Raw genomic sequence first — 72,089 nt, forward strand, 5'->3', positions numbered from 1 at the left:
ATAATGTTGATGTTTTAGTCTACATTGACTCATAGACTGGAATATCTGCTTTACTTGCTGTCCAGGGAAAATAACCCAACTGGTGGGTGGGCGATCTGTGTTTTCGTAGTATTGCGTTTGAATAAGACAAAGTGTGCAACTATATGTCAACCACTAGATGTCAGCGTTGTCTAAGGAAATTATGGTTTTATTGTGCAATTGTTCTGTTGTTTCCTTGTCTCCTATGGTTATACTGTAGAGACTATGCTTTGCTTACTGTCAACCAGTATCATTGTTGACAGCTGATAATGACATAAAACAAACAGAGCTGACAATCAATAGTGGCTTATTAAGTATTTACTAATTTCCTGCAACAGTAGGCTATGTTCTCTAACAAGCATATATGACAAACCAAAGGTTAAGCCACAAGTCTAGGCAAACTGCATGTTAATCACCACCCCAAAAATATTGGTTTCATGCTGGTAAAAAAACATGTTTATGTAAAATCAGCATTCAAACATAAACATTGACAACTGCAGTTGACCAAGATGCGGTACTGTGCACCCATTCCCATCTGACCTGTATCGGCACGGTCAAATGTTTCTTGTCTGGAACACAATCCCACTGTGTCCTGACTGTGAGTGAGTTAAAATCCAGTCAACAGGAACACATAGCAGCAGGCCAGGCCAGACGGACATAACCTATTGATTAGACACAGCCAGCCATTCCTCCAGCACCGCTGCTGCTGCTCTGTTTACATTACAAAGTTCTCAAGGAAAAGGGAGGAGGGAGCTAGGCTAGCGGTGTCTTGATAAGTCTCTGTCTAAGTCAGGACACACCCCAGGAGGAGCTCAACTCACCTGGAAACTACCCATCACTTTCCCTTTTCCTACCACAGCTCCTGAGATCTGCTTCAGTTCAAATACAATACAATACAATAGAACTTTCAAGACATAGGAAACAGGGTTAGTGCCATCACTGTTCCTTATCGGCAGGAAGGGCACTGCCATGGGTGTTGACAACACTATGTCTACCTCTCCCTCCCTGGGTGCAATGTGCCATATTGATAAAACACATAATTGAAGGCGACCTCCAATCTGGACACAACCTCTTTGGACAGTCTCTAGGACTTCATGCTACGTCAGGAAGGAAGGACAAGGATGTGGCCACTGTACTGCCAGTTTCGGAGGAGTAAGGACACACAATGACAGGCAGGTGTGTGTGTGTCAGGATGAGCAGCGATCAGGATGGTAGGAAGGGAGGAAAGCTGTAGGTAGGCTGTAAAGTCTCACTCCGCCCATCGCTGTGTTCTTTATCTGCATGTGTCGCCTTAGCCTTGGCCTTTGATCACTGGGCTCTTCCTCCAAGCCACCTGGACAGTTGTGTCAGAGCTGAGGTCACAGATAAAACAGTGGAGTGCCTGAACAGGAGGTTTTGACATTTAACATCCCTGTCAACTCAGGACAGAGTATCTTTCATCAACTGCAGCTTGGCAGGACGGACACATGGAGCAGAGATACAGGGATCTCTCCTTCACAGCTTCTGCCTCTCTCCTTTACTCCCTCTCCCCCTCTCTCCCTCCCTCTCTCTCCCTCCCTCTCTCCATGCCTTCCTATCCCCCTTCCTACAGATGGTGACACTTTCTCTAGGTCATCCCCAGTCGTCATCGCTGGCTAAGAGAGATGGGAAAGGCTAGGGTTAATGTAAGGGTTAAGGTTAAGGGTTTGGTTAAGGTTAGGGTAAAGTAAGGGTCAGTTTTAGATTTTGATTCGTCGTTTTCTAGATCAGCAGTGGCCTTATATAGTCTCCCAAGAGAGACACACCAATGACTACAGCTGTTCCTTTAGCGGACTCTTACTTTAGTTATTAAAAAATAAAACACCATAACCCATTCCGAACTAATACAGATGTAGGATCTTCATTTGATCACCCTGTTGCAGGAGAACCTTCCTGCAAGGCAGGACATTTAAAACATGTTATGTATTTGAGGCTTGAAAAGGCTTCTGAAGTTTGTTTTTCCACTTTGAAATTTCAGGCTTGATTTTTCCCTTATGAAAAATTATGAAACACATAATAATTCACATCTCCTGTTGCTGCAGAATTATTTTCCTGCTGTAGCAAACTGGCTCAAATTAGAATCCTACATCTGTACACATTAACTCTATAAAAAAAATCAATGAATTACTGTTTCACATCCTGTAAGGTTCAAAGCCTTTTCTTTTTCATGTTAAAAAATGAACTTGGGTGCCCAAGAGAGTAAAGGCAAATAGTGGCTCCTGGAGCTTTGTCACTCTGTACACATGGTTTACCCTGGGTGTTCTCGGTTTGCTTGGCAACCACCGGACTGATCATATCTTGTGGCTCTTGTGCATAACTGAATAGTATCCAAGTCTGCTGAGGGTCAATTCAAATTGCATATGTTGTGGGTTTATATGCACAAAGAGTTCACTTGCTTGAAACGGAAGGTAGTCAATTGAGTGAATCGTTAAGGCAAAGACAAACATTGAGAGATAATATTTCATTAATAAATAGACCTTTGAAATCTTTCCCAGATCGACTTGTCAAATACACCTTGTTGTTGGGCTGCTTAAGCTAACCCACCTACAATGTGTTTCTTTATTGTCTACGATACTGTACCGAGGTTTGCTGGCAAATATTGACTTTGTTGAACTAAGATCAAACTTTGCTATGAGGAAATGTTTCATCTTGTCAGGGCCGGCTCCAGGCATAAGCGACATAAGCGGTCGCTTAGGGGCCCCGGCCACTAGGAGGCCCCCTACCATAAATTAAATAAAAAATACATGTTCAGGAACGCAGTCGGCGTCTCAACTTACTGTTGAGAGTTAGAATAGTAGAATACACATGGTGAAATTTAGGAATGTGGTTGTGCTTCAGCAGTTTCTGTCTTTTATGTCAGTCACTGACAGTCACTCAATTAGCCATGTGAGCTAAACATGTTAAGATTGGTAAGTTATTCTAGCCAGCTACCGACCGGGCACGCAGGACATGTGCCGAAGGGCCTGACCTGCAGGGGGCCTCCATTGATTTTGTTTGTCACTCACTCAGATATCATTCACATGCATAAGGCATAAGTCTTGGTAAAATGTGTAGAATTGCAGGAAATTAGCTTTAAAACTGAAGAAAAAAAACATCTCTGCCCCATGGCGAAACTATTTTTGGGGAAATAGCTAAACTTCTCTCTACACATTTTTCCCCTTGGCAAAATGTGTAGAATTGCAGACAGCTTGCTTTAAAATGGCAACATTTTCTCTACTCCCCATGGCAAAATGTGTACAATTGCAGGAAATGTATTTTAACCCTTTGACAAGTACCAACAAACAGGTGTGATCATTATACAGTGGTTCCTGCAGCGTACACTCAAACCGGTGTGATTAGAACACTTATTTTGAACGTCCAGTTTTGATCGATGCAACAGTCAGCGTTTGAGCTGGCCGCACTGTTTTTTCACAGAAATATTTTGCACAAACACAGTCCTTGCAACGTTATGTCCTGAATATGACCAGTTTTTTTTGGGATGCAATGTTCAGACATTCACAGAAGTAGCAACAGCATAACACAATCATCCAAACTGGAAAATGTAGGCTACGTTAGTCCAACAGGATTGTGTTGAGGCGCAGATCTGGGGAAGGGTACCAAAACAATTCTGCAGTATTGGAGGTCCCCAAGAACACAGTGGCCTCCGTCATTCTGGAACCACCAAGACTCTTCCTAGAGCTGGCTGTCCGGCCAAACTGAGCAATCAGGGGAGAAGGGTCTTGGTCAGGGATGTGAACCTGATGGTCACTCTGACAGAGCTCCAAAGTTCCTCTGTGGAGATGGGAGAACCTTCCAGAAGGACAACCATCTCTGCAGCACTCCACCAATCAGGCCTTTATGGTAGAGTGGCCGGACAGAAGCCACTCCTCAGTAAAAGGCACATGACAGCCCGCTTGGAGTTTGCCAAAAGGCATTTAAAGGTCTCTCAGACCATGATAAACAAGATTCTCTTGTCTGATGAAACCAAGATTGAACTCGTTTGCCTGAATGCCAAGTGTCACGTCTTGAGGAAACCTGGCACCATCCCTACGGTGAAGCATGGCGGTGGCAGCATCATGCTGTGGGGATGTTTTTCAGCGGCAGGGACTGGGAGACTAGTCAGGATTGAGGGAAATATGAACAGATTAAAGTACAGAGAGATCCTTGATGAAAACCTTCTCCAGAGCGCTAAGGACCCCAGACTGGAGTGAAGGTTTACTTTCCAACAGGACAACAACCCTAAGCACACAGCCAAGACAACGCAGGAGTGGCTTTGGGACAAGTCTATGAATTTCCTTGAGCTGTCCAGCCAGAGCCCGGACTTGAACCCGATCGAACATCTCTGGAGAGACCTGAAAATATCTGTGCAGCAATGCTCCCCATCCAACCTGACAGAGAAGAACTGCACAGAAGAATGGGAGAGAAAAAAACAAATACCGGTGTGCAAAGCTTGTAGCGTCATACCGAAGAAGACTCGAGGCTGTAATCGATGCAAAAGGTGCTTCAACAATGTAAAGGGTCTGAATACTTATGTAAATGTGAAATGTCCGTATTTTTATTTCTAAGAACCTGTTTTTGCTTTGTCATTATGGGGTAATGTGTGTAGATTGATGAGGGGAAAAAACGATTTCATCCTTTTTAGAATTAGGTTGTAACGTGATAAAATGTGGAAAAAGTCAAGGGGTCTGAATACTTTCTGAATGCTCTGTACATACTGTATGCTACAGTAGAAACAACAACACGTCATACAGAAAATAAAGCACTGCACACAGGTCCAAACAAGAAATTGACAAGTTGAAACATAGCCTATAGATAATTAGCAGGCAGCGTGTGTTGGTTTGAAGGCAGCGCGGGTTAACTGTCCTGTTTCGTAACAAGCACGTTTTGGAACAGTGAGTGCATTCTGACATCACATGCAGCTCATGCTGGGGAATGATTTATTTGGAACTCGCGTGAAAACGTTAAAACTAAAATGTTTCCCCCCGCTGTCAAAAGGGGGGCTACTAAAATGTTCTTCCCGCGAAGTGGTGGTCCCCCCAACCAAATCTCGCTTAGGGCCCCCAAAAGGCTAGGGCCAACCCTGGATCTGGTAATGTACATGTAGATGTTGTTATTGTTATTATTATTTATTTTTTATTTAAGCTTAATTTAACTAGGCAAGTCAGTTAGGAACAAATTCTTATATTTTGCCCTGCTTCCAAAGGAAAATGCATGCACTTTCAGTTTCAAGGCCGTTTGCAGTCCAAAATGTTATTTTCCTGTGTTTCATATATATTTCCACACTAAGAGGTTGGAATAATACTGTGAAAATCATGATATGCCTTTTTTGTGTAAGACCTGTTTGAAAAGACCACCTGGAATTTCAACCTGTTATGGTGGGATGGAGTTTTGGCCTGCCTGGTGACATCACCAGGTGGTAAATTAGTTAATAGACCAATAAGAAAGAGAGTTCCAGTTTTTAGTTTTCCCCTTCCCACTCAGACCCCTCCCAGACAGTCCTAATACAATTCTTGCTTGACAAATGTCTCTTTGCTAAGAAGCTATTTTTGTTTATTTTTTACCATTTTAGTTGAAAATAATCACAGTAGTGATTTGATACTGTGATAAAAACTGCTGCATTAGACACAGGTTGAGTTTTGTCCTGGAGGCAGAACTGAGCAATTTCACCTTAGACAGGCCAGCTGTAAAGTTAAAATTGCCTATATTGTAAAAATGTATGAAAATAAAATATGCTTTTTGGTCTTAATTTAAGGTTGGGATTAGGTATAAGGGTTAACAGTGTGGTTAAGGTTAGGGTTAAGGTTACGGTTAGGTTTAAAATCAGATTTCATGACCACTCTGCAGAGCTGCCTCCAGAACAAGATTCATGACGAAGAATGCTAACCTGATCATTCAACAACATTGCACTCTATTAGTGAAGTCTCCATGGCAAGGTGTCTTTTTTGCAGTGATTTTAAAGAATGGACATGCCACTACATGCACATACAATTTGGCTCAAGTATGTCATAACTTTTCACAAAAAAATGTGCATGCCACAAACGAAGTCTTGGAATTAAGTTCCACTAAGGTATTCTATGGGACTGGAGAGCTCCACTTTATGCTGCCATATCACCTACTGTATTATCTTAAATCTCTCTATATATATTATTTACACAGTGCAGTGAAATGTGTTGTTTTACAAGGTCAGCCATAGTAGTACAGCACCCCTGGAGCAAATTAGGGTTAAGTGCCTTGCTCAAGGGCACATCGACACATGACACATTTTTCACCTTGTTGGCTCGGGTTACTGGCCCAATGCTCTAACCGCTAGGCTTCCTGCCGCCATTATGTACAGATGATACTGTCCCATTTTGAGAAATATCAACAAAGACCTCAGCATACTCAGTGAGCTAAATTAATTCCAGTATTTGTTAAGTTAAGATTTTCTTTTTGAACTTCAATTCATGATCTAATACATGTCAGAAAATTGTACTGTGAATTAGCACACCATTAGGGAGTTGAGAGGATGAGGTAAAGGAGAGATCCTGCCGGGTGATGTCTCTCATTTACAATGGAACTAAATGCCTGGCTGCTCTAATATAAATCAATCTCCCTACATTGATTACTGTATTTGTTATGATATTCAATCAAGTCTGCAGGTATGTGGTTAAATAACTTGTAATGAACAGCGTTTATAAGGGTATCTCCTCTATCCCCCTAGTTACCGCACTTATCCTCGCTTAGCAGTGTTGGGTGAGTTGGTGAGTTATGTCATTTAGAATGTACCCAGGGACACAATCAAAACAACCCATGAATTGACAGATTGCCATTTCAAAAACAACATTTACTTATCTGGTCCCGAAGGAGGAGTGACTGGCTAGCTGGTCCTGCGAACTGCACAGTGTACATGATGCGACCTGACCAACCTGACGCCTGAAACAGCAGAGCAGCGAGCGCAGACGCACCGTCAGCCTCCAAACCCAAGCCACAAATGATGTCTGGGGCATGGAAAAGATCCTGTGGGCCAGCCGGGCAGAGTAGGGTTGGTGAGAGCAAGAGAGGAGGTTGGTCGTGGTGGTAGCAGAGTCGGATTGGACGGATGCGATTTGCATTCCTTCTCCAGGGATGTGATATCAAGACAAGGTCATAGCAAGGCTAATACGCAAGAGACTGGAACTACTGTAGTAGTACTAGGACCCTATGTTAGAACTTCTGTGACGTCTCCTGTGCTAACTGTTTCAGTCAGGAAGATGGTACTGTGGGTATCTTCTTCTCATCCCTTCAGTTTTAAGTTACTTAACAAATAAAACAAATATAAACTGTCTTGATAGAGGCAGTGATTGAAAAAGTACTCAATTGTCATACTTGAGTAAAACTAAAGACACCTTAATAGAAAATGACTCAAGTAAAAGTGAAAGTCTCCCAGTAAAATACTACTTTAGTAAAAATCCAAAAGTACTTGGTTTTAAATATAGTTAAGTATCAAAATGAAATGTAATTGCTCAAATATACTTAAGTACAAAAGGAAAAGTATGAATAATACAGCAATCATTATATTAAGCAAACAAGATGGCACAATCTTTTATTTTTGTATTTACTGCTAGCCAGGGGCACACTCCAACATTCAGACATAATTTACAAATGAAGCATGTGTGTTCAGTGAGTCCGCCAGATCGGAGACAGTAGGGTTGACCAGGGTTGTTCTCCTGATAAATGTGTGAATTTGACAATTTTCCTGTCCTGCTAAGCATTCAAAATGTAACGAGTACTTTTGGGTGTCAGGGAAAATGTATGGAGTAAAAAGTACATTATTTTGTTTAGGAATGTAGTGAAGTAAAAGTAAACATTGTCAAAAATATAAACAGTAAAGTACAGAAAAGCTATTTAAGTAGTACTTTAAAGTATTTTTACTTAAGTACTTTACATCACTGTGTAGAGGTGCATGGTAACATAACATTTTGCAGTTGGTTGTCCATAGTCTACCTGGCTGCAGACATACATTGGCCATTGGGTTTAGCTTTAGCCTGTGCTGAAGGAAATACCTAGAACTCCATCATCACCCTACAGCACATTCCAGATAATTTGAATAGTCTACTCTGTGATCAGAAGTGCTCTAACCACAATTCCCAGAAGAATGTACTGTAGGCTAACTTCAATCATGTCTGAGTATTATAGTCACACTAGGAGTTGAGACCAGGTTGACTTTTTCAAAAGAAAAGGCAAGGCTACACCCGCATTTAGTTACGGATACCTTTCACGTGATATTTTATATATCGACACACAAAATATTATTCTCATTCCCAAATGCAAATGGCATAACAAATGTATGAAAAGTTTCAAGCATCAAATCCAGCTGCCCATATCAAAGGTGTGTGAAACACAAACAGACCCCACAGAGCCCCAGGACAGCAACACAATTAGACCCAACCAAATCATGAGAAAACAAAAAGATAATTACTTGACACATTGGAAATAATTAACAAAAAAACAGAGCAAGCTAGAAAGCTATTTGGCCCTAAACAGAGAGTACACAGTGGCAGAATACCAAACCACTGTGACTGACCCAAACTTAAGGAAAGCTTTGTCTATGTACAGACCCAGTGAGCATAGCCTTGGTATTGAGAAAGGAAACCGTAGGCAGACCTGGCTCTCAAGAGAAGACAGGCTATGTGCACACTGCCCACAAAATGAGGTGGAAACTGAGCTGCACTTCCTAACCTCCTGCCAAATGTATGACCATATTAGAGACACATATTTCCCTCAGATTACACAGATCCACAAAGAATTCAAAAACAAACCCGATTTTGATAAACTCCCATATCTACTGGGTGAAATACTACAGTGTGTCATCACAGCAGCAATATTTGTGACCTGTTGCCACAAGAAAAGGGCAACCAGTGAAGAACAAACACCATTGTAAATACAACCCATATTTATGTTTATTTATTTTCCCTTTTGTACGTTAACCATTTGCACATCGTTACAACACTGTACATAATATGACATGTGTAATGTCTTTATTCTTTTGGAACTTCTGTGAGTGTAATGTTTACTGTTCATTTTTATTGTTTATTTCACTTTTGTATATTATCTACTTCACTTGCTTTGGCAAGGTTAACATATGTTTCCCATGCCAATGAAGCCCCTTTATTGAGAGAGAGAGAGAGAGAGAGAGAGAGAGAGAGAGAGAGAGAGAGAGAGAGAGAGAGAGAGAGAGAGAGAGAGAGAATAAAGTCAGGAGAGGAGTAAGGTAGGGTAGGGGAGGGGAGGGGAGGGGAGGGGAGGGGAGGGGAGGGGAGGGGAGGGGAGGGGAGGGGAGGGGAGGGTGCTAAAAACAAGTTTGAGGGAAAACTCCTGACAGACCTCAATGATTAGGCTAGGTTACAAAACTAATTTCAACTAACACCTACGTGTGACTGGCCTCTAGTCCAGCCCTCACGGTCTCTTTACGACCAAACACTTCTGTCTTCCAATCAAATCAAATCAAATTATATTAGTCACATAAGCCGAATACAACAGGTGTAGACCTTACAGTGAAATGCTAACTTAAGAGCCCCTAACCAACAATGCAGTTGAAAAAAATATGGATAAGAATAAGAAATAAAAGTAACAAGTTATTAAGAGCAGCAGTAAAATAACAATAGCGAGACTATATACAGGGGGGTACCGGTACAACACCACTCTCCCTCTCTCTTTACACACACACACACAGCCACACCGGTGAAGTACTGTTTTCCTGGTTTCTCAGCCTGGTGTAATGAGAATTGAGGGAGAGCGTTTAAATTAAGCAGGGTGTGGGAATCAATTACCCCACTCACCAGACATGCAGGACCAGTGGGTATTGCCTACCAGGATTAGTGTCCATTCTTGTCACGAAGCTGACAAACCCTCCAGCTTATCTCCTTTAAACCAGGTGTTATTAAGAAGCAGGCCAGGAATCTCTCTCTTACTCAAGCCTAGATTAACTGACAACAGTTTCAGAACTGAACTGACTGACAAGTGTAACTGTAACCCTGTAAAAGGCCTTTCTCTGAAATGGGATACAAGTGGACACCTGTACTGAGAATCTTTCAATATTCAGGAATAATGTTGTTATTCATTGTAAAAAGCCCAAAGTACTTTACCATGTATCAAATCAAATCAAATTTCATTTATCACATGTGCCGAATTCAATGCTTACTTATAAGCCCTTAACCAACAACGCAATTCAAATAATAAAGTTAAGACGGGTGGCCATTTGATTAATTGTTCAGCAGTCTTATAGCTTGGGGGTAGAAGCTGTTAAGGAGTCTTTTGGACCTAGACTTGGCGCTCCGGTACCGCTTGCCATGCGGTAGCAGAGAGAAAAGTTTATGACTTTGGTGACTGGAGTCTTTGACAATTTTTTTTGCCTTCCTCTGAAACCACCTTGTAAATAGGTCCTGGATGGCAGGAAGCTTGGCCCCAGTGATGTACTGGGCAGGTTAAGTGGATAACTTCTCCAGGCACCACTACACCACTGCCTTGAGCCTTACAGTAATCTATGCCATTACTCAGGTGAACACAACACAAATGATCTCTATGACATTGGCAACCCTTCAGTAACAGTAACTAACTACACAATCATTTATGAAGCACAACGACATACAGTAGGCCTCTATATCACATGGGTGAGGTGGAACGTTCTTCAGCATGATGCTGATCTTTGGTAATTCCTTTTCTCAGTCCTTCTTATCCACTATTTGTGAGCTCGCAGAACTGGCCATTCGGTAAACAGAAACTTGGCAGAAGCGTGGCTGTTCCTGGCACTTGTGTTGATGTTGCTATGATCTTTGTGATGAATGGGGATATATTGTTTAATGAATAGACTTCATCCCTGGATCTGGCGTTAGTTCTCCAGATCCAGGGAGGGTAGGGGTATGATAAGAAAGCTGGATCCTTCCCAAGTCCAGATCCATATCTATTTTTTACTCCTTGATCCATAAATTAACTAAATGAACACAGAAATTATCTTAAAGTGTTTGAAAATCATGAAATGTATTGATTATATGTTTAATTTATGGCCATCAAAGTCTCTATTATGGAACTGAATACTGTAGATCAGAATAGTAGTATCAGAACAAGCATAGACAATCTTTTCCTAACCATGCTTGCCAAAATCCTATTGATTTATGGCTTTGAGTATACATTTGTGCTTACTAATTAAAAGGTTCCATCTTCAGCTCTTGCGAAATATTAGCCTAAAGAAATATGCTTTGCACATGCAGTTGTTAACTGTAAATTAACCTATGTTCTTACTTAGTTCAAATAAACACAGAAAAGGATATCCCACAAAGGATAGGCACATACACTGATCTTTAACTTAGTTTAACCAAAAATAGTTTAACCAAATAATGAATAATGGTTAGACTGTCTGGGATATATGATGTTTCACTGTACCTACCCAGGCCAGCTGCAGGCTTCTTCTGCAGGGAATTGAAATAGTGTTAGTCTCCGTGTAGACAATATACAAAACATACACAATTATTTTTGTCCATATGACTTCTTGACAGATTTTCTCAGCGCCGAAATGTTTTTGTATGAGCATAGTGCCAATTTAGTCACTGCTACACAGGATACTGTATTGTAGAAATACAAGAGATTATTTAGTGAAAAATAAGTAATGCACAAACTTTTCCAAGCCAAGTCATTTAGTAGTGTAGGTTACATGCAACTACTGCACAACCTCTACTAACAACTAAAGGCTAACATTCCAGAAATGAATTGTCATGTCATTGACCAATTGGCAGTACACAAAGGGGACATACTGTAGCAGGCTGACACCTCTGCTCAGCTGACCTCAGTTAGCATGGTGCACAACTACTGCTGGATACTTACCAACAAAGAAAGACAGCTCATAAATGTCAATCAGCTGTTGTTGACTTCACTAGCCTAAAGTACCAGTCAAAAGTTTGGACACTACTCAATCAACGTTTTTCTATATTTTTACTATTTTCTACATTGTAGAATAATAGTGAAGACATCAAAACTATGAAATAACATATATGGAATCATGTAGTAATCATAAAAGTGTTAAACAAATCAAAATATATTTGAGATTTGAGATTCTTCAAAGTAGCCACCCTTTGCCTTGATGACAGCTTTGCACACTCTTGGCATTCTCTCAACCGGCTTCACCTGGAATGCTTTTCCAACCGTCTTGAAGTAGTTCCCATCTATGCTGAGCACTTGTTGGCTGCTTTTCCTCCACTCTGCGGTCCAACTCATCTCAAACCACCTCAATTGGGTTGAGGTCGGGTGATTGTGGAGGCCAGGTTATCTGATGCAGCACTCCATCACTCCTACTCTGCGTCACAAAGACATGGCAGTTGGAACCAAAAATCTCAAATTTAGAGTCATCAGACCTAAGGACAGATTTCCACCGGTCTAATGTCCATTGCTTGTGTTTCTTGGCCCAATAAAGTCTCTTCTTCTTATTGGTGTCTTTGCCGGAATTCAACCATGAAGGCCTGATTCACGCACAGTTGATGTTGAGATGTGTCTGTTTATCAGGTATGAAGGTAAGACCCAGATGCGGACCATGTCGAATAATCAATAATCAATTTAATTTTCCAACAGGGGCAGGCAATAGACAGGTCAAGGCAGGCAGGGGTCAGTAAACCAGAGGTCGGGCAACGGTACCGGGCGGCAGGCAGGCTCAGGGTAAGGCAGAGGTCGGTAATCCAGAAGGGGGCAAAGGTACAGGTCGGCAGGCAGGTTCAGAGTCAGGGGCAGGCAGAGTGGTCAGGCAGGCAGGCTCGGAGTCAGGACAAGCAAGGGTCAAAACCAGGAGGGTGAGAAAAGAGAGACTTGAAAAAGCAGGAGCTGAGGAAATGAGAGACAAAGGGCTGTGAGACATGGGTTTGACTCTGGACACATGAAAGGTGGGATGTATACAATGGGTACGGGGCAACAGAAGATGAACAGCAGAGAGGCTAATGACCTTGGAGATGGGGAATGGGACGATAAACTGGGGGGAGAGTTTGCGGGATTCCACCTGGAGGGGCAGATCCCGGGTGGAAACCCTTACCTTCTTCCCGAGATGATACCGGGGAGCCGGGGTCTGATGGCGATCCGCTTGTCATCGATACCTGGAGGTAGTCTTAAGGAGGGGCTGATACCCCAGGGAACACTCAAACGGTGAGAGGCCCGTGGCAGAGCAGGTGTTGAGGGTGTTGAGGATGTATTCCACCCACACCAGCTGCTGGCTCCAGGTGGTGGGGTTGGCGGAGATCAGGCAGTGCAGGGTGGTCTCAAGGTCCTGGTTGGCTCGCTCCGACTGGCCGTTAGACTGGGATTGGAACCCAGGGGACAGGCTGGCCAACGACCCATTGAGGGTGCAGAACGCCTTCCAGAACCGGGACGAGAACTCAGGACCGCGGTCGGAGACCAAGTCCATGGGCAGACCATGGATCCGGAAGACGTGACGCACCATGAGCTGGGCCTTCTCCTTGGCAGAGGGTAACTTGGGGAGAGGAATGAAGTGGGCGGCCTTGGAAAAGCGATCCACCATGGTCAGGATGGCGGTACTGCCGTCAGACGAGGGGAGCCCTGTGACAAAGTCTAGGGAGATGAGAGACCAAGGGCGATGAGGGATGGACAGAGGTTGGAGGAGGCCAGCCGGAGCTTGTCGAGGGGTCTTGTTCTGTGCACAGACTGTGCAGGCGCCGACAAAGACGACGATGTCCGGACCCATGGTAGGCCACCAAAAGCGTTGTCGCAGAAAGGCCAGGGTCCGCCGGGAGCCCGGGTGGCAGGCAAGCCTGGAGGAATGGGCTCACTCCCCAGGGTTCGGCTGGGACCGCTGCGCTTTCCAAACCTGTTTCCCAATACCCCAGCTGAGTGACGTTACCAGGCACGAGTTGGGAAGGATGGTCTCGGGCTCCTGGGTGGTAGCCAATAAATCCATTAGCTAGGGAGTCCCCAATGTAGTCCTCCATAGCCTTGGTTTCAGGTCCTGACGGCGAGTATAGACGCCCCAGGGGAGGCGTGGTGCTAGGGAGAATGTCAGTCCCGCAGTCATAGGGGCGGTGCAGCGGAAGGGAAGTGGCCCGGGACTTTCTGAACACCTCCCCGAGATCCTGGTACTCCGCGGGAATGGAGGAGAGATCCGTAACCACCTCCGAGGACCAGGAAGACGTCCCGGGGCAGGTTGCGCCGACTTCAGACAATGGCCATGGCAGAACGTACTCCAGCTCATGATGGCACCCGTAGACCAGGTGATGAGTGGGTTGTATCGCTGGAGCCAGGAGAATCCCAAAACCACAGGGATCTGGGGGGACTTGATGAGCAGGTCTCGCTATGATTCCCTGACACCCGTAGGTTGATGAGAGTGGTGTTATGGGTGACCCGACCTGTAGAGTGCCCATCCAATGCTCTAACATCCACGGGAATGGAGAGGGGCTGAGTGGGGATGTTCAGCTCGGAAGCCAGTGTGGCATCCAAAACGTTCTCATTGGCCCCAGAGTCAATGAGGACCCAGAGAGATTTGGACTGGTTTCCCCACAGCAGAATGACATGAAAAGGAGTGCGAGAAAGGGAAGCAGAAAAGTTCCCTATATGGCCCACCAGAGTACTCGCTCCTACCGGTGAGCCTGGTATTTTACTGGGCAAGAGGACACAAAATGACCAAAAGTCCCGCAATATAGACAGCTCCTTGTGTTGATCCAATGTTGCCATTCCGTTGACGGAAGCCCAGCCCTGCCTAGTTGCATGGGCTCGGAAACAGTGCCTTGGCCCTCCTCGGTGACTCTCGAGGAAGGTTGGGAAATCTCAGGTGCTCTCGGTCACAGGACCGCCTGGGACTTCCGGAATGACTCGGAGGCGAGGTGGAATCCCTGGACGTATGAGTGAAATCGAATTTCCTCTCCATCTGTCGCAATCGCCCATCGATGAGGATGGTCAAAGTGATGAGGGAGTCAAAATCTGTGGAACTCCCGAGCCGCAAGCTCGTCCTTAACCTTTCCCCCGAGACGCTGTGCAGGAACATATCAAACAGTGCTTCTGGGTTACACTCACTCTCCGCTGCCAACGTACAGAAATCCACCGCATAGTCGGCCACAGTGCGGGCATCTTGCCGGGGGGATTTGCTTCCGGGCAGCTTCTCTCGGGGCACCAAAGAAATTCCTCACCTCTCCCACGAACCCCTCCAGGCTTGTGCAAATGGCTGACTGCTGTTCCCATACGGCGGAAGCCCAGGTGAGAACCCTTCCAGACATCAGCGTGATGAGGTAGGCTATTTTGGAGCGATCCAAGGGGAAGGAGGAGGGCTGAAGCTCGAAAATGAGGGCACACTGAGCTAAAAACGCCTGACAAGTGCTCAGCTCTCTTTAAAGCATTCCGGAGTAGGTAACTGGGGCTCCCGGGAAGGTGGAGTGGCAGGTGGGGCAGCGCTGCTAACCACAGAGTTGCTGAGAGGCGGTAGGGTTACCACCATGGCAGGCTGCCCCTCAGACGACACGCGGAATTGCTCCAGCAGCATGTCCAATGCCCGGTCATGGTACTCAGACAACGTTTGGACCCCCTCTGTCAGCCAATGAAGAATTCCTCGTGCCTACCAATGGAGGATCCTTGGGAGGAGATGGTGTTGCTCAGCTGGTCCGGGTCTGCTTGGTCAGTCATGGCCAGTTCGTACTATCAGGTATGAAGGTAAGACCAAGATGCAGACCACGTAGAATAAGCAAACGTTTAATATTCCAACAGGGGCAGGCAATAGACAGGCAGGGGTCAGTAAACCAGAGGTGGGGCAACGGTACCGGGCGGCAGGCAGGCTCAGTGTCAGGGGCAGGCAGAGTGGTCAGGCAGGCGCATTAAGAAGGCAAGAAATTACACAAATTAACTTTGAACAAGGCACATCTGTTAATTGAAATGCATTCAAAGTGACTACCTCATGAAGCTGCTTGAGAGAATGACAAGAGTGTGCAAAGCTGTCAACAAGGCAAAGGGTGGCTACTTTGAAGAATCTCAAATATATTTTGATTTGTTTAACACTTTTTTGGTAACTATATGATTCCATATGTGTTATTTCATAGTTTTGATGTCTTCACTATTATTCTACAATTATATATCTATATAATGGCATCAAAACATGTTCATCAAAACATCAAAACATGTTCTTGACAATTTTTTGGCTTATAACAAACAGGTCTATATGATCAATCTGTCAAGGTAGGCTGTGTGTGTGTGCGCGCGCGGGTGCGTGCGCGCGAATTTGACAACATCAGTGATACTTAAAATATTGAAAGTAATTTATATTTATAATAACAAACAGGTTCACAATGCTCTCTCTCTCTCTCTCTCTCTCTCTCTCTCTCTCTCTCTCTCTCTCACTCACTCACTCACTCTCTCACTCACTCACTCACTCACTCACTCACTCACTCACTCACTCACTCACTCACTCACTCACACTCACACTCACACTCACACTCACACACACACACACACCCACCCACACATCCACTCCCTCACTCAGATTTGCTCTCCGCTAATGGGAGGAGCGCAAATGTCCTCTCTCTATAAGAAGTGCCGAACGTACAACAAGGGATTTTACACAGCTACTCAGGAGAAACGAAATGATCTGCCCTGGAGCCGCAGCAAAATGCTGGATGGACACCTACTCCTGGGATGGTTATCGTTCACAGTTATAGTGTACCTTTTCAATTTGCCCGGACCGACAACAGCTTATTTCGGGTAGGCACTGTATCCATCCACATGTTCATGACACTGTCATTGATTAGAGTTTATTACGAGATATCATGCGCTCTTATAGCAACTTTGATAGGGCGGATAAATTGCTGTACTTATATTAGCATACGGTTCATTCAATTGTTTCAACTTTCGTATCGCGTAAATATGGCATACATTAATAAGAATGGCACTCACATTCATCCCTGTTGATGTGTCCTCTAGTAATATCAAACGTGGTGCAAATTAATAGGTTAGGATCTAGGCTGCTTACTGCATGGTGTCCTTGTAGCTATATTGTGATTTGTTTCAAGTATCCGCAACATTGTTGCACAGAACTGTCAGTTCAGAGACACTTAGGTAGCGGAGTAGGCTGTCACTATGGGTGGTGAGAGCAGGTAGATGAGATTAATTAGTCGGCATTGCAGTGGGTTTACAGACCGTTGTAATAGCTCAAACTACTGAAGGTTTTGGGGTGGGTAATATGCTGTAGCATATATATTTTTAAGGGGAGTAGGAGTTGGGATTATCTACAGTAAAATAACCAATATCAGCTGTCTCTGGGCAGGTTTAGACAGCGATTAGTCTTCTGACAGGTATCCTACGCTAAGCCATTGATAGGCCTATCAGGCATATTTGAATGAAAAGTAGCAGAGTAGTGTGATTATTTTGTTGAAGTCGGCTCTGAAAACATACACGGGGCGAAAGGTGAGTGAAGGCTTCAGTCGCGACAGCTGGTTACAATAAAGCAATGCAGCTCACTTAACCGGTGTCTGAAACGTCTGTACAGCTTGCATAGAAAATCCCCCGTCTAGCATTAACATCGATATAGAGAAAATTCTGGCATATGGTTCGCGCTCCCACTAAGTTTAGAAACAGTTTGAAAGAATGTGTCCAGAATTTACAGTTCGTTTCCCAATCTCATGAGATACTATCATATCAAAGACAGTATTTTATTTATTTAATAATGAACAATTAAACACGTTATTCCCAGGGAACGCCTTCGTTTTTAGGTGTAACCTGCTATGACCACCTCAATATATCGAGTCTACTGGCAGCCGTTGTCTTTTCTGATGAATTTCATTAATTAGGATTCAGACTTCCTTGGAAGACCATTAACCTATAGATAGCAAAAAAAAAAAAAGTAATATCACCTTCAAATCTCTTGTGTGAAGGATACAAATAGCCTACAGCAGGCATGTTGTAGCTTGGATATGTTATAACAGAAAGTTCCTTCCCAGTTGGTGGTTTATATATCACTAATCTATTCTCAGTGGCACCTGCAACCTTACAGCAACTATGAGAGTTCAGTCAGAATCGTAATATTATTTTTAGGGATCATTTATTCTACCATGAACACCATATCATTCCAGTCACATTCTGTCTAAAATATACAGACAATAGATTGTTGATGACAGAAGTAATCACCACCACCTTGTGTTGCAAACAATAGTTTTCATGAAGTTGATTTGAGTCATTTACACAAACAAATGTGGACTCATGGCAGCACGGACATATTTTGGCTGGTTTAATTGTATTTTAATTGAATCTTTAACTGGGCTTTATAACCTTTATTTAACAAATTGTAGAGTGATTAGAGTGAGTGAGAACACCAGCAGTATAGTTCCAAGGGTATCAAATAAATATATATGTTTTATTGTCATATACAGAAGATAGGTGCAGTGAAGTGTGTTATTTTATAGGGTCAGCGATAGTACGGCACCCCTGAAATAAATGAGGATCAAGGTGCCTTGCTCAAGAGCACATCAACAGGTTCTTCATCTTGGGTATTCGAACCAGCGACATTTCGGTTACTGGCCCAATGCTCTAACCACTAGGCTACCTGCCGCCTATATAAGATAAGGGCATTGTTTAGCTGTGAACCAGTGGGGGGACACAGGGATGGGAGGGGCCCTCCAGGACCCGTTGGACATTATGAAGCTGTAAACTGGTTTGTTATGCCTCAGGGGCCGCTGAATTGGGTCTAACCTTCTCTCAGATCTCATATAAGGAAACCAATAAATTAGGAAGGACCAGACAAAGCGGACTAGGGTGGAAGGAAGGAATAGCGCTGTTTGGAAATAATTACTTTTTGGATCACGATCGTGGTTTGCATTGCCAGAGGTTGTGTGATATGATAGGAGTGTCCGTTTAGGTCTAATGTGTCACTCCTGAAAAGGTTATGTCCCCTGACCGGTACAGTATGTTGTTAGAGGAAGTTACTATCACCATAAATCCGACATGTTATTACAGATAATAAACATAAGTAACCCCTAATGTTAGGGTAACTGTCATTACTTAGTGTTCTTACTGTAAAGTTTAGACCTATGCTAGTTCAGGCTGGACTGTTATGCTGTCTTGAAAATGATACATGTGAGAGTTGTTCAGCAGCCCAGTGGTATAGAAACCACATCATCGCTAAAAGTCACATGTGTATCAAGTGAGCTTTTGAGGTATAGAGACATAGTGGTAGATCATAACCATCCAACAACATTACCATTGGCCCTCAATAACTAACCAGTTGCATGTAATAAGATTGAAGCACAAAGGGTCATTTGGTGTGAGGATGCGATGATACTATGAATGAGATGAGTGTCAGTGAATGATTTATCCTTTAAACCAGAGAACATGAGACAAACAGATGACATAGGTGACATAGATACACAGAAAATGTTTCTGATACTGCCCCAAAGCCAAACCGACTACCCAGAAACCGGACACCACTGACACTCAGTGCAACACACATGCCCACATGCCTGCACGCACAAACGCACACGCACGCACGCACACGCACGCACGCACGCACGCACGCACGCACGCACGCACGCACGCACGCACGCACGCACGCACGCACGCACGCACACACACACACACACACACACACACACACACACACACACACACACACACACACACACACACACACACACACACACACACACACACACACACACACACAGCAACAACACACACACAAGAGTCCACTGTTTCCAAGTCCCTTACTGAGCGTGTTTTATCCTCTCCAGGCATCATCTCAGAGGGGAGCACGTCTGCCCCCTACTGAGTTCAATACCCACTTCCTACAGCGAGGGAAGTCTGTTCTGATCAGCCCGCTGGCCTCCGTCCTCCATTCAGACAGTGCCGACTAGCCCTGCAGACTCCCTGCCTGGTTGGGCATGAGTGACATACACGCACGCACGCAGACAGACAGACAGACAGACAGACAGACAGACAGACAGACGCACGCACGCACGCACGCACGCACGCACGCACGCACGCACGCACGCACGCACGCACGCACGCACGCACGCACGCACGCACGCACATACGCACGCACGCACGCACGCACATACGCACGCACGCACGCACACGCACACACAACACACACCTGGGATGTCTGACATTGAGTGGAGTATACATACTAACACACACTTGTTCAAATAAATATCTGCCATGAGCACGAGGACAGCACATCCTCCGGCCTTCTTCCTGGGTACTGATTTACTCAAAATAGATGGTCGATGTTGCATACCCAATTTCCCGAGTGCGGTGGAGCGTAAGTGTAAAGTAAACACACCGTCTCTGTTGCCCGTAGTCTGCAGCGGCAGAAGGTGGGGTGGGATTCCTAGCGTGGTCAAGCACCCACTCAAATTGTCATCCTTTACCACAAGAATGTGAGCACTCATTTACTTTCCCCTGTTGAGCCTGTTGTGGCAGGTGCTGCTTCTCCCTCACAGCCCAGGCTTACCATTGGGGAAGTTAGCTGCAGTTTCATTCTCATGCTTAGACAATACTGAACCTTGATGGAATATTCTTTGTTGGGTGGTATTTTCGAGAAGTGAAGGGAGTGAGATTGTTCACTTAGTTGACCCCAGCTGAAGAGTTCACCTTGAGGCGTTTAAGCAGAATGCTGTTAAACAAGCTAACTTCATTCATTTAAATGCTACTTTTGGCCCATAGAAAGGCATTTTGTGGTCTTGTAAACTGCATTCAATGCAAGCCCTAAACTGACTCAAACAGACATTTGTTTTTATTTAGTTTACATGCTGCGGCATATACAGGAATCATACCCACAGCTACGCTATGTATGGTGAATTACCAATCACTAAGGCAGGGGTTCCCAACATAGGGGGCGCGGGCGCCAACGTTTCGTGGGGGGGGGGACTTTCCTTGATTTGAGGATTAAATGTATTTTTAAAATGTAATTCTTTTTACAATTCACAATTGTTTATACCAATATAAAACAATGCATTAATCCACAATGCTTTAGGCTAGAAACAAACAGTAAAATGCCAGAGGAAGACGTGACTCTGATGCACATGGGAATATCTTTGATTTGTCTCTATGGCATTCAGAAGCTGAGCTACGACCTTCTAAAGTCGAGGAGTCGAAGAAATTGTTATTTTCTTGGGAAGTAATCTTATACAATGTGTGACTGTCGCTATCAATTGATCTAATCACTTTCTGTAAAAGATAATATGTATAATTAAATTGAGGGTTCATATAAATTATCATCATAAAACATATTTGGTAGTGGAATAACATTTGGTGTCAACTTTATTTTCCTTATCCATGATGATTATGATTATCTATATATCTTTTTTTTATTTAACCTTTTTTAACTAGGCAAGTCAGTTAAGAACAAATTCTTATTTACAATGACGGCCTACTCTGGCCAAACCCTAACCCGGACAACGCTGGGCCAATTGTCCGCTGCCCTATGGGACTCCCAATCACGGGAGGTTGTGATAGAGCCTGGAATCAAACCAGGGTCTGTAGTGATGTCTCTAGCACTGAGATGCAGTGCCTTAGACTGCTGCGCTACTCGGGAGCCCTAAATGATTATGATTATTATTATCATGAAATAGCCTACCTAAAATGTGTCATGAGTCTTGTTAAACTACTGTATATATGTAGAATTGCAGGACATTATATTCAAAACAACAATTTTTCTAAGTTCCTCAAATCAACAAAATTAAACTGGTGTTGTATTTAACATAGTGTGTATGGGTGACATTTTTTAAATGTGAAAACGGGGGCCCTGAGGGAAAAGGTTGGGAACCCCTGCACTAAGGCATCACAATGAGTGTTAATAGGGTTGTTTATTGCTTCGACAGCCTTATGTGCCCTGCCCTCAGTTCCAGCTCCAAAGGTCATTGTTTTCAGCCACATTATTAAGAGGAAGTCGCAATATTCCTAAAACAACGTAACAAAGCAGATTCATTTGTAGCCTTCAATATACTCACTGTGCTGCTTCTCCACAGTCTCCAGCGTTAATGTTTAGGCTTTGGCTAAGCGGGCTAACACTGTTGTGGTGGGCGGAAGACCAGGTTCAAACTCCTGTTGGTGTGCTTCCAGTGTTGTATGGAGATGAAACAAGAGGTTATAGGCTGCTCAACAGCCAGTCTCCATGTAAACACTTCCCCCTGCTCCCCTCATGTGCGTGCTGCTGCTGGTATTCCAGTGGTTTGTGTAAAGATGCAGGGTGATTACCAGTCATTAAGTGTGACTGTGGGCTCAGGGCTGGCGTTGGCGTGGGGCTAGGCAGGCAGACAGTGGTGGCGGGCTTCTCATTACAGAAGCCTTAAGCACTGATTAGCCCTGACACTAGGCTAGCTCACAGGCAGGGCGCAGGCAGGGTGGGAAGCGTTCCCTGCCTGGGATAGAGGGATTTCCCAACTTCAGAGGATATCCTGTGGCTGCAGCCACACCTCAAAGGGTATCACTTTACCGTGAGCCAAGAAGATAGGATTCTCTTTCAGCGCTGGCTGCTTGGGGTTAGCTGTGATCACATGGAGTCTGGCTAGTGGTGAGATCACACCACACAAACCTGCTGGAGGCTTAGATTAAACACCCGTATTCCCTTTGTGAATACAGCACGAGAGAGAGAGAGCTTTGTTATCTTTGTGTTTTTGTCCATCCTGGTATGTTTGGCACAGTATTGTTTCAAGCTTGTCTTATGAGTTAGAGTTTGCACTGTGTAGAGTTAGGTCTATGTCCTCCCACGAAGCATCTGGTGAAAGGAGTGCTATGCCCATAGCCACCACAGGGGGGAGCAGCCTCTTTCTGGAGCCCAGGATGGGTCTCAATCAGCACCCTTTAACCCCTTTGTCTAACCTTAGGAGAGTTGGAAATGAGATGTGAAAACAGCCAAATCTAAAGGCACCGGACACTGCTTAAGTACAAATTCAAGAAAAAAATGAGTTGTGGTCAAAATAAATGTAAAGTACAAAATGCTGACTTGTCCAATGTCATTCAACTCAGCCGACTCCCAGCAGGGCCTTGCTGTATTGTTCTGTAGAAATAAGACTTAATTCCACTTAATTGCTTCTTGAATAGCAGGTTAAGGCAGTCTGTCATGGAAATGGTTCCTCTACCAAATGTTGCCTGTTGGAGTGAGATGAGTTATTTTTTTTAGTTGAATCATTTGGAGGTTTACATACTCACACACACCTTTGTTGTGAAGGTTTTAGTTGATGATGTCTGCAGTGGCCTGGGTAGTGGATAATCTGGATGCACTCTGTACAGTATAATGATATGGTTTTACTGTATTTGTTGAAGATTACATGGCATTATTGCATTTGAGAAGGTCTTTAAAATATGTGTTGGCCCACTCACATCCGAAGGGCTTAAGGTTCTGGTATCGTCAGCATGCCGAGACCGACCACAGTTAAGAAATATTGTCTTTTAAAAGGAGGGAGTGGCTCCTGCTCCTATCCAGCCTTTACCAGTCAGCTGTGTACTTCATGGCTGGGTAGTCCGCAGATATGGAACGGAAAATAATTCTCATTGGTAAGAGAAGGTATACAGAGTTAGACACATGATGTTCTTTACAGATGGGGCTCGGGACATAGCCTCGACAAGGGTAATTTGCAAAACAGGAAAACCAATATGGAATCATGATGCTTTTAGTGGTCTGGGATTGATGATCTGACGTTAATTAGCAGGATTGCCATGTCATATGTTTTCCGTCCTTAACCACAGGCCAATTTCCTCTTTTACCCAAGTCTCTGGGAGAACGCCTGTGTGTATGTGTGTCTGTGTGTGTGTGTGTGTGTGGCCCTTGTCTCCAGCCACGATGAGCCAGATTGACAAATGCTTGCTTTGGATTCTGGCTTCGAAAAGTCATCTGTTCTACTCTTCTTACCTCATTTTCAGGTCGTGATGGGTTCAAGGAGGTCGTATGCAGTTACATGCAGTCTTGCCATACAGGCAGGTAGCACAAAGCAGCACGTTACCCCATGTTGTCTATGATCCATAGCTGGAATTCAAATACAAATCCTTGAGAAATTAATCTACATGTAGAATCTAGAGTTAAGGTCTCGGAATGTTTAGCAAAAACCAAAGTCAGAATCATGAAGTAAATACATTTATTGGGTGATACATCAGAATCATGAAGTAAATTCATTTATTGGGTGATAAAGTCTCAGTGTATGATGATTCTTACCCATATGGAACACCATACGAATCTCATTATGACTAGATTAAATCCAGGTGGATGTACTTAATGTAAAGTGAGCCAAAATTACATCTCTTCCAGTTGTAACTAAGAGTTAGTACCTTGATGTTATAACCAGTGTGTAGTTACAGGACGGTAGTTTATCTCCTTCATTCATTAATGTTTCTACTTAAGACTGCAGTGCAAACAATATACAGTACCACTACCACCCTTACTGGCTTTACAGCTTGAGTATTGAATTTAGCTTCTGCTGGCTTTTCAGTAATTCTATTTGAATTCCCTGATCGAGAGAGAAGAAAGGAAACCTTGCAATCTCTCAGTAGGAACTGTAAATAACCGTTTATAATGACTAAACTTAGCCAGTCTTTCAGTTGCTAATGCATGGTTGAAAACAGCTACTGTTTTTCTGATAGTGGTTTGACTTTACATGCTTGGATACCCCTTGGAAGTGAAATGCTCATTGTACAGTAAGAGTAAATTAGTAAATGTATGTGTTACAAATCTATAATCTGCATAACCAATTAACCATTGTACAGACTATTATCAAAAAGTACACTTTTAAAATACACTGGTTCACTTTCTTTCTTACCAAATAGTGGTGGTCTGATTCTCGTGTGAGCGTGTGTGTGTGTGAATGGTGTGTGAATGGTGTGTGAATGCGGTGGGTGTGTATGAATGTGTGCCGTGGCTGAACGTGTTAGGTGTGTCGGTCAGTCAGTGTGCTGGTACAGGGGTGCTCTGCGCTGCTCTGTGCCATGGCGTTTGCTAGAACAGGGGAGTCATGTGGACACTGTTGTGGCGCGCCCAATCTGTGCCAGTCACACAGTGACTACAACTGAGCCGCTGACCCTAGGAGCCTTGAGTTCTCACATTGCAGTTAAACCTCTTACCAAGCTCCATGGTCTCATTCCCCAACCAACCCCGTACTGTATGCATACAGTACAGACCGCTCCACGGCTACAGAGCCAATAGTTCAGATCAGGGTAGCATTTGGAATAAAATATTGGGAAATAAGAATCTGCTGATGTATTTCATTTTCTAGATTAAAGACTATAGTTTAGGTTGATAATGACTCCGGTAGGGGGTGTGTCCTGACTGCTGTACAGTAGGGCTGTGGAAGGAAGGCAAGAGGCAAAAGGCAAGAGCAGAGCTATGCCCTGTTGAGAATGGAGATGCATGTCCTCCTTTTGACAGACTTAATGACACTGTTTCCATTTCACTTGGAATTTATGCCAGATATGGGGGAAAGAGTAAAAGGTTATTGAGGAGGTAAAGCTAAGATCAGCCATTGGTTGAGAGAGGACTGAGTTATATGGCTATTGCTTCTTAAGGCCTGAGATTGATACTGTACAGTTACAGGACACATAACAGAACCTCTCTGTGCTAAAACAGACCAATATAACTTTACATTTTAGTAAGTCATTATCGTTTGAAAAATGAACCTTCCCGAATTGGGAGGATATGATGCCTAGTCTGTTAACACTACAAAGTCTTGTTCTAAGTCGTAGGGGGGGGGGGGGGGGGGGGGGTGAGAGATGGATGGGGGGGAAGTCCCCTATCTTCAACAGCTGACCTATACAGGATGTGACCAAGCATGATGTCATCTCTGTCCCTCTAGTCACCTTCCCAAATGGGACATATCAGAACTGTGACTCAACTTGGGCATTATGATGCAAAGTACGATGACAACAGTTACAAAGTAATGTTCAGTGGTGGACTTGGTAAAGTTGTTATGAACCATGCGTAGGTCATCTACACCAGTAAAGATCAAATGTGGACCTAAACATTTTCAATAACTTGGATACCACAGTTGGAATGTTGGTTTTTCTCTCTTTCACTCGAGCTTCAGTTCAGTCAGTAGTAGTACATAGCCTAGGCAGCAGCCTTGGATTCAGGCCAGGCCAGAGGGAGAATACCACACTGACATCCCTACTACCTCTGGCAGGGCCTGGTCCATGAGACACCAGGTGGGACGATGGCTTGGGCCCTCCAGAGGTCACACCCAGACCAGATTTTCTTTAAGAATTCCCCCTGTTATCTTTACAATATCAAATCAAATTAAATAAAATGTATTTATATAGCCCTTCTTACATCAGCTGATATCTCAAAGTGCTGTACAAAAACCCAGCCTAAAACCCCAAACAGCAAGCAATGCAGGTGTAGAAGCATGGTGGCTAGGAAAAACTCCCTAGAACTCCCGAGAGGAACCAGGCTATGAGGGGTGGCCAGTCCTCTTCTGGCTGTGCCGGGTGGAGATTATAACAGAACATGGCCAAGATGTTCAAATGTTCATAAATGACCAGCATGGTCAAATAATAATAATCACAGTAGTTGTTGAGGGTGCAGCAAGTCAGCACCTCAGGAGTAAATGTCAGTTGGCTTTTCATAGCCGATCATTAAGAGTATCTCTACCGCTCCTGCGGTTTCTAGAGAGTTGAAAACAGCAGGTCTGGGACAGGTAGCACGTCCGGTGAACAGGTCAGGGTTCCATAGCCGCAGGCAGAACAGTTGAAACTGGAGCAGCAGCATGGCCAGGTGGACTGGGGACAGCAAGGAGTCATCATGCCAGGTAGTCCTGAGGCATGGTCCTAGAGAGAGAAAGAAAGAGAGAAAGAAAGAGAAAATTAGAGAGAGCATACTTAAATTCACACAGGACACCGATAAGACAGGAAAAGTACTCCAGATATAACAAACTGACCCCAGCCCCCCGACACATAAACTACTGCAGCATAAATACTGGAGGCTGAGACAGGAGGGGTCAGGAGACATCCGATGATACCCCCGGACAGGGCCAAACAGGAAGGATATAACCCCACCCATTTTGCCAAAGCACAGCCCCCACACCACTAGAAGGATATCTTCAACCACCAACTTACCATCCTGAGACAAGGCCGAGTATAGCCCACAAAGATCTCCGCCACGGCACAACCTAAGGGGGGGTGCCAACCCAGACAGGAAGATCACGTCAGTGACTCAACCCACTCAAGTGACGCACCCCTCCTAGGGACGGCATGAAAGAGCACCAGTAAGCCAGTGACTCAGCCCCTGTAATAGGGTTAGAGGCAGAGAATCGCAGTGGAGAGAGGGGAACCGGCCAGGCAGAGACAGCAAGGGCGGTCCGTTGCTCCAGAGCCTTTCCGTTCACCTTCACACTCCTGGGCCAGACTACACTCAATCATATGACCCACTGAAGAGATGAGTCTTCAGTAAAGACTTAAAAGTTGAGACCGAGTCTGCGTCTCTCACATGGGTATTGAGATCTATAGGAGAAAGCCCTGCCTCCAGCTGTTTGCTTAGAAATTCTAGGGACAATTAGGAGGCCTGCGTCTTGTGACCGTAGCGTACGTGTAGGTATGTACGGCAGGACCAAATCGGAAAGATAGGTAGGAGCAAGCCCATGTAATGCTTTGTAGGTTAGCAGTAAAACCTTGAAATCAGCCCTTGCCTTAACAGGAAGCCAGTGTAGGGAGGCTAGCACTGGAGTAATATGATCAAATTTTTTGGGTTCTAGTCAGGATTCTATCAGCCGTATTTAGCACTAACTGAAGTTTATTTAGTGCTTTATCCGGGTAGCTGGAAAGTAGAGCATTGCAGTAGTCTAACCTAGAAGTAACAAAAGCATGGATTAATTTTTCTGCATCATTTTTGGACAGAAAGTTTCTGATTTTTGCAATGTTACGTAGATGGAAAAAAGCTATCCTTGTTCGTCAAAAAGAGAGATCAGGGTCCAGAGTAACGCCGAGGTCCTTCACAGTTTTATTTGAGACGACTTTACAACCATCAAGATTAATTGTCAGAATCAACAGAAGATCTCTTTGTTTCTTGGGACCTAGAACAAGCATCTCTGTTTTGTCCGAGTTTAAAAGTAGAACGTTTTCAGCCATTCACTTCCTTATGTCTGAAACACAGGCTTCTAGCGAGGGCAATTTTGGGCCTTCACCATGTTTCATTGAAATGTACAGCTGTGTGTCATCCGCATAGCAGTGAAAGTTAACATTATGTTTTCGAATGACATCCCCAAGAGGTAAAATATATAGTGAAAACAATAGTGGTCCTAAAACGGAACCTTGAGGAACACCGAAATATACAGTTGATTTGTCAGAGGACAAACCATTCACAGAGACAAACTGATATCTTTCCGACAGATAAGATCTAAACCAGGCCAGAACTTGTCCGTGTAGACCAATTTGGGTTTCCAATCTCTCCAAAAGAATGCGGTGATCGATGATATCAAAGGCAGCACTAAGGTCTAGGAGCACGAGGACAGATGCAGAGCCTCGGTCTGACGCCATTAAAAGGGCATTTACCACCTTCACAAGTGCAGTCTCAGTGCTATGATGGGGTCTAAAACCCGACTGAAGCATTTCGTATACATTGTTTGTCTTCAGGAAGGCAGTGAGTTGCTGCGCAACAGCTTTTTCAATTTTTTTTGAGAGGAATGGAAGATTCGATATAGGCCGATAGTTTTTTATATTTTCTGGGTCAAGGTTTGGCTTTTTCAAGAGAGGCTTTATTACTGCCACTTTTAGTGAGTTTGGTACACATCCGGTGGATAGAGAGCCGTTCATTATGTTCAACATAGGAGGGCCAAGCATAGGAAGCAGCTCTTTCAGTAGTTTAGTTGGAATAGGGTCCAGTATGCAGCTTGAAGGTTTAGAGGCCATGATTATTTTCATCATTGTGTCAAGAGATATAGTACTAAAACACTTGAGTGTCTCTCTTGATCCTAGGTCCTGGCAGAGTTGTGCTGACCCAGGACAGCTGAGCTTTGGAGGAATACGCAGATTTAAAGAGGAGTCCGTAATTTTCTTTCTAATGATCATGATCTTTTCCTCAAAGAAGTTCATGAATTTATTACTGCTGAAGTGAAAGCCATCCTCACTTGGGGAATGCTGCTTTTTAGTTAGCTTTGCGACAGTATCAAAAAGAAATGTAGGATTGTTCTTATTTTCCTCAATTAAGTTGGAAAAATAGGATGATCGAGCAGCAGCGAGGGCTCTTCGATACTGCACGGTACTGTCTTTCCAAGCTAGTCGGAAGACTTCCAGTTTGGTGTGGCGCCATTTCCGTTCCAATTTTCTGGAAGCTTGCTTCAGAGCTCGGGCATTTTCTGTATACCAGGGAGCTAGTTTCTTATGACAAATGTTTTTAGTTTTTAGGGGTGCAACTGCATCTAGGGTATTGCGCAAGGTTACATTGAGTTCCTCAGTTAGGTGGTTAACTGATTTTTGTCCTCTGACGTCCTTGGGTAGGCAGAGGGAGTCTGGAAGGGCATCAAGGAATCTTTGTGTTGTCTGAGAATTTATAGCACGACTTTTGATGCTCCTTGGTTGGGGTCTGAGCAGATTATTTGTTGCGATTGCAAACGTAATAATATGGTGGTCCGATAGTCCAGGATTATGAGGAAAAACATTAAGATCTACAACATTTATTCCATGGGACAAAACTAGGTCCAGAGTATGACTGTGGCAGTGAGTAGGTCCAGAGACATGTTGGACAAAACCCACTGAGTCGATGATGGCTCCGAAAGCCTTTTGGAGTGGGTCTGTGGACTTTTCCATGTGAATATTAAAATCACCAAAAATTAGAATATTATCTGCTATGACTACAAGGTCCGATAGGAATTCAGGGAACTCAGTGAGGAACGCTGTATATGGCCCAGGAGGCCTGTAAACAGTAGGTATAAAAAGTGATTGAGTAGGCTGCATAGATTTCATGACTAGAAGCTAAAAAGACGAAAATGTCTGGATAGGGTTAGATCACATTTATACTTTTCTGAGGTGAGCATGGTAGTTTGTCCCTAACAGACAGGGGATAAGGTGAACTACCCCAGGGCTTGTATTTACAAAGAGTCTTAGAGGTCTTAGTGCTGATATAGCATTATATGGACAGGTGGCTGCTTTTTTAAATATGGGACCTGGTTCTGTCTGCTTGCCTTGCTCACTTTTCACATTTCTGTCTGTCTGTCTGTCTGTCTGTCTTTCTGTCTGTCTGTCTGTCTGTCTGTCTGTCTGTCTGTCTGTCTGTCTGTCTGTCTGTCTGTCTGTCTGTCTGTCTGTCTGTCTGTCTGTCTGTCTGTCTGTCTGTTTGGTTGGATGCCATTGTTTTGGGTTACCTTTCGTAAGACAGCTGGGTGGTTTGTTTTCTCTGGGAACAGGCTTTGTTTTGAGCCAGCAGCTGGAGGGATTGGCATTCGTTTAGAGTAAATTGGCCTGTGGGGGTAGGTAGGGGTGAGGAGGGCGAGAGGAATGGGGAGAGCAGCCCCGTGAGGGGGGGGGAGGGAGGGATAGGAGAGGGAAAGCAGAGAGAGAGGCAGTGGGAAAGGGGGGAAGAGGAGGGGGAGAAAGGAGGGTAAGGGGGGTAGTGGGGGTAGGGGGTAGTGAGGGAGAAGGGAGACAGGGAGGGAGAGAGGGAAGACAGGGAGGGAGAGAGGGACGACAGGGAGGGAGAGAGGAGAGACAGGGAGGGAGAGAGGAGAGACAGGGAGGGAGAGAGGAGAGACAGGGAGGGAGAGAGGGGAGACAGGGAGGGAGAGAGGAGAGACAGGGAGGGAGAGAGGGGAGAGGGAGTTGACCTTAGAGACACCAGACCACAAAACCAGCAAGTTGAGACTGAATGAGAAACTGTAGTTTCAAGTTGAGACTGATTGAGAAACTTTAGTTTCAAGTTGAGACTGATGGAGAAACTTTAGTTTCAAGTTGAGACTTTAGTTTCAAGTTGAGACTAAGTTGAGACTGATGGAGAAACTGTAGTTTCTTGCTTTTCTGTTCAGGAGGGTTCAGCCAGGGTTGACTCTTGACTCTTAAAGGTGTTGACTTTAGGTAGAAACACATGCCTGCGCAGGTGCGTGACGCACACAAACACATACAAATGCAGCAAGTGTATGCACACACACATGCACACCCACACCTGTTGGTCAAGTGTGATGGAGATGGTGAAAGGGTACACACTAGCTGCACATTTGTCTAACCTTCAGTAGCCTCTGTTTGATACACACTGACTATACCATACATTAATAACACCTTCCTAATATTAAGTTGCCCCCCCCCCCCCCCCCCCCCCCCCCGCATAACAGCCTCAATTTGTTGGGGGCATGGACTCTACAAGGTGTTGAAAGCGTTCCACAGGGATGCTGGCCCATGTTGACTCCAATGCTTCCACAGTTGTGTCAAGTTGGCTGGGTATGCTTTATTTAACATACAGTATATGCCCCAGTTATTTGTACTATTGTGCTCCTCAGAAAACTAACTCCCACATGTGTTTATTCTATTGTCTGACATGTCAGCTTTGGTACAAAACATTCAGATTTTGATGGGGATTTTTTATTTAATTATTTATTATGCCTTATTTATTATGGAGGTTCTCAAGCAGAGAAATTATTAATAAAAATTCAAATATATATTGTTTTATTATGCCCAGCTAACAAGGCCCCTTAATGATGTGAGGCCTGAGGCCTCTTCTGTCTAATGGTAAATCCGCCAGTGTGTGCAACCAGAATAGCCATTGGCGAAAGACAATGGGGATTGTAATACTGTATTTTCATATTACAGCCAAGTGTAATATGTAATGTCCCAAATGCCCATTGGAACTCTCAAAACCACCAATTGTTTGCAGTCTGGAAAAGCATGGATCTGATTGGAGTAGGGGGGTCAGTTATTGTTTTTCTCACTCAGCATCACTAGATGTCAATCAAAGCCAACGTAGCCTGACACTGTTAATGAACAATCTGGAGGTCTAAAAATCAATAGTTTTTGTCTTACGTTCATCACTTACTCATGAAGTAGTTCACAACAGCAAGAGCAAATTTGTTACAGAGCAATCAGTTAGTTGCACTGCAGCTCTCTGTGGCACAACATGTGTTTTTATTAGTCCCATGTGACTGCAGATTTTGTACTGAGCTGCCTTTCTGACATACTGATGTTATGAAGTGTGAATGACTCGCCAGCATCTCAGCATGTTTGCATATGTTTGTAATGAATGAGTCATTGCATACTCATCACATACTCATTAGCATGATCAATATTAGGCCAAAGGTTATGTGATATCAAGGTTATTTTAAAGCTGCCAATATTTGATTATGTTAAATGTTCTTGTACTACCCCTTCACATGTAACCCTTAATAACCTTTCATAAACCCTTCATAAACCCCAGATGAAGAGTGACATTAACAGCCATATTATATACCAGTGCAGCAGCAGTCCAGGACAGGGTCGTGGTAGGTGCTCTGACACAAAGCCAGAAGGGTGATGACGGCAAAGTTTAGTCTGAATAAATTATGTCCTCCAGGGATGTGTGGCCACACACACACACACACACACACACACACACACACACACACACACACACACACACACACACACACACACACACACACACACACACACACACACACACACACACACACACACACTGCGTAATGAGTCGTTTTCACTCAGCCATGTGCATTGGAAAATGTATATAAAGTAAATGTCACGGGCAATGGGGAGTGTTGACAGGTGGAGAGAAAGGCCTAAACAAACTCCACCGTTAAAGGCACAGGCAGGGAGGAAGAAGGCAAGGTAACGAGTGAGATTAGCCTTGTTTGAAGCCTTGGTCGACGATGTCTGTGTGTGAGTGAGGAGTGTATGAGTGAGTGAATGAGTGAGTGTTAGGAAAAAGCAAAGCTGAGCAAACAGCATTAAGAATCCCACCTCACGTAGGATAATAGTGAACTTTATTATTTTTCTGTTGGTGTTATGTTCCATGTGTGTTGCTGGGCCAACACCTCAAACAGAAACAGCCTCTGAAAACAGTTCACGATAGAAAAACACAGGTCTACATGCTCTTACATTCTAATGTGTAAGACCTAAACCTAGCAGCAGTAGCTCACTACACTGCAAACTATACCTCCTTGTTAACATATACCTTACATTGTTACCATGTACACCCTGTAGTTTTGTTTGTTTGTTATGTTTCAGGATCATAGATATTGAGACATTGTTGTTGGGCAGCTCTTTCCATTATTCCTACTCAGAACCTGTGAACTCCTGTGTTCCTAGAAACAGAAAAATTACTTTTAGACCAAAGATCTTGCAAGATCAGTTTCTGGAGTGCTACTGTATGTGCACAATACTCTCCTTTTTGACTCCATCCTTTGTTCTAAGTGAGTTAAATGAGTTCACACTGCAGTGTGTGACACTGGGCTATGCAAAACTCAGCATCGTCTGAGTGAGTGTGTGACATTGGGTTTCCTATAGGTCACGTTATGGAGGTAAAGTGATCTTTAAACTGATCTTTAGCTAGTTTGCCTGTACGGTTTTTGGTTCTCCTTCTTTGTCTAACACCTCTTCCAATGTGCTTGTTATGCAACATGCAGCAGCACAATTCAAAGTAACATGACCACCATAGTGCATATTGAGGATAGCTCTAAGAAGTAAAATGATCCTTTCCATCAGTGTTTTAAAACCTAATACCGATAGCCTCCTCTCAGCTCCTCCTGTAAATATTAACTGGAATTAAAGCACATCTGTGATAGCATTTGAATGTACACTGGTCTGCCACAGAGCGGAAACATGCACAAGACGAGCCACAGTAGCTTCTTCTCGCAAGACGTGAAGTGTTTCTCCCTTTTCTCAAATCTCTCCTCCTATCCGCACTTTGCCCCCCAGCCTTCTTGGTAACTGGATAAAAATATGCCTTCATGTGGAAGTCAGTCACAGCTAGGCAGGCAGAGCAGTAGCCCAAAGGATCAGTGTTGTCTCTTGCCTCTCTCCAGCTTCAGAATTTCTTTGTGTCTCAGATAGACACACAGGCAAGCAGACAGATGCACAGACTGATGGATGGATAGACAGAGGTCACAGCACACAGACACTTTTGAGGAATGACATTTTATTTGACTCTTGTCTTGGATAGCCGCAGGGCCATGCAGGCAGCCAGCCAGGCATCTGTGCTCTATGGAGAGTTAACACTGAGGAGACTGTGATAGTGACAGAAGTGGTTGAGGCTCCTGATGTGTGTCGTGTCCACTAAGGAATGTAACATGTCATGGTGATACGATTGAGAAAATGAAGACAACGTTTTTGTCTGTGGAGTTTCACCACTGTTGTTATTAGTAATACTGGCACACCCATGTATAGTTTAGCACAACCGGTAGCAAACAGTCTGGAGTTATGCTATGAGCAACCATTGTGCCTAACATAATTGAGTTGCTGTGTACAGTACATTACAAAGGCTATAACTCAGCACCCGGATGTTGTTTCTTTTGTTCTTACAGACTTCAGGAGTGTGATGCTTACATCTGTCAAATCTCTAGGAATTATTATAATTTTTTTCTAAAAACAGGTACTTCATTTACTGAGACTGTCAAGCTTCATGAATAATCGGTTCCACTTTGTATCTCCTGGGCAACATCGCTTATTTTATTCCTCCAGCGATATCTAAGTTCAGTAAAGTTTGTATATTATTACGTTTCAGGAATACAATTGAAGTCGGAAGTTTACATACACCTTAGCCAAATACATTTAAACTCAGTTTTTCACAATTCCTGACATTTAATCCAAGTAAAAATTCCCTGTCTTAGGTCAGTTAGGATCACCACTTTATTTTAACAATGTGAAATGTCAGAATAATAGTAGAGAGAATGATTTATTTCAGCTTATATTTCTTTCATCACATTCCCAGTGGATGAGAAGTTTACATACGCTCAATTAGTATTTGGTAGCACACATTTAAATTGTTTAACTTGGGTCAAATGTTTTGGGTAGCCTTCCACAAGCTTCCCACAATAAGTTGGATGAATTTTGGCCCATTCCTCCTGACAGAGCTGGTGTAACTGAGTCAGGTTTGTAGGCCTCTTTTCTCGCACACACTTGTTCAGTTCTGCCCACAGATTTTCTATAGGATTGAGGTCAGGCCTTTGTGATGGCCACTCCAATACCCTGACTTTGTTGTCCTTAAGACATTTTGCCACAACTTTGTAAGTATGCTTGGGGTCATTGTCCATTTGGAAGACCCATTTGCGACCAAGCTTTAACTTCCTGACTGATGTCTTGAGATGTTGCGTCAACATAATTTTCCTTCCTCATAATGCCATCTATTTTGTGAAGTGCACAAGTCCCTCATGCAGCAAAGCACCCCCACAACATGATGCTGCCACCCCCGTGCTTCGCGGTTGGGATGGTGTTCTTCGGCTTGCAAGCCTCCCCCTTTTTCCTCCAAACATAACAAAGGTCATTATAGCCAAGCAGTTCTATGTTTGTTTCAGACCAGAGGACATTTCTCCAAAAAGTACGATCTTTGTCCCCATGTGCAGTTGCAAACCGTAGTCTGACTTTTTTTATGGCGGTTTTGTAGCAGTGGCTTCTTCCTTGCTGAGCGGCCTTTCAGGTTATGTTGACATAGGACTCGTTTTACTGTGGATATAGATACTTTTGTACCTGTTTCCTCCAGCATCTTCACAAGGTCCTTTGCTGTTGTTCTGGGATTGATTTGCACTTTTCGCACCAAAGTACGTTCATCTCTAGGAGACAGAACGCGTCTCTTTCCTGAGCGGTATGACGGCTGCGTGGTCCCATGGTGTTTATACCTGCGTACTATTGTTTGTACAGACGAATGTGGTACCTTAAGGTGCTAGGAAATCGCTCCCAATGATGAACCAGAAGTGTGAAGGTCTACAATTGTTTTTCTTTTGATTTTCCCATGATGTCAAGCAAAGAGGCACTGAGTTTGAAGGTAGGCCTTGAAATACATCCACAGGTACACCTCAAATTGACTCAAATGATGTCAAATAGCCTATCAGAAGCTTCTAAAGCCATGCCATAATTTTCTGGAATTGTCCAAGCTGTTTAAAGGCACGGTCAACTTAGTATATGCAAACTTCTGATCCCCTGGAATTGTGATACAGTGAATTATAAGTGAAATAATCTGTCTGTAAACAATTGTTGGAAAAATTACTTGTGTCATGCACACAGTAGATGTCCTAACCGACTTGCAAAAACTATAGTTTGTTAACAAGAAATATGTGGAGTGGTTGAAATCAAATTTTAATGACTCCAACATAAGTGTATGTAAACTTCCGACTTCAACTGTATATCATAGGGCTTGTTGGGTGATGGCTGGAGTTTACATTCTCTTGGCTCTCCTGATGGCATGTAGAAATTAATTAAGCAGCTACTCTAAATGGTGTTGCCATCATTCAAATATTGAGCCTTAGTGTAACGGCTTTCCTCCTCCTCTTCATCCGAAGAGGAGGAGCAGGGATTGAACCAAAATGCAGCGTTGGAATATGACATACTGATTTATTGAACAAGACGAAAAAACACGAAAACACTTTAACAAACTACAAAACAACAAACGACGTAGACGCACCTGAACATAAGAACTTACATATAACGAAGAACGCATGAAACAGGAACAGACTACATAAACCGAACAAACGAACAAACAAACCGAAAACAGTCCCGTGTGGCGCAACGTACACAGACACAGGAGACATCCACCCACAACAAACAATGTGAAAACACCTACCTTAATATGACTCTCAATCAGAGGAAATGAAAACCACCTGCCTCTAATTGAGAGCCATATCAGGTCACCCTTAAACAAACATAGAAACACATAACATAGACTACCCACCCAAACTCACGCCCTGACCGTCAAACACATACAAAATAACAGAAAACCGGTCAGGAACGTGACATAACCCCCCCCTCAAGGTGCGTACTCCGAACGCACCACCAAAAGTCTAGGGGAGGGTCTGGGTGGGCGTCTGACCACGGTGGTGGCTCAGGCTCTGGGCGAGGTCCCCACCCCACCATAGTCAATCCCAGCTTACGTCTCCCCCTCTGAATGACCACCCTCCTATTCCACCCACTTAATTTAAAGGGTACCGTCGATATAAGGGGCAGCACCGGGATAAGGTAGCTCAGGACAGAGAGATAGCTCAGGACAGAGAGGTAGGTCAGAATAGAGAGGTAGCTCAGGATAGAGGGGCAACTCCGGACTGAAGGGCAGCTCCGGACAGAGAGACAGCTCTGGACTGAGAGGCAGTTCTGGATAAATGGCCGCTCTGGGCTGAGGGGCAGCTCATGGCTAGCTGACGGCTCTGGACGCTCATGGCTAGCTGACGGCTCTGGACGCTCATGGCTAGCTGACGGCTCTGGACGCTCATGGCTAGCTGACGGCTCTGGACGCTCATGGCTAGCTGACGGCTCTGGACGCTCATGGCTAGCTGACGGCTCTGGACGCTCATGGCTGGCTGACGGCTCTGGACGCTCATGGCTGGCTGACGGCTCTGGACGCTCATGGCTCGCTGACGGCTCTGGACGCTCATGGCTCGCTGACGGCTCTGGACGCTCATGGCTCGCTGACGGCTCTGGACGCTCATGGCTCGCTGACGGCTCTGGACGCTCATGGCTGGCTGACGGCTCTGGACGCTCATGGCTGGCTGACGGCTCTGGACGCTCATGGCTGGCTGACGGCTCTGGACACTCATGGCTCGCTGACGGCTCTGGCAGATCCTGTCTGGTTGGCGGCTCTGGCAGATCCTGTCTGGTTGGCGGCTCTGGCAGATCCTGTCTGGTTGGCGGCTCTGGCAGATCCTGTCTGGTTGGCGGCTCTGGCAGATCCTGTCTGGTTGGCGGCTCTGGCAGATCCTGACTGACGAATGGCTCTAGCGGCTCCTGACTGACTAACGGCTCTGACGGCTCGGGACAGACGGGCGGCTCTAATGGCTCGGGACAGACGGATGGCTCAGACGGCACTGGGCAGACGGATGGCTCAGATGGCGCTGGGGAGACGGATGGCTCAGATGGCGCTGGGGAGACGGATGGCTCAGATGGCGCTGGGGAGACGGATGGCTCAGATGGCGCTGGGGAGACGGATGGCTCAGATGGCACTGGGCAGACGGATGGCTCTGGCCGGATGAGGCGCACTGTAGGCCTGGTGCGTGGTGCCGGAACTGGAGGCACCGGGCTAAGGACACCACCTTCAGGCTAGTGCGGGGAGCAGGGACAGGGCACACTGACCTCTCGAAGCGCACTATAGGCCTGGTGCGTGGTACCGGAACTGGTGGTACCGGGCTAAGGGCACGCACCTCAGGGCGAGTGCGGGGAGAAGGAACAGTGCGTACAGGGCTCTGGAGATGCACAGGTGGCTTAGTGCGTGGTGCCGGAACTGGAGGCACTGGGCTGGAGACACGCACCATAGGGAGAGTGCGTGGAGGAGGAACAGGGCTCTGAAAACGCACTGGAAGCCTGGTGCGTGGTGTAGGCACTGGTGGTACTAGGCTGGGGCGGGAAGGTGGCGCCGGAAATACCGGACCGTGTAGGCGTACTGGCTCCCTTGAGCACTGAGCCTGCCCAACCTTACCTGGTTGTATGCTCCCCGTCGCCTGACCAGTGCGGGGAGGTGGAATAACCCGCACCGGGCTATGTAGGCGAACCGGGGACACCATGCGTAAGGCTGGTGCCATGTAAGCCGGCCCAAGGAGACGTACTGGTGGCCAGATATGTAGAGCCGGCTTCATGGCACTTGGCTCAATGCTCAATCTAGCCCTACCAGTGCGGGGAGGTGGAATAACCCGCACTGGGCTATGCACACGTACAGGAGACACCGTGCGCTCTACTGCGTAACACGGTGTCTGCCCGTACTCCCGCTCTCCACGGTTAGCCTGGGAAGTGGGCGCAGGTCTCCTACCTGCCCTAGACCCACTACCTCTTAGCCCCCCCCCCCCAAGACATTTTTGGGGTTTCTTCTCGGGCTTCCTTGCTAGCTGCGTACCTTCATATCTGCGGTTTTGAGCTTCATTCTCCGGTTTCCAGCCACGTCTCTTTGCTGCCTCCTCATACCACCGCTCCTGGGCTCTCGCTGCTTCCATCTCCTCACGAGCGCGGCGATATTCCCCAATGTGAGCCCAGTGTCCTTTTCCCTCCAATACTTCATCCCATGTCCAGGATTCCTGTGTAGCAGGCCACTGCTCGAATTCATGCTGCTTGGTTCTGGTGTGGTGGGTGGTTCTGTAACGGCTTTCCTCCTCCTCTTCATCCGAAGAGGAGGAGCAGGGATTGAACCAAAATGCAGCGTTGGAATATGACATACTGATTTATTGAACAAGACGAAAAAACACGAAAACACTTTAACAAACTACAAAACAACAAACGACGTAGACGCACCTGAACATAAGAACTTACATATAACGAAGAACGCATGAAACAGGAACAGACTACATAAACCGAACAAACGAACAAACAAACCGAAAACAGTCCCGTGTGGCGCAACGTACACAGACACAGGAGACATCCACCCACAACAAACAATGTGAAAACACCTACCTTAATATGACTCTCAATCAGAGGAAATGAAAACCACCTGCCTCTAATTGAGAGCCATATCAGGTCACCCTTAAACAAACATAGAAACACATAACATAGACTACCCACCCAAACTCACGCCCTGACCGTCAAACACATACAAAATAACAGAAAACCGGTCAGGAACGTGACACTTAGCCCACTGCAGAAGTGTTGTGGAAATGTTGTCAATGTGCACGTTTATCAACAGGTACATTTTGCTCTTGAGTTATTTATTTTCTCCTCACTGTGTTGTAGACGTACAATAGTGGATACACATAGTATCAACATGAATAACAATTAAGATGAATAAAGATAGCATTTGTATGTTTGGAGTATCGCTATACGTACAGTACATAATGAGGCACAGTCTGGCCAGACTATCCTACTATGTACTTAAGCTCTTTTACTCCCTGAAGGAGAACAATTTCTGTCAAGACACAGCTTGTAAGGTTTCCATTAGAAAAAATCATAGTTGTCAGACAAGTTAGGAAAGGCAAACATGTTTTGGAAAAAAAAGAGATAGGAGCCATTTGACCTGATCTGAATACACAAATCGCAAAACCTGCCCTTTACCCCACTAGACTGTTGAGATCATGTTCTTCATATGGGGCATGCCATGTACATAGTAGGTTATGAAAGCACTGTATAGTATTCCACAGAAAAGGTGTAATAACATGCTAATAACGTAAGCTAACATAGGCTTAACATAATAGGATATTGGTATGCAGTATGACTATGTGGCCATATATGTCATGGTTTTAGACTCCAGGGGAAACACTTCACAATCAGTTATTATCAGTTTTGAAAGATTTCTCTCTCTGTGTGTAACATGACCTCTGTGACTTCTTCATTGAGGCCGTTTGGCTCTGACTGACAGAAGACAAATGAGTTCATAAAGTGAACATGTAGCACCATTGACTAAAGGAGTACACAGAGGAGTACACAGAAGGCAGAAGTACCCAGTAACTCTCGAAGAGATACAGACTGTGAATCAATCAGTGTTCACATTCGCTGCAACGCGGTCTATGCCTGGGACATCTGGAAGGAATCTCTATGGCCGTGACTTTGGTTAATAGTTGTACCCAAATGACTCATGGGCTGGAAATTGAATTGAATAGGTTTCTGGTTCATTGGCATCAGGAACACGCTAGCTAAATGCTAATAGTGGCTGACTGGCTGGCTGGCGGTCTGTGTCTTGCTCACTCTCTCTCTCATTAGCTTGTGTCCTACTCTTACAGACCAGGACTGAATCTTTCCTCACTGAAGAGTTACTGTACGGTTCACTTGTCATAGTTACTCATTAGACTAGCTATTGCTTCCTGTTCTGCCCATGTGACTGGTGATGTCTGCATGGAACTCTCATTGTGCATGGTGCAATCAGTTCATTGTTTTGTGAATGAGATCAGAACTGTGTCATCCAAATCTGACACACCAGATTCACTTGAACATGACAAGGTAACTAAAATAGGATCCTGTCCTCAGCTTTCTGTCTGGTGACATGTTAAACACATTCGATCAAATAAACCTCTGCTGTTTTATTGAGATTGATGGAAGGGAAGTTCACTCAAGGCCCATTGCTAAATGCCAACATTTTGATGGCAGAGGCCAGAGACAGGTCACCGTATGGCACTGAACAGAGCACTGAAGTTATATTGAGGAGACAAGAAGAAAAACAACCTCTCATTGTCACCTCCAGAGTAAATCTAATATGTTTATCCCTTGTTGATGGCTGTTGTCAGGACAACCCCAGATCGTTGTCAAATATAGCAGGTGTCAATATTAGCAGGGAAACATTGACATTGTAAAGGCATTAAACTCTTTCAGTAATGGCATATTATGTTCCTGGGTCTGTTGTAGGAGTCTGTTTGTGAATTCTTCTGTAAATCCATTTATTTTTCTCTTTCACTTTAACGGTGTAAAAGTGGCCCTGAAATTGCACATAATGAACATCTACCCTGCCAATCCTGTCAGATGGTGTGACCAACATGGTCACAGACTGACAGTCATGTCCCCTGCGTCTGTTTGTGAAAGTAATGCTCTGCTTTGCCTATCCGTCACAACCTCAGAACGCTGGTCAGTCAGGGAGGATTTTGCCAGCTATGCGGCAGACCCCGGGCTAGCTTGTGTGTTTTATATACGCTTCCTTTAAATAAACTGACGAAAGGAGTGCAACTCTACCACATGTTCTCCTATACCGTGTTTAGAAACTAAGCTTAGCCTCATTATATTTCAAATGAATTGCAGCTTTAGGGTCATGAATACTGGAAGTTTGTATGAGGATTCTATAATGAGGCTGTAAAGCCTGCTGTGTGATCATGTTTAAATCTATACACCGCTGGTTGCCGTGAGTGACAGTCATTAGTCCCTGCGATATGATAGGTCTCCATTGGTTGGCTACTGTTTAGCATGCCTGTGGTGTGACGGTCAAATTGACTGTGTGGGACCATTGTTTTAAATCTGTCATATCATGTCCTTTAACCACTCTGTATGTCATGTTTTGTCTTTCATCATGTCTTGTCCCTGTGCTTCCCTCTGCTGGTCTTATTAGGTTCTTTCCCTCTTTCTCTCTCTCTATCGTTCCGTTCCTGCTCCCAGCTGTTTCTCATTCTCCTAACGACCTCATTTACTCTTTCACACCTGTCCCCTATTTTGCCCTCTGATTAGAGTCCCTATTTCTCCCTCTGTTTTCCGCTTCTGTCCTTGTCGGATTCTTGTTTGATGTTTGCTGTTCCTGTGTCCTTGTTCCGCCCTGTCGTGTTCTTTGCCTTCTTCAGATGCTGCGTGTGAGCAGGTGTCTATGTCAGCTACGGCCAGTGCCTTCCTGAAGCGACCTGCAGTCCGTGGTCGCGTCTCCAGTCGTTCCTCTCTATTGACGAGAGGATTTCAGTTCCTGTTTTGGATTGACCATTGATAATATCCAGGAGAATCATTATTTGTTTATTACTGGAATAAAGACTCTGTTACTATTACGTCGCTTTTGGGTCCTCATTCACCAGCATAACAGAAGAATCCGACCAAGATGGACCCAGCGACTATGGATTCTCTCAACACTGCCGTCGAGTTCCAGGGAGCAATGCTCGGCAGACACGAGCAGGAATTGTTTGCTGCTCGTCATGCCGTTGAGACCCTGGCCGCTCAGGTTTCCGATCTCTCTGGACAGTTTCAGAGTCTTCATCTCGTGCCACCAGCTACTTCCTGGTCTTCCGAGTCTCCGGAACCTAGGGTTAATAACCCACCATGTTACTCTGGGCAGCCCACTGAGTGTCGCTCCTTTCTCACCCAGTGTGATATTGTGTTCTCTCTCCAGCCCAACACGTACTCAAGAGAGAGAGCTCGGATCGCTTACGTCATATCACTCCTTACTGGTCGGGCTCGGGAGTGGGGCACAGCTATCTGGGAGGCAAGGGCTGAGTGTTCTAACGATTATCAGAACTTTAAAGAGGAGATGATACGGGTTTTTGATCGTTCAGTTTTTGGGAAGGAGGCTTCCAGGGCCCTGGCTTCCCTATGTCAAGGTGATCGATCCATAACGGATTACTCTATAGAGTTTCGCACTCTTGCTGCCTCCAGTGACTGGAACGAGCCGGCGTTGCTCGCTCGTTTTCTGGAGGGACTTCACGCTGAGGTTAAGGATGAGATTCTCTCCCGGGAGGTTCCTTCCAGCGTGGACTCTTTGATTGCACTCGCCATCCGCATAGAACGACGGGTAGATCTTCGTCACCGAGCTCGTGGAAGAGAGCTCGCGTTAACGGTGTTTCCCCTCTCCGCATCTCAACCATCTCCTCCCACCGGCTCAGAGACTGAGCCCATGCAGCTGGGAGGTATTCGCATCTCGACTAAGGAGAGGGAACGGAGAATCACCAACCGCCTTTGCCTCTATTGCGGTTCTGCGGGACATTTTGTCATGTCATGTCCAGTAAAAGCCAGAGCTCATCAGTAAGCGGAGGGCTACTGGTGAGCGCTACTACTCCTGTCTCTCCATCAAGATCCTGTACTACCTTGTCGGTCCATCTACGCTGGACCGGTTCAGCTGCTTCCTGCAGTGCCTTGATAGACTCTGGGGCTGAGGGTTGTTTTATGGACGAAGCATGGGCTCGGAAACATGACATTCCTCTCAGACAGTTAGGGAAGCCCACGCCCATGTTCGCCTTAGATGGTAGTCTTCTCCCCAGTATCAGATGTGAGACACTACCTTTAACCCTCACAGTATCTGGTAACCACAGTGAGACCATTTCCTTTTTGATTTTTCGTTCACCTTTTACACCTGTTGTTTTGGGTCATCCCTGGCTAGTATGTCATAATCCTTCTATTGATTGGTCTAGTAATTCTATCCTATCCTGGAACGTTTCTTGTCATGTGAAGTGTTTAATGTCTGCTATCCCTCCTGTGTCTTCTGTCCCCTCTACTCAGGAGGAACCTGGTGATTTGACAGGAGTGCCGGAGGAATATCATGATCTGCGCACGGTCTTCAGTCGGTCCAGAGCCAGCTCCCTTCCTCCTCACCGGTCGTATGATTGTTGTATTGATCTCCTTCCGGGGACCACTCCCCCTCGGGGTAGACTATACTCTCTGTCGGCTCCCGAACGTAAGGCTCTCGAGGATTATCTGTCTGTTTCTCTCAACGCCGGTACCGTGGTGCCTTCTTCCTCTCCCGCCGGAGCGGGATTTTTCTTTGTTAAGAAGAAGGACGGTACTCTGCGCCCCTGCGTGGATTATCGAGGGCTGAATGACATAACGGTTAAGAATCGTTATCCGCTTCCCCTTATGTCGTCGGCCTTCGAGATTTTGCAGGGAGCCAGGTTCTTTACTAAGTTGGACCTTCGTAACGCTTACCATCTCGTACGCATCAGAGAGGGGGACGAGTGGAAAACGGCGTTTAATACTCCGTTAGGGCATTTTGAATACCGGGTTCTGCCGTTCGGTCTCGCTAATGCTCCAGCTGTCTTTCAGGCATTAGTTAATGATGTACTGAGAGACATGCTGAACATTTTTGTTTTCGTTTACCTTGACGATATCCTGATTTTTTTCACCGTCACTCGAGATTCATGTTCAGCACGTTCGACGTGTACTCCAGCGCCTTTTAGAGAATTGTCTCTACGTGAAGGCTGAGAAGTGCGCCTTTCATGTCTCCTCTGTCACATTTCTCGGTTCTGTTATTTCCGCTGAAGGCATTCAGATGGATCCCGCTAAGGTCCAGGCTGTCAGCGATTGGCCCGTTCCTAAGTCACGTGTCGAGTTGCAGCGCTTTCTCGGTTTCGCTAATTTCTATCGGCGTTTCATTCGTAATTTCGGTCAAGTGGCTGCCCCTCTCACAGCTCTGACTTCTGTCAAGACTTGCTTTAAGTGGTCCGGTTCCGCCCAGGGAGCTTTTGATCTCCTCAAGAAGCGTTTTACATCCGCCCCTATCCTTGTTACTCCTGACGTCACTAAACAATTCATTGTCGAGGTTGACGCTTCAGAGGTGGGCGTGGGAGCCATTCTGTCTCAGCGCTTCCAGTCTGACGATAAGGTCCATCCTTGCGCTTACTTTTCTCATCGCCTGTCGCCATCGGAACGCAACTATGATGTGGGTAACCGCGAACTGCTCGCCATCCGCTTAGCCATAGGCGAATGGCGACAGTGGTTGGAGGGGGCGACCGTTCCTTTTGTCGTTTGGACTGACCATAAGAACCTTGAGTACATCCGTTCTGCCAAACGACTTAATGCACGTCAGGCTCGTTGGGCGTTGTTTTTCGCTCGTTTCGAGTTCGTGATTTCCTATCGTCCGGGAAATAAGAACACCAAGCCTGATGCCTTATCCCGTCTCTTTAGTTCTTCTGTGGCTTCTACCGACCCCGAGGGGATTCTCCCTGAAGGGCGTGTTGTCGGGTTGACTGTCTGGGGAATTGAGAGACAGGTAAAGCAAGCACTCACTCACACTGCGTCGCCGCGCGCTTGTCCTAGTAACCTTCTGTTCGTTCCTGTCTCTACTCGTCTGGCTGTTCTTCAGTGGGCTCACTCTGCCAAGTTAGCTGGCCATCCCGGCGTTCGGGGTACGCTTGCTTCTATTCGCCAGCGGTTTTGGTGGCCTACTCAGGAGCGGGACACGCGCCGTTTCGTGGCTGCTTGTTCGGACTGCGCGCAGACTAAGTCAGGTAACTCTCCTCCTGCCGGTCGTCTCAGACCGCTTCCCATTCCTTCTCGACCATGGTCTCACATCGCCTTAGACTTTATTACCGGTCTGCCTTCGTCTGCGGGGAAGACTGTGATTCTTACGGTTATCGATAGGTTCTCTAAGGCGGCACATTTCATTCCCCTCGCTAAGCTTCCTTCCGCTAAGGAGACGGCACAAATCATCATTGAGAATGTGTTCAGAATTCATGGCCTCCCGTTAGACGCCGTTTCAGACAGAGGTCCGCAATTCACGTCACAGTTTTGGAGGGAGTTCTGTCGTTTGATTGGTGCTTCTGTCAGTCTCTCTTCCGGGTTTCATCCCCAGTCTAACGGTCAAGCAGAAAGGGCCAATCAGTCGATTGGTCGCATATTACGCAGCCTTTCGTTTCGAAACCCTGCGTCTTGGGCAGAACAGCTCCCCTGGGCTGAGTACGCTCACAACTCGCTTCCTTCGTCTGCTACCGGGCTATCTCCGTTTCAGAGTAGTCTTGGGTACCAGCCTCCTCTGTTCTCGTCCCAGCTCGCCGAGTCCAGCGTTCCCTCCGCTCAGGCTTTTGTCCAACGTTGTGAGCGCACCTGGAGGAGGGTCAGGTCTGCACTTTGCCGTTACAGGGCGCAGACTGTGAGAGCCGCCAATAGACGTAGGATTAGGAGTCCTAGGTATTGTCGCGGTCAGAGAGTGTGGCTTTCCACTCGTAACCTTCCCCTTACGACAGCTTCTCGCAAGTTGACTCCGCGGTTCATTGGTCCGTTCCGTGTCTCTCAGGTCGTCAATCCTGTCGCTGTGCGACTGCTTCTTCCGCGACATCTTCGTCGCGTCCACCCTGTCTTCCATGTCTCTTGTGTCAAGCCTTTTCTTCGCGCCCCCGTTCGTCTTCCCCCCCCCCCCCCCGTCCTTGTCGAGGGCGCTCCTATTTACAAGGTACGAAAGATCATGGACATGCGTTCTCGGGGACGTGGTCACCAGTACTTAGTGGATTGGGAGGGTTACGGTCCTGAGGAGAGGAGTTGGGTTCCATCTCGGGACGTGCTGGACCGTTCGTTGATTGATGATTTCCTTCGTTGCCGCCAGGGTTCCTCCTCGAGTGCGCCAGGAGGCGCTCGGTGAGTGGGGGGGTACTGTCATGTTTTGTCTTTCATCATGTCTTGTCCCTGTGCTTCCCTCTGCTGGTCTTATTAGGTTCTTTCCCTCTTTCTCTCTCTCTATCGTTCCGTTCCTGCTCCCAGCTGTTTCTCATTCTCCTAACGACCTCATTTACTCTTTCACACCTGTCCCCTATTTTGCCCTCTGATTAGAGTCCCTATTTCTCCCTCTGTTTTCCGCTTCTGTCCTTGTCGGATTCTTGTTTGATGTTTGCTGTTCCTGTGTCCTTGTTCCGCCCTGTCGTGTTCTTTGCCTTCTTCAGATGCTGCGTGTGAGCAGGTGTCTATGTCAGCTACGGCCAGTGCCTTCCTGAAGCGACCTGCAGTCCGTGGTCGCGTCTCCAGTCGTTCCTCTCTATTGACGAGAGGATTTCAGTTCCTGTTTTGGATTGACCATTGATAATATCCAGGAGAATCATTATTTGTTTATTACTGGAATAAAGACTCTGTTACTATTACGTCGCTTTTGGGTCCTCATTCACCAGCATAACACTGTATCAATCTAGCTAGCTAGCCAGCGATGTTATGACTAGCGACCTTATTGGTAGCTACCCTGAAAGAGAGAAATTAGCACAGAGCGTTCTTCAGCTGCTGAGAATGTGCTATATACACAGACATGGTGAATGTTGATCTCAATCTCCAGAAAACGTTGCATTCCCCGGAACATTAACCATTGTACTCAAATGCAACCTTCAAAAAATGGCAGCCGAATTCCCTCGAACATTAACCAGCTCTGACTTAGACCATAAAGGTCAGCCTTCTATATCTGGGACTTAGCATACTATTTTCTTGACATTTCCAGTCCACAGTACTGACTGAGTGTTCCGTAGTTGATTTTTCATTCTCCGAACCCTCCTAATCGTGTGTTACAGTACAACATCTCCCTCTCTTCCCCCAGATTGACAGGTAATGCCTGGAATAAACTTGAGGAAGGCCCTTGGGTCAAAGCGTTGCTAGCAGGAGCACAGCAGGAGCATCTGACAGTATCTAACGGGTATCTCTCTCTGTCTCCCCAGACTGACAGGTAATGAACCCCTGTCCATTCTACCGCTGAGCTCCCAACCCGAGGAGAACGTGGGCAGGGCCCACTACAAGCTGTGCGACCGGCTCAAACTGGAGAAAAAGCAGAGGCGGATGTGTCGACGAGACCCGGGCGTGGCCGAGACCCTCATGGAGGCCATCAGCATGAGCGCCCTGGAGTGCCAGTACCAGTTCCGCTTCGAGAGGTGGAACTGCTCTTTAGAGGGTCGCTACAGAGCCAACATTTTAAAGAGAGGTAGGGAAAGAAAAGCTTCTCAACTGCATATATCACTATACATGTAATATGTTCTGAGTTAGACTTTTTCAGCATGCAGATAACTCATGTTCATGGGTGGAGGGGGAGAGACATTTTTGCAATGGCCATGGTATAACATTGAATGGCCATAGTAGATAGTACAGTAGAGTGTTGTGGGTTATTTTTAATGTGATGTCAACATTCAATGGCTTATTTTGAGCGTCCAGTAGGACGCTGGTAGCTTATAACTGATATCTGATTCTTGCCCTTGCTCCACATCTCTCTCCAGGTTTTAAGGAGACAGCCTTCCTGTATGCCGTCTCCTCAGCAGGCTTGACTCACGCCATGGCCAAGGCGTGTAGCGCCGGGCGGATGGAGCGTTGCACCTGTGATGAAGCACCAGACCTGGAGAACCGCAAGGCCTGGCAGTGGGGCGGCTGTGGAGACAACCTGAAGTATAGCAACAAGTTTGTCAAGGACTTCCTGGGAAAACGCTCCAACAAGGACCTGCGTGCCCGCGTGGACATGCACAACACTAACGTGGGCATGAAGGTGAGTGTAGAGTGGAGCCGTGTTGGATGATGCAGTGCATTTGATATTGTTGATTCGTGTGATGGGACCACAACTCACAACTCGTCACAACTGTTGCTGTAAAAAGGACTATATGATTATTTGATGGTTGATTGACTGATTGACTGATTGATTGAGTTATTGATTGATTGATAGTGGAGGTTGATATATCTAGGCCTTGTAGAGCTACTGAATGCATTGCCCTCTCTTGAGATAGTTGAGTTCTATGGGCGTATTCTAGGGTGAATATATTCTCCTACATACACATCTCTACATATATAATGTTGGGTTGTTAAATTATTGTTCTCTAAGTTGACATCAGTCTAAAGACACAGCAAAATTACCAGAACCAGTGAAAATTACCAGATAGGAATTTAATGTGACCACGAGAGGAATAACAATGACAGAGTTTTTATGACTACATTCCAGTGGTCGACAGAGAATCGTTTACCCACATGCTGTGGTTGTTAAACATATACTATAGATTCTAAAGCACCCACTTAATAGGAAGATAAAAGGCCAGCCTAAATCACTTAAATTGACTGCTAAATTCAGTCAAATAAGAGAACTTTCGTTTATCAACCTTTGGTTCTCCCTCTCAAATTAGAGAGAACAGCCTTCGTTTGTGCCTTGGCGAGAGTAGACAATTGTTTGTGGTGCGGGAACGAGGGTTTGGTTTTTCAGCTTGGATGTGATTTTAATAGTAAAATCAAAAAGAAGAGAGAATGGTCTTAAATTGTCAAGCCAAAGCAAAGTCAAGGTCCTGGCATCGTTAGCTTTACTCAGATTTTCTCATATTGTAGCCATTTTCATTTTAGTATGAATATAAATTATAGCAGAAGCACACTTCCCCAATTGTTAGCAGACAGAAAGCTCTCCCCAAAGACCCATGGTGTGCTCTTCCTCTTCAACTTGGCTCTCCAAATCCATTCTCTCAGGATATTTGATTTGTGATAAAAGATTTACAACGCTGTTTTGGTTCAGGTTTTTTCTTATTTGCACATGTAGTGAGGTGTACCACGTCCCATATGGAGCACACACCTTGGAATGTGCTAGGCTATGCATCCCTAGAACAGTTTAAAGCTGACATCTCAAATGTTCCTGAACTGAACTGCAAGTGTGGCGAATATGCACCACGTCTTTCTTATCCCCCAAGCTGTGTCCCAGTGTGTGAGAACAGAACCGGAGAGAAACTGTCTGTCCAGTCCAAGCCTCCTTTGGAGAACATGCATTATGGATTTTCACACAACTTTTTTATGTTGTGGTCAGTTGATGCTGACTGAGCTGTACACAAATGAACCATTGCCTGCCACAGAGTTCAAGCAATGTCGCAATGTGTACTATTTACTGTTGTGCTGTATTTGACCAAGCAACAACCCTTTCACCCCTTAAAATGTTAGTTTGTCGAACATTAATGGTCAGAAGTGAGTCCATATTCCATGCCATCTGTTGAATAGTTCCCATTATATGCATTTTGAGAAATCTTCGGGCCTCAACATATTTGACGTAAAATAGATTTGTTTAGCTTTCCACGTGCTGGTCTAACTGCAGTATTATGAAGTTGGCCTGGTGAAAGAGATGGACCTGTCTCCCAAGAACAGGGGCCAGGGTCTGGGTATCCTGTCTCCTTCTTTCCCATAGATGTGGAATTCAAGGGATCTTTTCTTCAGAAAAAGTGCCTCAGCTATGTCCTCCACTTACTACTTGTAATAACCATGATGACTTTAATCAAACTCGATTACCCAATATTATCATAACAGTATGTATCGTCACTCCCACCCACAAAGATTCTCTTTTAAATTATTGCTTATAGTGTACCACATGTTTTGGTCTTTGGTCGGGAAGTGATGTCAGTGTGACAATGTTGCCATGTAAATTGTTATTATGTTAATGACAGTTTATCAGCAATAAGTAGATCCTCTAGATAATCTAACTCTGTGGTGGGAGTATCAGCAGAAAATATAATTATGGCCTCGGTGCTCATCACATTTTAATACAGTGATGTCCCGTGTATGATATGAGTAAAGTCTTCATATTGGAGGTTATTAATTATGATATTAGGACATATTACATAGACCCATTGTGCTGTAGAAATTACAGGGGAGTGTCTAGGTAGTTTTCTTCTTCTTTGAAATCTTGCTTACTATACAAAGTATAAAGTTGGTCAAAGTTGATATTATGTAGTTCTCAGGCTGTCCCTTTGATCCCCTGTGGTGGCTGACTGTCTGTATGTTCCTCTCCTCTCCCACCACCAGGTGATCAAAGCCGGGGTAGAGACTACCTGCAAATGCCATGGCGTCTCAGGCTCCTGCACCGTCCAGACATGCTGGAGGCAGCTCTCGCCCTTCCATGAGATCGGCAAGCAGCTGAAACAGCGCTATGAGACCTCTCTGAAGGTGGGCAGCTCCACCAACGAGGCCACGGGGGAGGGGGAAATCTCCCAGGCCCGGCCCCAGCAGCAGCAGCCCCCACCAGGCCCCAGCAATGACCCAATCCCACGCACCATGGACCTGCTCCACATCGAGGACTCGCCCAGCTTCTGCCGGCCCAGCAAGTACTCGCCAGGCACCTCGGCCAGGAAGTGCTACAAGGATAAGAACTGCGACGCCATCTGCTGCGGCAGGGGCCACAATACCCAGAGCCGCGTGGTGACCCGACCATGCCAGTGTCAGGTGCGCTGGTGCTGCTACGTCGAATGCAAGCAGTGCACACAGAGAGAGGAGGTCTACACCTGTAAAGGGTAGCCCAGTCTTAGAGGAGAGAGCAAGACAATGGAGTTGGAGAACCTTAGCACTTTGAGGGATTTTCTGTTGTGTGGGTTTGGTTCTAATGCCCTGTGGCCCCAGCCAATGGGGGTTGGGGTTGCAGCAGGAGATTGGCCTTGTCTGACAATCGGGTCAACACGTGTCTCATGCTTTCTGGTTGCAGAGTTAGAGTCTTGGATAAAGGCTACCTCGCCTATTCAACATCCAGTCAGATGTGTCAGTGAGAAAACGCAGCACTTGGCAGCTGTCTCCGGCTAGCATGCTGTTAATGAGGATCCAATAGAATGACCGTAATGGTAAAAGACTGGCTTTTGGGCCTTGCCCAATGTAGAAATGTGTGTGTTGGCGGTGAGTGAGGGTGCAGGGGAGTCAAATGACAACTCATATGGCAATCATGGCAACCATATTCTGAAACTGTTAAGAACACAGGGTGTAAGATTTATTATACGCACACATATTTACACTCACACACCAATGTGTGTATGCATATGTATGTAAATAAATTAAATTGTATTATAAGGATATTATATACACTTGCCACTTCTCTGAATATGTTTAAACAAACCACTAACTACACAAATGTATTGTTGTTTGTGTGTTCTCGCTCTCTTTTGCTTTATAATTTGTTTTGACAAGGCCCTTTGGAAAGCAGCACATTTGTGTTCTTTGTGTCTCTCTGTGGATCATTCATGGACCCTTTGGGACTACTCCTTCCCGAGGAGAGAAAACACGCTCATTTGTCTGTGATTCTTTTACACTAGAGTGAAATTGTTGGTGAATACATGTACAGAAATTTCATTTTCTTTGCCAGTAATTTTAGGCTACTCTTAGGCGAACTCAACTAACGTTCAGGGAATAACTGAAACCACTATACTTATTTGGAAAGAGTAAAAAGAAAAACTGAAAATCTGCATGTAATCGAAAGTTCAATGAGAGAATGGCCTTGCTTTTCTGAGTCTAGTGTCTATTACTGTCACCGTGACAACAGGAGACTGACCACCTGACCAGTAGAGAATGCATCTTCCAATCAGCTGACTAATGCTCTAAGTAATAGCAACCCAACTATGTCACCTTGCTTCTTGGTACTTAGTTAGCACTCTGTTTAAAAAGGAAAAGCCAATCTTGCTAGTAATACTACTATAAAGTAAAGAAAACGGCAAACTATGGGTACAGGAGAAATGTAACCCCTATTTCTATACGTACACTCTCATATCCTTCCTTCCTCTCTCTAGAGTGCACCATTTGATTGACAAGGATAAATGGTTGAGGTTGAAAATTAACAGTATGATGCTATGGAAACTAAAATCCATCTTGACATGTCTGCAAAATGGCTTAAAAATTAACACCCTGAGGCAAATGCGGTCTTTTAGAGATAGTCCTGCTGAAGCTTAAGGTGTATTATGGTGACAAAATGTGTTTGCGACAACAAAGCAAATGTATGCTCTAGCTGTAGCCTATGCATTGTCTATCCATTGTTTGGAGCATTGCTAACAGATCTCCGCGACTGCAAAGGTACAATCTCCTTTTGTGTTGTTTTGAAGGTCATTTTCTTTAAGGCAGGTTACCATTATGTTGTACAGTAAGATTTGTATGACTAACATTTAATATTGGATGTTTGAAGTTTAAAATGACTGGTGGCAACGGCAGAGCCAACCGTGTTAACAGCTACAATAACTCGTGAGATGCAATGTCATCTTTAGATTCCCTTTAGGTATATAGTCTTTGCCTTGTTTTAAGTGGGTGAGAATGAACTACTGAGTGAGGAACCCAACATTGTAAGATAGACCCATTCACGCACTGAAGCCCCAGAAGCCCTTTATAATTTCCCTTTAAAGTATTTAAAGACCTTGTATTTATGAATATATACAGTGCAGATGTTTTTGTTTATTGTAAAAAGCAGTGGTTTATTCTCCTGTGGTATAGAGACAAGAATGAGGCACATGGTAAAATGTCACAGGCAATTAAAGAGGACGTTGGTAGCAATAAGGAGGTTAGGACCAAGACATTTGATGCTGGGAAGGCAAGTGGTAAAATATAAAATATAAGGTTAAACCATGAATATGGAGTACATTGCTGCTGTAAACTTTTGATTGTAAGTGATCATCAGTAAGTGAAAAACAAGTGCCAAACGAGTACCAACATTAGTAAATAGCATGCCAATACCCTCGAAAATAGCTTTGACCACCGACTATGTTAGATAGACTACATTTCGCCTACAGTTTTAAATCAGTGACGCTCACAGGATTTATTTCTGAAGGGAGTCTAGCCTAACGAAGGATGGTTGGTTCATCTTCTAGAGCTGAATTCCAAACATTTTGAAAATGAGGAGACATGCCAAATAAAGAATGGTCAAAACATATACATAGAACTTTGCACGCTACATGGAAACCATAATGGCTATGCTGAAAGCCTGAGCATAAATGCCTGCTTCCCACAGCTTCCACACTCCCCTGCCCAAGACTGTGGTTCTCTACAGTGGTCATTTATTGAATGGGTACAAATGGTCAACAGAGTCATGGAGAGAGGAATACAGTATGCACATTGCATGTATTTTGTATGTTTTATATTCTAAGTTTTTCAAGACAAAGGACGGCATGATACAATGGTTGTTCTTCAATGTCATTGTCTTAGTCCTTCATATTCTATTTTTGAACTCATAGCTCTGCACTGTGTAGTTGTCAGAGGATCATGTTTAAAAATCTATTTTGTAGGAAAAATGAAAATAAAAGAAAGATAAATTATTTTAAAATATATTATGAGCATGTGTTCAATGTAAATAACATTAAGTCATAACTGATTTTATATACTTGTATTTTTTACTCAGTTTATTTTCTTGAGGCTTGTATGGGGTTTTGGCTTCTTTGCGGTGGAGGCTTCAAGAGACAGTGAATACTGTAAAGTCAGCATAATTGTTCTTAAAGATAACTCTAACATTTGCCGTTCCTAAGCACAAAACAAATCCGAACAAATTTAGTAACTCAACAATTCTCTTCCCTTTTTCAACTGTTTTATATACAGTACAACACATCGAAAGGCAACTCTAAAGGCTATTAAATGGATGATAATCAGCTGTTTTATGTAATTGACATGGCACAATATTACACAATTATTTTTGCAGCATCCCGATTTGTAGCATGACCCATTTGTTTGAGGGGTATATGGGTTCTGTCTGTACCCAGTAACATAGCCATCTGTGCAGATAAACACACTGACCAAACAAAAAGTAGTATTGGTGCGAACTCATTCAACTTTTGGTATACTCTGATGGTCTTGGAAAGGATCACAACAAATGATATTTAGAGGGACACAATCACCGTGTACATTTTTGTTAGGATTTGTGCTGTGCTTGCTAATAACAAAACAAACATGTATTACCATTTGTGATAATACTATACCAACAAAGCTTTGTCCATGTTCACTTATTCATGTCTTATGGGAACGTAAATTATTTTCCTCTACCTCATGTGTATAGCTTGTAGGTAATAAACAGATCACGAATGACTGGGAAGAATGTATTTAAGTTATTTAACATCTTTGTAAAAACAAAGTCAAGAAAATCTGAATTAATAAATTAATTTAAATTATTTTAATGTTTGGTCTCATTCATACCCAGTGGTAATTTAGCTATTGCTAATTGGAGCTTGGTCCGAGTCTAAGTAAGCAAACAGTAATGTAACGGCTGTCTAATTCCTCCTCTTCGGATGAGGAGAAGGAGTAAGGGTCGGACCAAAACGCAGCGTTGAATGAAGACATAATGAATATTTATTAACGACAAGACGAACACGAAAAAACACTTGGAAAATACAAAACAACAAAACGACGTAGACAGACCTGAACTTGAGAACTTACATATACACGAAGAACGCACGAACAGGTACAGACTACACAAACGAACGAAAACACGAAACAGTCCCGTGTGGCGCATACAGACACGGACACAGGAACAATCACCCACAAACAAACAGTGAGAACAGCCTACCTTAATATGGTTCTCAATCAGAGGAAACGTCAAACACCTGCCTCTAATTGAGAATCATATCAGGCAACACATTTAACCAAACATAGAAACACATAACATAGAATGCCCACCCCAACTCACGCCCTGACCAACTAAACACATACAAAAACAAGGAAAACAGGTCAGGAACGTGACAGAACCCCCCCCTCAAGGTGCGAACTCCGGGTGCACCACCTAAAGTCTAGGGGAGGGTCTGGGTGGGCATCTGTCCACGGTGGCGGCTCCGGCTCCGGACGTGGTCCCCACCCCACCATAGTCAAACCCCGCTTCTGTATCTTCCTCCAAATGGCCACCCTCCAAATTAATCCCACTGGATTAAGGGGCAGCACCGGACTAAGGGGCAACACCGGAATGAGGGGCAACACCGGACTGAGGGGCAGCTCCGGACTGAGGGGCAGCTCCGGACTGAGGGGCAGCTCCGGACTAAGGGGCAGCTCCGGACTGAGGGGCAGCTCCGGACTGAGGGGCTGCTCATGGCTGGCTGACGGCTCTGGCTGCTTATGGCTGGCTGACGGCTCTGGCTGCTCATGGCTGGCTGACGGCTCTGGCTGCTCATGGCTGGCTGACGGCTCTGGCTGCTCATGGCTGGCTGACGGCTCTGGCTGCTCATGGCTGGCTGACGGCTCTGGCTGCTCATGGCTGGCTGACGGCTCTGGCTGCTCATGGTTGGCTGACGGCTCTGGCTGCTCATGGCTGGCGGAAGGCTCTGGCTGCTCATGGCTGGCGGAAGGCTCTGGCTGCTCATGGCTGGCGGAAGGCTCTGGCTGCTCATGGCTGGCGGAAGGCTCTGGCTGCTCCTGGCTGGCGGAAGGCTCTGGCTGCTCCTGTCTGGCGGACGGCTTTGGCGGCTCCTGTCTGGCGGACGGCTCTAGCGGCTCCTGTCTGGCGGACGGCTCTAGCGGCTCCTGTCTGGCGGACGGCTCTAGCGGCTCCTGTCTTGCGGACGGCTCTGAAGGCTCAGTACAGACGGGCGGCTTTGAAGGCTCAGTACAGACGGGCGGCTTTGAAGGCTCAGTACAGACGGGCGGCTTTGCAGGCTCAGTACAGACGGGCGGCTTTGAAGGCTCAGTACAGACGGGCGGCTTTGAAGGCTCAGTACAGACGGGCGGCTTTGAAGGCTCATTACAGACGGGAGGCTTTGAAGGCTCAGGACAGACGGGCAGTTCAGGCGGCGCTTGGCAGACGGACAGCTCAGACGGCGTTGGGCAGACGGCAGACTCTGGCCGGCTGAGGCGCACTGTAGGCCTGGTGCGTGGTGCCGGAACTGGAGGTACCGGGCTAAGGACACGCACCTTCAGGCTAGTGCGGGGAGCAGCAACAGGACGCACAGGACTCTGGAGACGCACAGGAGGCTTAGTGCGTGGTGTAGGCACTGGTGGTAATGGGCAGGAGACACGCACCATAGGGCTAGTGCATGGAGGAGGAACAGGGCTCTGGAGACGCACAGGAGGCTTGGTGCGTGGTGCCGGCACTGATGGTACTGGGCTGGGGCGGGGACGTGGCGCCGGATATACCGGACCATGCAGGCGTACTGGCTCCCATGAGCACTGAGCCTGCCCAACCTTACCTGGTTGTATGCTCCCCGTAGCCCGCCCAATGCGGGGAGGTGGAATAACTCGCACTGGGCTGTGTATGCGAACCGGGGACACCATGCGTAAGGCTGGTGCCATGTATGCCGGCCCGAGGAGACGCACTGGTGGCCAGATGTGTTGGGCCGGCTTCATGACATCCGGCTCAATACTCAATCTAGCCCTGCCTGTGCGGGGAGGTGGAATAACCCGCACCGGGCTATGCACACGTACAGGAGACACCGTGCGCTCTATCGCATAACACGGTGTCTGCCCGTACTCTCGCTCTCCACGGTAAGCTCGGGGAGTTGGCGCAGGTCTCCTACCTGACTTCGCCACACTCCCTTGTAGCCCCCCCCCCCCCCCCCAAGAAATTTTTGGGCTTGACTCACAGGTTTCCAGCCTCGCTTCCGTGCTGCCTCCTCATACCACCGCCTCTCGGCTTTAGCTGCCTCCAGCTCTTCACGAGGGCGCCGATATTCTCCTGGCTGTGCCCATGGACCTTTTCCCTCCAAAATTTCCTCCCATGTCCAGGAGTCCTGTGTAATTGGCCGCTGCTGTCGCTGCTGCCCGTTACCCCGCTGCTTGATCCTTTGTTGGTGGGTGATTCTGTAACGGCTGTCTAATTCCTCCTCCTCGGATGAGGAGAAGGAGTAAGGGTCGGACCAAAACGCAGCGTTGAATGAAGACATAATGAATATTTATTAACGACAAGACGAACACGAAAAAACACTTAGAAAATACAAAACAACGTAGACAGACCTGAACTTGAGAACTTACATATAACACGAAGAACGCACGAACAGGTACAGACTACACAAACGAACGAAAACACGAAACAGTCCCGTGTGGCGCATACAGACACGGACACAGGAACAATCACCCACAAACAAACAGTGAGAACAGCCTACCTTAATATGGTTCTCAATCAGAGGAAACGTCAAACACCTGCCTCTAATTGAGAACCATATCAGGCAACACATTTAACCCAACATAGAAACACATAAAATAGAATGCCCACCCCAACTCACGCCCTGACCAACTAAACACATACAAAAACAAGGAAAACAGGTCAGGAACGTGACAAGTAAAAGTTCTACAACACCAATAATCCATATTTCTTTCTCCCCATAACTCAAAGCAACTTTTTGTATGTATTTGTTTTATTTAATTTAACCAGGCAAGTCAATTAAGAACAAATTCTTATTTACAATGACGGCCTGGCAAAAGGCAAAAGGCTTCCTGTGGGGACGGGGGCTGGGATAAAAAACAATGTAAGACAAAACGGACAACACAGACAGAAGACACTGGCAACAGCAAAAATACAACAGCAACCAAACAGTGGATGTGTGTGTGTGTCTGTTTGTGCCGGTATGTGCAATGGTGTAAAGTACTTAAGTAAAAATACTTTAAAGTACTACTTAAGTACTTTTTTTGGGTATCTGTACTTTACTTTACTATTTATATTTTTTACTTTACCTCCACTATATTTCTAAAGAAAATATTGTACTTTTTACTCCCTACATTTTCCCTGACACCCAAAAGTACGTGTTACATTTTGAATGCTTAGCAGGACAGGAACATTGTCTAATTCACACACTTATCAAGAGAACATCCCAGGTCATCCCTACTGCCTCTGATCTGGCAGGCTCACTAAACCCAAATTCTTTGTTTGTAAATTATGTCTGAGCGTTGAAGTGTGCCCCTGGCTATCAGTAAATAAATAAATAAACAAGAAAATCGTGCTGTCTGTTTTGCCTAATAATACAAGGAATTTGAAAATATTTTGTTTTACTTTTACTTTTGATACTTAAGTATATTTTAGCGATTAAATTTACTTTTGATACTTATATGTATTTAAAACCAAATACTTTTAGACTTTTACTCAATTAGTATTTTACTGGGTGACTTTCACTTTTACGGTTGAAGTCGGAAGTTTACATACACCTTAGCCAAATACATTTAAACTCAGTTTTTCACAATTCCTGACATTTAATCCAAGTAAAAATTCCCTGTTTTAGGTCAGTTAGGATCACCACTTTATTTTAAGAATGTGAAATGTCAGAATAATAGTAGAGAGAATGATTTATTTCAGCTTATATTTCTTTCATCACATTCCCAGTGGATCAGACGTTTACATACACTCAATTAGTATTTGGTAGCATTGCATTTAAATTGTTTAACTTGGGTCAGCGTTTCAGGTAGCCTTCCACAAGTTTCCCACAATAAGTTGGGTGAGTTTTGGCCCATTCCTCCTGACACAGCTAGTGTAACTGAGTCAGGTTTGTAGGCCTCTTTGCTCGCACACGCTTTTTCAGTTCTGCCCACAAATGATCTATTGGATTGAGGTCAGGGCTTTGTGATGGCCACTCCAATACCTTGACTTTGTTGTCCTTAAGCCATTTTGCCACAACTTTGGAAGTATGCTTGGGGTCATTGTCCATTTGGAAGACCCATTTGCGACCAAGCTTTAACTTCCTGACTTGAGATGTTGCTTCAATATATCCACATACTTCTCCTTCTTCATAATGCCATCTATTTTGTGAAGTGCACAAGTCCCTCCTGCAGCAAAACACCCCCACAACATGATGCTGCCACCCCCGTGTTTCACGGTTGGGTTGGTGTTCTTCGACTTGCAAGCCTCCCCCTTTTTCCTCCAAACATAACGATGGTCATTGTGGCCGAACAGTTCTATTTTTGTTTCATCAGACCAGAGGACATTTCTCCAAAAAGTACGATCTTTGTTCCCTTGTGCAGTTGCAAACCATAGTCTGGCTTTTTTTATGGTGGTTTTGGAGCAATGGCATCTTCCTTGCTGAGCGGCCTTTCACGTTATGTCGATATAGGACTTGTTTTACTGTGGATATAGATACTTCTGTACCTGTTTCCTCCAGCATCTTCACAAGGTCCTTTGCTGTTGTTCTGGGATTGATTCGCATTTTTCGCACCAAAGTATGTTCATCTCTGGGAGACAGAACACGTCTCCTTCCTGAGCGGTATGACGGCTGCGTGGTCCCATGGTGTTTATACTTGCGTACTATTGTTTGTACAGATGAACGTGGTACCTTCAGGCGGTTGGAAATTGCTCCCAGGGATGAACCAGGTCTACAATTGTTTTTCTGAGGTCTTGGCGGATTTCTTTTGATTTTCCCATGATGTAAAGCACAGAGTCACTGAGTTTGAAGGTAGGCCTTGAAATACATCCACAGGTACAATTGACTCAAATTATGTCAATTAGCCTATCAGAAACTTCTAAAGCCATGACATAATTTTCTGGAATTTTCCAAGCTCTTTAAAAGCACAGTCAACTTAGTGTATGTAAACTTCTGACCCACTGGAATTGTGATACAGTGAATTATAAGTGAAATAATCTGTCTGTAAACAATTGTTGGAAAAATTACTTGTGTCATGCACAAAGTAGATGTCCTAACCGACTTGCCAAAACTATAGTTTGTTAACAAGAAATGTGTGGAGTGGTTGAAAAACGAGTTTTAATGACTCCAACATAAGTGTATGTTAACTTCCGACTTCAACTGTACTTGAGTCATTTTCTTTTAAGGTATGTTTACTTTTACTCATGTATGACAATTTGGTATTTTTTCCACCACTGGGCATGTGTGTGGTGTGTGTTAAGTAAAACAGCATGCTTCCTTACATAAGTTAACGCAAACTAGTAACACCAGGTGATAACTAGAGACAACTACATGTCTCTACAACCTGTTCATCTAATTGTCCTTTGAACTCCTCCAGGGACACCAGGTCCTGTGGCTTTAGGTTGGCTTGGAGAGAATTCCAGCACCCTGGGGGCTGAGTAAGGAAATAAACTTTTTCCATGCTCGGTTCTAATTTTCGGGACTGTTAGCATAAAACAAGATTGAGGTTTGAGCTTGTATGTGTTTTCATTTTGAGCTAGAAGAGAGGATAAATAAAATGTCCGCTTTCATAAAATGGCCTAATAAATAAGAATGTACCAGTGTCAGAGCCTGCATATTGCTAGTGATGTCCACCTGAGAGAAAAGTACAACGAATCAACTCTTTTCTGGCGGCAAAGGAAAAACAAGTTTGTGCCTGTTATTAACCCCAACACGCAGCTTGAGTGACAAGGTTCTCTACATGGGTGGTGAAGCTCAACTTCTATCCCTTGAACTCCCAGATATGTGTACATCTTGACTTGATCTATAGAATGTCCTTCCAAGGTAGTAATTACACGGTTGTCAGTGTTTAGTATTATTAAATACCATGCATTTTGTTTTAGAGGAATTCAGAACAAGCTTCAAATCATACAGATTCTGTTGAATGATGTTAAAAGCTGTTTGAGCTTTATCAAAGGCCAAAGTCAAACTGCTGCTACTTGAATAGAGAACAGTGTCATCCGCATAAAAATGTAAATCAAATCAAAATGATTTATAAGCCCTATTTTACATCAGCAGATGTCACAAAGTGCTTATACAGAAACCCAGCCTAAAACCCCAAACAGCAAGCAATGCAGATGTAGAAGCACGGTGGTTAGGAAAAACTCCCTGGAAAGGCAGCAACCTAGGAAGAAACCTAGAGAGGAACCAGGCTCTGAGGGTGGCCAGTCCTCTTCTGGCTGTGCCGGGTGGAGAGTATAAGAGTACATGGCCATTAACCTCTTGACGCTAGGGGTCAGAATTTTTTTATTTTCTTAAAATATCGTTCCCAAGGTAAACGGACATTTTCTCTGGCCCAGATCGTAGAATATGCATATGATTTACAGATTAGGATAGAAAACACTCCAAAGTTTCCAAAACTGTCAAAATATTGTCTGTGAGTATAACAAAACGTATTCTGCATTCCTCAGGCTGTGACCAGGCTTTAGACATAGTTTCAGGCTTTTATTTTGAAAAATGAACGAGATTTTTCAAAACTAGTTAGGTGTCCTCTGAATAGTTCCTGCGCGCGTGAGAGGAGCTCTCCATTTTCCGTTTGTCTCTTAAAGAATAGGTTATGGTCCGGTTGAAATATTATTGATTATGTTTGTTAAAAATAACCTGAGGATTGATTATAAAAAACATTTGACATGTTTCTACGACCATTACGGATACCTTTTGGAATTCGTCGAACGGAACACGGCTTTGGTTTTCTCAACATAATGCGCAACCCAAATAGCGTTTTTTTGTGATAAAAGTCATATTTATCGAACAAAAAGAACATTTGTTGTGTAACTGGGAGTCTCGTGAGTGGAAACATCCGAAGATTATCTAAGGTAAGCGATTCATTTTATTGCTTTTCTGACTTTCGTGACCAAGCTAACCAAGCTAATATAAGGCTAGCTGTTGTAGCATTGAAAGCTACACTCACAAAAGCTTGGATTTCTTTCGCTGTAAAGTATATTTTAGAAAATCTGACACGATAGGTGGATTAACAACAAGCTAAACTGTATTTTGGTATATTTCACTTGTGATTGCATGATTATAAATATTTTTTGTAATATTTTTTTATCTGATACGTTTGGAAATTTTCATCTTCCTTTCAGGACCGGAACGAGGCTGTAGTTTTCTCAACATAACGCGCAACCCAAATGGCGTTTTTTTGTTATAAAAGTAATATTTATCAAACAAAAATAACATTTATTGTGTAACTGGGAGTCTCGTGAGTGCAAACATCCAAAGATCATCTAAGGTAAGCGATTAATTTTATTGCTTTTCTGACTTTCGTGACCAAGCTAACCAAGCTAATATAAGGCTAGCTGTTGTAGCATTGAAAGCTACACTCACAAAAGCTTGGATTTCTTTCGCTGTAAAGTATATTTTAGAAAATCTGACACAATAGGTGGATTAACAACAAGCTAAGCTGTGTTTTGGTATATTTCACTTGTGATTGCATGATTATAAATATTTTTTGTAATATTTTTTAATCTGATACGTTTGGAAATTTTCATCTTCCTTTCAGGACCGGAACGAGGCTGTAGTTTTCTCAACATAATGCGCAACCCAAATGGCCGTTTTTTTGTTATAAAAGTAATATTTATCGAACAAAAATAACATTTATTGTGTGCAAACATCCGAAGATTATCTAAGGTAAGCGATTAATTTTATTGCTTTTCTGACTTTCGTGACCATGCTAATTTGGGGCTAGCTGTTGCAGCATTGAAAGCTACACTCACAAAAGCTTGGATTTCTTTCGCTGTAAAGTATATTTTAGAAAATCTGACACGATAGGTGGATTAACAACAAGCTAAACTGTGTTTTGGTATATTTCACTTGTGATTGCATGATTATAAATATTTTTTGTAATATTTTTGCATTTGGCGCCCTGCAATTCTAGCGGTTGTTTAGGAAAGTGATCCCGTAAAAGGGATCCGTAGCACAGTGAAGTTAAGGCCAGATTGTTCTTCAAGAAGTTCAAATGTTCATAGATGACCAGCAGGGTCAAATAATAATACATCAGCTGTCTCCATATGTCTCCCAATGTTGTTGATCTAGATAATAAACAACAGGGGACCTACAATAGATCCTTGAGGCGCACCCGAGCACAACTCTACAGTGTCCGACATACAACCATCTGCCTTAACACACTGGGTTCGATTTGACAGGCAGTTCACAAACCACTCCAGAACATGACCAGCAATCCCAATACAGTCCAATCTCTGCACCAAGACAGTATGGTCCACATGTCAAACGCCTCTATGAATACAGATATACAATGCAACTTCTTATCCAGGGCACAGTGACTACCCCACTGGGCATAGACTTCAGTTCAATGGCTAGGTTTGATTTATCCTTTTCTCAATAGGGGGTGCTGTTTTCACTTTGTAAAATTTCGTTCCCAAATTAAACTGCCTCGTACTCAATTCTTGCTCGTACAATATGCATATTATTATTACTATTGGATAGAAAACACTCTCTAGTTTCTAAAACCGTTTGAATTATATCTGTGAGTAAAACAGAACTCAAGTTGGAGCAATTTTCCTGTGAGGAAGTGAGAAATCTGAAATCAGGCAGGCTGTTCTGAGGTCAGTTTATTAATTTGCTTGTCTTCTATTGGTCGAGATGCACTGCATACACCTTCCCCTAGATGTCAGCAAATAGTGGGAATTGGAATGGAGTTGCTAGGCAGATCTGAGGCCATATAAAGGGTCTAGGAACGTGGGGTCCAGTCTTTTCACCATTCGCCATGACGCAAGACAGACCTCAGGATTGCGTTCTGGAAAGCTCCCGTTATAGGCCTTAGATATATCCGGCTCTGATTATATTCGATATAGGTGTTAAAGACATCATAATGTTGTTATTTTAAACCGAGTTATATCAGTTTACATCAGTATATTGCGATTTTCGGATATTTCTTAGTGCTGCGTTATAGTGAGTTGGACACGTCTTCGCCACATGGCTAATGTTTACTGCTAATTCCAAAGTTGAAGGCGACAATCTACAACCGAGCAACGATTCCTCTGGACAAAGGACAACTTGCCCAAGATTCTGATGGGAGCTCATCAAAAAGTAAGAAGTATTTATGATGTTAATTCGTTGTTCTGTTGAAAAATGTAAAACTACTGTTCCGCCATTAATTTCGGTGCGGTCTCGCTTTAACTTCTTATGGCTGCAAGGGGCAGTATTGAGTAGCCAGTTAAATCGTGCCCATTTCAAACGGCCTCGTACTCAATTCTTGCTCGTACAATATGCATATTATTATTACTATTGGATAGAAAACACTCTCTAGTTTCTAAAACCGTTTGAATTATTTCTCTGAGTGAAACAGAACTCATTCTGCAGCACATTTCCTGACCAGGAAGTGAAATGTCAGAAATCGATGCTCTGTTCAACTTCCTGCCTATACATGGGCATGACACGTAAGAGTCTACGTACACTTCATACACCTTCCCCTGGTTGTCAAGAGGCGGTGAGAGAAGAAATTTCGTGTTTATCTTGGTCTGAGGTGGAATTAAAGCTCTTTGTATGACGTGACCGTCCATTTCCTGTTTCTGGAGCGCGCGAAAGGGGACATGGATTTGCCTTCTGTTTAGCTGTCGTTATGGACGACTAACATCTCCGGTTTAGATTTTATTTGATACATGTGACCATATCATCGTAAAGTATGTTTTTTCAATATAGTTTAATCAGATTATTGAAATTTTTTCGGGAGTTTTGCCGTGTTCCGTTCTCTGACTTTGTTGACGTTGGAGAGATCCGTGCCACTTGGCAAGTGCCCATGCTAAATCAAGAGGGAAATTTGCCGTTCCAGATCCAAACAACGACTGTTCTGGACAAAGGACACCTTGTCCAACATTCTGACGGAAGATCACCAAAAGTAAGAAACATTTTATGATGCTATTTCTAATATCTGTCGTGCATGTGAACTGGTCGTGGGCGCCCAAGTGTTTCTGGCTATTGTGGCTACGCTAATATAACGCTATATTGTGTTTTCGCTGTAAAACACTTGATAAATCGGAAATATTGTCTGGAATCACAAGATGCCTGTCTTTCAATTGCTGTACACTATGTATTTTTCAGAAATGTTTTATGATGAGTAATTAGGTATTTGACGTTGGTGTCTGTAAATATTATGGCTGCTTTCGGTGCAATTTCTGATTGTAGCTGAAATGTAAACTATGATTTATACCTGAAATATGCAAATTTTTCGAACAAAACATATGCTATACAATAAATATGTTATCAGACTGTCATCTGATGAAGTTGTTTCTTGGTTAGTGGCTATTTATATCTTTATTTGGTCGAATTTGTGATAGCTACTGATGGAGTAAAAAACTGATGGAGTAAGAAAAGTGGTGTCTTTTGCTAACGTGGTTAGCTAATAGATTTACATATTGTGTCTTCCCTGTAAAACATTTTAAAAATCGGACATGTTGGCTGGATTCACAAGATGTGTACCTTTCATATGCTGTATTGGACTTGTTAATGTGTGAAAGTTAAATATTTAAAAAAAATATATTTTGAATTTCGCGCCCTGCACTTGAGCTGGATGTTGTCATAAGTGTACCGGTGTCGGGCTGCACCCCAAACAGGTTAACGCACGCTGTATGTCGTAGTAACGTTAATTTAAAAAATCTAACACAGCGGTTGCATTAAGAACTAATGTATCTTTCATTTGCTGTCCAACCTGTATTTTTTAGTCAAGTTTATGATTAGTTACTGATTAGATTAGGTGCCTCTCCCAAGATTTCTCCCGACATATTGTTGGCAGCTTGGCTACTATTCTCATTGTATAACCACGATTTGTGCCGCTAAATATGCACATTTTCGAACAAACTCTATATGTATTGTGTAATATGATGTTATATGACTGTCATCTGAAGAAGTTTGAGAAGGTTAGTGAAAAAATTTATATCTTTTGCTGGTTTATTCGTTATCGCTATTGTTGGCTTGAATCAATGCTGTTGTGTGGTTGGCTATTGTAGTAAGCTAATATAATGCTATATTGTGTTTTCGCTGTAAAACACTTAAAAAATCTGAAATATTGGCTGGATTCACAAGATCTTTGTCTTTCATTTGCTGTACGCTGTGTATTTTTCATAAATGTTTTATGATGAGTATTTAGGTAATTCACGTTGGTCTCTGTAGTTATTCTAGTTGCTTTGGTGAGAGTTGTGATGGTGGCTGCAATGTAAAACTATGATTTATACCTGAAATATGCACATTTTTCTAACAAAACATATGCTATACAATAAATATGTTATCAGACTGACATCTGATGAAGTTGTTTCTTGGTTAGTGACTATTTATATCTTTATTTGGTCGAAATTGTGATAGCTACCTATGCAAGAAAAAAATGGTGGAAAAAAAAAGTTGTGTCTTTTGCTATCGTGGTTAGCTAATAGAAATACATATTGTGTCTTCCCTGTAAAACATTTTAAAAATCAGAAATTATGGCTGGATTCACAAGATGTGTATCTTTCATCTGGTGTCTTGGACTTGTGATTTAATGATATTTAGATGCTAGTATTTACTTGTGACGCTATGCTAGGCTATGCTAGTCAGCTTTTTTACTGATGGTGGTGCTCCCGGATCCGGGATTGTGACCAAGTAGAAGTTAAACTTGGTTGAGTTGTCAACTAACGTGAATTCAATGAAAAATCAACCCAAAAATGTCACCCTGTCATTGGATTTAGGTTCAAAGTTAGGTGAAAAAAATAAGAAATCCCTTACATTTATTAGGCCCTAATCTATGGATTTGACTGGGCAGGGAGCCAGGCTCACCCACTGGGGAGCTAGGCCCAGCCAATCAGAATTAGTTTTTCCCCACAAAAGGGCTTTATTACAAACAGATCCCTCAGGTGAAGAAGCTGGATCTGGAGGTCCTAGGCTGGCGTGGTTACACATGGTCTGCGGTTGTGAGGCCGGTTGGACGTCCTGCCAAATTCTCTAAAACAACATTGGAAGTGGCTTATGGTAGAGAAATTAACAATCAATTCCCGGGCAACAGCTCTGGTGGACATTCCTGCAGTCAGCATGCCAATTGCACGCTGTCTCAACCCTCAAAACAGACATCTGTGGCATTGTGTTGTGTGACAAAACTGCACATTTTAGAGTGGCCTTTTATTGTCGCTAGCATAAGGTGCACCTGTGTAATGATCATGCTGTTTAATCAGCTCCTTGAAATACCACATCTCTCAGGTGGATTGATTATCTTGACAAAGGATAAAATACACACTAACAGGGATGATGTAAAGAACGTCGTCGGGAGAAGGAGAAGAGGACCAAGGTGCAGCGTGGTAAGTGTTCATAATAATATATAATAATAATAATAAAATACGCAACACTTGACAAAACAACAAAACACGACAAACGAACAGTCCTGAAAGGTGAAACAAACACTAAACATAAAAAGGATCTCTACGGTCAGGGCGTGACAGATGTAAACAAATTTATGCACAACATTTGAATAAATATGTTTTTTTGTGAGTATTGAACATTTCTGGGATCTTTTATTTCAGCTCATGAAACATTGGACCAGCACTTCATATGTTGAGTTTATATTTTGTGTTCAGTTTTTCACGTTGATTCAACTTCATCACAATTTTTTTGGGGTTGAAATGACTTGGAAACAACGTTGATTCAAGCAGTTTTTGCCCAGTGGGTATCATTCAAAACCTTCAAATCTGATTACATCTATGTCGGCGCCATGGATTTCAACATGGCGCCGACAGAGATGGTCGCCTCGCTTCACGTTCTTAGAAAAGTATGCAGTATTTTGTTTTTTTATGTATTATTTCTTACACTGTTACCCCAGGAAATCTTAAGTCTTATTACATACATACATACAGCAACGTCAACTTACCAACATTACGACCAGGAATACGACTTTCCCGAAGCGGATCCTCTGTTTGGATCACCACCCAGGACAATGGATCGGATCCCAGTAGGCGACGCAAAACAACGGCGCCGCAGAAGGGGCAGACGGAGCGGTCAACTGGTCAGGCTCCGTAGACGGGCACATCGCTCACCGCTCCCGAGTATACTACTCGCCAATGTACAGTCTCTTGACAACAAGGTAGACGATATTCGAGCAAGGGTTGCCTTCCAGAGAGCCATCTGAGATTGTAACATTCTCTGTTTCACGGAAACATGACTCACTCGGGATACCTTATCTGAGTCGGTACAGCCACCCGGTTTCTTCACGCATCGCACCGACAGAAACATGACTCACTCGGGATACCTTATCAGAGTCGGTACAGCCACCCGGTTTCTTCACGCATCGCACCGACAGAAACATGACTCACTCGGGATACCTTATCAGAGTCGGTACAGCCACCCGGTTTCTTCACGCATCGCACCGACAGAAACAAACATCTCTCTGGTAAGAAGAAGAGTGGGGGTGTATGCCTTATGATTAACAAGTCGTGGTGTGATCATAACAACATACAGGAACTCAAGTCCTTTTGTTCACCTGACCTAGAACTCCTTACAATCAAATGCCGACCGCATTATCTACCAAGAGAATTCTCTTAGATTGTAATCACAGCCGTGTATATCCCCCCCAAGCAGACACCTCGACGGCCCTGAAAGAACTTCATTGGACTCTATGTAAACTAGAAACCACATATCCTGAGGCTGCATTTATTGTAGCTGGGGATTTTAACAAAGCTAATCTGAAAACAAGGCTCCCTAAATTTTATCAGCATATTGAATGCGTGACCCGGGCTGGCAGCATTCTGGATCATTGCTACTCTAACTTCCGCAATGCATACAAAGCCCTCCCTCGCCCTCCTCTCAGCAAATCTGACAATGACTCCATTTTGTTGCTCCCAGCCCATAGACAGAAACTAAAACAGGAAACGCCCGTGCTCAGATCTGTTCAACGCTGGTCCGACCAATCTGATTCCACACTTTAAGATTGCTTCGATCACGTGGACTGAGATATGTTCCAGATAGCCTCAGACAACAACATTGATGTATGTGCTGATTCGGTGAGCGAGTTTATTAGCATGTGCATCGGTGATATTGTACCCACGGTGACTATTAAAATCTTCCCCAACCAGAAACCGTGGATTGATGGCAGCATTCGCACAAAACTGAAAGCACAAACCACTGCTTTTAGCCATGGCAAGATGACTGGAAACATGATCGAATACAAACAGTGTAGCTATTCCCTCCGCAATGCAATCAAACAAGCTAAACGTCAGTATAGAGACAAAGTAGAGTCGCAATTCAATGGCTCAGACACGAGACGAATATGGCAGGGTCTACAGTCAATCACGGATTACAAAAAGAAAACCAGCCCCGTCGCGGACACCGTCGTCTTGGTCCCAGGCAAACTATACAACGTCTTTGCTCGCTTTGAGGACAACACAGTGCCACTGACACGGCCCGCTACCAAAACCTGCAGGCTCTCCTTCACTGAAGCCAATGTGAGTAAAACATTTAAATGTGTTAACCTTCGCAGGGCTGCCGGCCCAGACGGCATCCTTAGCCGCGCCCTCAGAGCATGCACAGACTAGCTGGCTGGTGTGTTTACGGACATATTCAAACAATCCCTATCCCAGTCTACTGTTTCCACATGCTTCAAGAGGGCCACCATTGTTCCTGATCCCAAGAAAGCTAAGGTAACTGAGCTAAACAACTATCGCCCCGTAGTACTCACTTCTGTCATCATGAAGTGCTTGAGAGACTAGTCAAGGATCATATCACCTCCACCCCACCTGACACCCTAGACCCACTCCAATTTGCTTACTGCCCCAATAGGTCCACAGACGACGCAATCGCAATCACACTGCACACTGCCCTGACCCATCTGGACAAGAGGAATACCTATGTGAGAATGCTGTTCATCGACTACAGCTCAGCATTTAACACCATAGTACCCTCCAAACTCGTCATCAAGCTCGAGACCCTGGGTCTCGACCCTGCCCTGTGCAACTGGGTCCTGGGCTTTCTGACGGGCCACCCCCAGGTGGTGAGGGTAGGAAACAAAATCTCCACCCCGCTGATCCTCAACACTGGGGCCCCACAAGGGTGCGTTCTCAGCCCTCTCCTGTACTCCCTGTTCACACATGACTGCGTGGCCATGCACGCCTCCCACTCAATCATCAAGTCTGCAGACGACACTACAGTGGTAGGCTTGATTACCAACATCGACGAGACGACCTACAGGGAGGAGGAGACGGCCCTCGGAGTGTGGTGTCAGGAATATAACCTCACACTCAACGTCAACAAAACAAAGGAGATGACCGTGGACTTCAGGAAATAGCAGAGGGAGCTCCCCCCTATCCACATCGACGGGACAGTAGTGGAGAAGGTGTAAAGTTTTAAGTTCCTTGGCGTACACACCATGGACAAACTGAAATGGTCCACCAACACAGACACCATGGTGAAGAAGGCGCAACAGTGCCTCTTCAACCTCAGGAGACTGAAGAAATGTGGCTTGTCACCAAAAGCACTCACAAACTTTTACAGATGCACAACCGAGAGCATCCTGTCGGGCTGTATCGCCGCCTGGTACGGCAACTGCTCACAACCGTAAGGCTCTCCAGAGGGTAGTGAGGTCTGCACAACGCATCACCGGGCGCAAACTACCTGCCCTCCATTTACACCTACACCACCCGATGTCACAGGAAGTCCAAAAAGATCATCAGGGACAACAACCACCCGAGCCTCTGCCTGTTCACCCCGCTATCATTCAGAAGGCGAGGTCAGTACAGGTGCATCAAAGCTGGGACCGAGAGACTGAAAAACAGCTTTTATCTCAAGGCCATCCGACTGTTAAACAGCTATCACTAACATTGAGTGGCTGCTGCCAACATACTGACTCAAATCTCTAGCCACTTAAGCTGCTTATGACTAGGGACTCCAATACCTTTGCCAGAATAGACATATGGGCCGATAGTTATTCAGTAGAGTAGGATCACCTCCTTTCTAAAGAGGTAGGACAATTGCTGACTTCCACAACTTGGGTATTTCAGAACATTCTAGGATGAGGTTAAAGATGCATGTTAAACGGGGATCAATCAGTGATGTAGTGGTACCGAAATACAGTAGGTGTGTAAACTCTGATCACTATTTGTGGTAAATAAAGTAATGCTCCTGTTTTACTTTCAATGCATTTTTCTACAAAGGGGGTAAACCCTTGTGCAAAATAATAAAGATGAGGTGCTGAGTGTAGTGAAGCTACAGAGAGGGAGAGGTACCCACCTCTGTCATCAGATTAATTAAAGTACACATGAACATTAGAGACACTTTCAGTTGGAAAAGAGCTGTACATCCCGTGTTGTGGAGTGATGTCACACACAATGAAGGTCATGTCTGCGAACTGAGTTAAGTCATGCCGAGATAAGTGTTTATTAGAATCTGATACCAACTCCTGTTGGATTACCATATACAGCATGGAGACTCACCCACTATTTGCTGTGACATTTCAAATGTCTTCCTCCGATGCCCAAGGGTAGCATTTTAAATTGATTATAAAGCCCTATGATTGTCTTCTGTCATCGTACAGTATACATTTCAATCTGTCATGGTGTCCGTTTACCAGAAAGTCAAGCACAATTATTTTGTATTGATATCACTACAAGAGATAAGTGATAGAGATATCACTACAAACATTTCAGTCTGTTTTGGTTTACACAGAACAGGACACGTTTGCCAAAACTGATACAATCTTCTTGTTGACCTCCTATTATTTCAACAAGCCCAATTCCC

At 44.6% G+C, this 72,089-nt stretch overlaps 1 protein-coding gene across 1 annotated transcript; it reads left to right on the forward strand.

Annotated features, from left to right (window-relative positions):
* The first annotated feature begins 16,564 nt into the window (after nt 1-16,564).
* On the forward strand, nt 16,565-54,957 carry LOC120055978 (protein Wnt-9a-like). The gene is made up of 4 exons (XM_039004078.1): nt 16,565-16,701; nt 47,796-48,055; nt 48,345-48,607; nt 50,881-54,957. The coding sequence occupies exons 1-4, from the start codon at nt 16,610-16,612 to the stop codon at nt 51,367-51,369; spliced, it is 1,104 nt and encodes a 367-aa protein (XP_038860006.1). The 5' UTR covers nt 16,565-16,609; the 3' UTR covers nt 51,370-54,957.
* The last annotated feature ends 17,132 nt before the right edge of the window (nt 54,958-72,089 follow it).

The sequence above is a fragment of the Salvelinus namaycush genome, chromosome 11, assembly GCF_016432855.1.
Source record: "Salvelinus namaycush isolate Seneca chromosome 11, SaNama_1.0, whole genome shotgun sequence".
NCBI lineage: Eukaryota > Metazoa > Chordata > Actinopteri > Salmoniformes > Salmonidae > Salvelinus > Salvelinus namaycush.

Coding starts and splice junctions, on each gene's coding strand:
- LOC120055978 (XM_039004078.1), top strand. CDS start 16,610: ATGCTGGATGGACACCTACTCCTGGGATGGTTATCGTTCACAGTTATA. Junction 16,702..47,795: donor CCGACAACAGCTTATTTCGG/GTAGGCACTGTA, acceptor CTGTCTCCCCAG/ACTGACAGGTAATGAACCCC. Junction 48,608..50,880: donor ACACTAACGTGGGCATGAAG/GTGAGTGTAGAG, acceptor TCCCACCACCAG/GTGATCAAAGCCGGGGTAGA.